Source organism: Chlorocebus sabaeus, chromosome 12 (genome assembly GCF_047675955.1).
Source record: "Chlorocebus sabaeus isolate Y175 chromosome 12, mChlSab1.0.hap1, whole genome shotgun sequence".
NCBI lineage: Eukaryota > Metazoa > Chordata > Mammalia > Primates > Cercopithecidae > Chlorocebus > Chlorocebus sabaeus.
In genome coordinates, this window is record NC_132915.1 from 75,807,959 (window position 1) to 75,880,047 (window position 72,089).

The following is a 72,089-nucleotide window of genomic DNA, read 5'->3' on the forward strand; positions in this document are numbered from 1 at the left end:
ATCTCAGTATTACTGATACCTTCAAAATGTCTGGCTAATTGTGATAGGAACTTAACACCTGTGTGGAAACAATGAACGAGTTCATTTTAGAACACATTTCCTTTGTAAATGTGTCTGTTTATGACAAACTTTCTTGAGCATTTTACCCTTTAAGATGTACCGACTGGAAGATGTGTACCTGTTCTAAAGACTGTGCCAGAGTGTGGGGGGCTTGTCTCGTTCATTTGAAAAGCTCACTTGAACTGCCTTCCTCTTTTCTTCTCTCTTTGGGCTTTGCAAGTTCAGCACACATAGGGGATGCCCATGTCACAGGTACCTTGCCAGCAGTAATGGCACATTGTCCCCAGCTGGGTGATAGGCCTTTAAATTTAGGTTCTGCCGGGCGCAGTGGCCTGTAATCCCAGCACTTTGGGAGGCTGAGACAGGTGGATCACAAGGTCAGGAGATCGAGACCATCCTGGCTAACATGGTGAAACCCCGCCTCTACTAACAGTGCAAAAAATTAGCCGGACGTGGTGGCGGACACCTGTAGTACCAGCAACTCGGGAGGCTGAGCCAGGAGGATGGCGTGAACCCGGGAGGTGGAGCTTGCAGTGAGCCGAAGTTGCGCCACTGCACTCCAGCCTGGACGAAAGAGCGAGACTCCGTCTCAAGAAAAATAAATAAATAAATAAATAAATTTAGGTTCTTTGGGTATGAGGGTCAGGTTGCCATGTCATACTCACCCACAGTGATAATTGAGAGAAAAACTAGCTTGCTTTTCTGTCACTATAGTTTTGTGTCAGGAAACAAAGTGTATGAAACTTGCAGACTCTGGAGACAGGCTGCCTAGTTTCAAATCCCAGCTCCAGCACCTACTTGCTGTGTAATCTTGGTTCAGCCAAGAAACTTCTCTGTTCCTCAGTGTTCTCTTCTGCAAAATGGGCATAATAATTATATCTGCATAATTAGTGTGTGTATCTCACCGGGACCTGTGCAAGCACATAGTCAACACTAAATAAATGTTATTATAACTAAACACATTTCTATTACTTATTTAAACAAATTTTGCTAGTGCCCATTAGTACTCAGGACTTTGTTCAGTGCTGGAGATACAGTAATGGCTGAGACACACTCCCTGCCCTCAAATTGCTTGCCATCTTTAGTGGGGAGAAAGATAGGAAAATGGGTAGTTATTGTACAGTGGATGAGTGCTGGGAGAATAGAAGTTGGGGATGTCTTGGAAGCACATGCAGTGGTTTCTAACATGGTTGGTGGAGCCAGGAAAGACTGGAGGAAATGATTCTAGATGAGTCCAGAAGACCAAACAGGAACCAAACATTAAAAGTGTTGTGGTATGGAGCAGGTCAAGGGCATTCCAGGCAAAGGACTACTCTGTACAAAGGCTATTTGGAGGCTAAAGGGAATATGTGGCCTTTGGGAGAGTACACGTGGTTCAATGTGGTTGGAATTTGGCTTTCTGTGGAGGATTTGGCCTGAGGTGGGGAGTCAGGGCCTGGAGGGGGTCCTACAGGTTAGTGTTTTCAAAAATTTAATGTGCTGGCAAACCATCTGGAAATTTTGGCAGAATGCAGATTCTGATTGAGTCAGTGGTAAGCTCTCAGATTTTGCATGTCTAACAAGCTTCTAAGGGCTGCTGCTGCTGAATCACTTTGAATAGCAAGGGAGTAAATATTATGAAGGACTTGATTGTATTCTGCAAAAAAACGAAGGGTTTGAGTTTCTCTACAGATGAATGCCTCCTCATCCACTAAGATAAAACTTACTGTAGTTTTTATGTCTCTATGTTAGATTGGCTTATTGGAATATTTCTTAGAAAATGTCGAGGAGACCTTCTGCATCGTAATCACTGGGGGATGCTGATTAAAACTGCAGTCTCTCCTTGTTTATGGCAGATGACAAGTGCTGACTGGTAAAGTTGAAGGGAATGCTGGAGATAGAACAGCAACGTTTTGCAACCATCATAGTAAAGACGGTTTAGGTCAGACATATCAATAGATGCTAAATCTAGGGGAATTTTGATTAAGATCAGGACACTTGCTTGATCTTATATTGTTACTACCTTTTAATAAATGGTATATTAGAAGCAAGGAAAAATATAGTTTCTATACAGTGGAGAGTGTGGACAATACCTTGACAGTGTTTTTTTATTTTGTTTTTTTTTTTGAGATGGAGTCTTGCTCTGTCGCCAGGCTGGAGTACAGTGGCGCTGTCTCAGCTCACTACAACCTGCCACCCGGGTTCAAGTGATTCTCCTGCCTCAGCCTCCTGAGTAGCTGGGACTACAGGCATGTGCCACCATGGCCAGCTAATTTTTTGTATTTTTAATAGAGATGGGGTTTCACCATGTTGGCCAGGATGGTCTCAATCTCTTGACCTCATGATCCACCCGCCTCGGCCTCCCAAAGTGCTGAGATTACAGGTGTGAGCCACTGTGCCTAGCTGATGGTGTTTATATTTAACATCATCAGTGAGGGGCTGACAGACCCTGCAGGCCTTAAGACGTGATACTTTGAGACGGACACACATCATATAGTATCACAGCTGGAAATGCATAATCTGGATCCACTCATGTAAAACATCAGTGTATAATAAAGAATTTGACCTTGTACTCTCAGCTTCTGGGAAGTAACCTGCGTTATATCTGTTGGAGTGTTTTTGTTCAGGATGGGGAGCTGGCCACGCCTGCAGTCTTAAGGTAGGGCTGACCATGCCAGAAAGACCAACCATGTGAATGTGGCAAGGGCTTTGGGTCACATGATATTGGTAGACCTAGAGACTGAGTTCAACCCTGGGGCAATTAAGCAATCAATCATGTCTATGTGATGGAGCTCCTAAGAAAACTCTGAGCACTGAGGCTTGAGTGAGCTTTTCTCACCAACACTTTTGTGTGTTGTCACACGCAAATTCCTGGAGGGTAATGCATGCTAACTCCATGGAGAGGAAAACAGAAACTTCACATTTTGAACCCTCCAAGAATTTGCTCTATGGCATCTCTTCCTTTGGCTTGTTTTAATCTGTGTTTTTCCCTGTAATATACTGTAACTATGGGTATAATAGCTTTAAGTGAGTTCTGTGAGTTCTTCTAGCAAATTATTGAAACTTCAAGGTATTTGGGGAGCTCCTTGAATTTGCGGTTGGTATCAGGAGGACAGACTTGGGGACTGTGGCCTCAAACTGTGTAGTTTTATTAGCTTGGCAATCAGAAAACTCCAAATGAGGAACTATTTTAAAAAGTGGATGTTATTCTTCAAAAACTATGAATGTTTGCCGGGCGCGGTGGCTCACACCTTGAATCCTAGTAATTTGGGAGGCCAAGGCGGGTGGATCATTTGAGGTCAGGAGTTCAAGACCAGCCTGGCCAACATGGTGAAACCCCATCCCTACTAAAAATACAAAAATTAGCCAGGCATGGTGGCACATGCCTGTAATCCCAGCTACTTGGGAGACTGAGGCAGAAGAACTTCTTGAACCTAGGAGTCAGAGGTTCCGGTGAGCTGACACTGCGCCACTGTACTCCATCCTGGGAGACACAGTGAAACTCCATTTCAAAACAAAAATAAAACAAAGCCAAAAAACCAAAAAAATGTGAATGTCATAAAAGATAAAGCAAGGCCAATGACCTGTTTCAGATTAAGGGAGACTGAAAAGACATGACAACTAAGTGCAACCCCCAAGCTTTCTGTACTGGAAGAAAAAATCAATACAGGATATAAAGTCTATCAATAAAATTGAAAAGTGAATGACAAATAATTTTATCTATGTTAAATTGACAAAAATCAGTAACTCTGGTTTGAAGACAGCGCGCCCATTCTTTTTAGCAACTACACACTGAAGTGCTTAGAGATAAAGAGCCATGATTTCTGAAATGGTTTAGAAAAATTATGTACAAAGAGCAAATGACATAGCAGGTGACACAAAATATTATCAGGATATGAATCTGGATAAAGTATAAATGGGCGTTCTTTGCGCTAGATTGCAGCTTTTCTAGGTTTGAAATTGTTTTCAAGTAAGAAGTTACATAAATTACAGGCACTGTACCTAGCACCCAGATCTTGGTTTCTAAAACTGTTCTCTAGTAAAAGAAATCAGCGCTCCTTGGAGAAAAGCATTCTAGGAGTGGAATAGAAAAAAATATAGAATGAGCATGAGACATCCTATAGTCCCTGAAAGTAAGAAAGTGCTCAAAACCAAACAAATGAAAAACTGAATTGATTAAGGGTATGTCAAAGGGAAACAGGAGCCAACCCCAATGGCCAACATTGGAACAATTTGTGCAACAAAGTAAAGTAGTATTGAATTTTAACCTGAAGTGTAGAATAAATAGCCAATAATCTATGCTGACATAAAAATGATTGAATAAATAAATAAATGAAGAGAAGACATAAATTTCCCATGTGGAAGAATTCTGAATAATGTATGTAGATTCTCTGACCTCAAGAAGGGGAAGGCATGTAACTTTCTACTCCATTCATGTGAGCTGTATGCAGTGACTTTCTTCCAAAGAGGACAGTATGGAACTAAATTTAAAAAAATGCCCTTCAGTGGAGAAAACTGACAAATACTACCTGAGTCAGGTGATCGACATCAATATCAACAGCGATAAGCCCTGTTGAGACTGTATACCCTTTGTATGATGTGATGAAAATGATACTTTACCTCTGTGGTTTTCCTGCCCAAACCCCATAACCACAGTGCAATCATGAGAAAACCATGAGATCAATTCCACTAGAGGGACATCCTATGAAATACTTGACTAACATACCTCAAAACTGTCAAGGTCACCAAAAACAAGGAGAATCTGAGGAACTGTCACAGCCAAGAGGAGCCTAAGGAGATATGACAATTACATGTAATGTGGTATCCTGAATGGGATCCTGGAATAGAAAAACATAAAAAATGTATCAATATTGGTTCATAAATTTTAACACATGTACCATTCTGATGTAAGATGTTAAGAATAGGGGAAACTGAGTGAGGACATATATTGAAACTCTCCAAATTATCATCTCAATTTTCCTGTAAATTTAAAACTGCCTAAAATGTCTATTTTTAAAAAAATGGAAGTCCTATATTAAGTCACTGTGCGTGGGGCCTGGGAAGAGGCATATTTATAGACTCAGGTAATTCGGATCAGTCAATGATTAAAAATCACTGATCTCACACTTAACGTTATTTGGTTGCTCTGTTTCTCCCCAGCCAGACATGACTTAGTCAAGTTCTCCTTGTCTTTGAGACCCTGGGCTAATTTGGAGCCTGGCCCAGGGAAGCGCTCCATGTACACAGACTGAATAATTAATATTAAAGACCAGTTCTGTATGTGTGACAGCTCAGGTGGTGAGTGACAGTTAAAGCAATATTTCCCTCGGTTCAATTTTAACTAATCCTCATGAGTGAGCACTTGCTATCCATCAGGAGTCAACAGATATTTACCGAGGGCAACCCACTGCAATTGTTAATGATTCATTGTTCTCATTGAGCAGTGTTAGAAAGGAAGGAGTTGCCACTACCTAACCTTGGGGACCTGTTCTCTGGGGGGACTGGGCAGGGAAACTGGGGAGGAAATGAGCCCTAGCTGTCTGCAGACATCAAGAGTGCATGCTAGGGGGGCTGCTTTCTGTGTCTCCAACTGAGCAGAGCTGGGAATGGAGCCAGGCTATTGCCAGAGCCACCTGCTTGCTCATTCACAAACACTTATGGGGCACTGGCTTCCTGCTGCCTGGCCTGGCTGAATGCTTGGGTCAGAGAAGCACTGCCATCCTGGGGAGCCCCTGCTGAATGCACGAGAAATGCCAGTATTGCCTCCTTGCTCTCCTGGCTTCCCCATGGTCTTGTCTTACTTTTGATCATCTTCTTCCTAGTTGGCTGCCCTTTCCTCGCATTGACCTTTGGCTCTAGCTACAGGTCCTTTTTTTTTTTTTTTTTTTTTTTTTTTAATGCTGGGCCAACATCTTTGTGATTGAAACTTTGCTAAAGATACTCTTTGGCTCTGCTCTGGGACCTCCATCATGTTCTGCCTGTGTAGGGACCAGTCCTGAAGAGTATGTAGACTATCAAGACAAATTTAAGAGCAGTGCTGGAAAAGAACTCCTAGAAGAGAAACAGGAATAGCAGCTTGCTCACTCTCTGCCAGGGTGCTTTGCTAGTATCACCCCAAGTACCCTTAAAAACAGCCCCATGAACAATTATAAGTATAGCAATTTTCCAGAAGAAGAATTGAGGCTCAGTAAGATTCAGTCCCCTGTATCTAGTGAGTAACAGAGATGGTCTTTGAATGCAAGCAGTCTCACATCATTGTATAAGCTAAGTGGGTTAACAGAGACTAAGTAATGGTGGCTTAAACAGGAGGTTTATTTCTTCATTTCATGAAAGTCCAAGCTAGGATGAAGTGATGGAGAGTTGGGTTGTTGTAACAGACACATCTGTAACCCACCTAAATCACTCCAACATTCACCATTTTGATGCACCCAGGCCTACTTCCACCTTCTAGCACCTATGCCTGCCTGAGGGCTCTCCCTGACACCAGAGCACTCTGCCTGGTGGTGCAGCAGGCTTATGGTGCCAGGGAATAAATGGCCCCTTCCTCTAATATCCCTCAATCCATTTCTGCAGGTGTTGGTGTATATATAAGTACCCCAGCTTCCCCTTACGCCCAGGGCAGGACAGCTTAGAGTCACATTCAAAACGCTCCTCCAGTTTGCCCATTTTGGTTGAGATCCAGCTGCCCATAGTGCTAGCTGGCTTGGTAATGTATCATTGATTTTCTTATCTTCTCTGTTTCATTTCCTCACTCCCCTCCTGCTGTTTCCTGGAATCACCTCTGAAATAAATGCATTGGAATCCTTATATCCAGAGAAGCCTAAACCAAACAAAAGTGTGATACTCCACAAACCCTCAGGGACCCATGCTCCTGAATGTTGTCATCATCATCCTGGGTCAAAGCTGGCTTATTATCAAGATGTGTATTTTCTCCCCTGAGAAAGAACAGAAAGTGGAAAGCAAGCTTCCTTTTAATGAAAAAAAAAAAAAAAAAAACCAAAAAACAAAAAACCAAAACAACAACAACAAAAAAACCAGAAATATCACACACGACTATCCCTGCATCCCATTGTGCCGTACCAAGTTACATGGTCATATCCAGCTGCAAGGGATCCCTTGTACTTAGCTAAAACTCAAGAATTTCATTACTGAAAGGAAGAAGTGAAGGATGGATTAGCATTAGCTGTAGCCGCCATACTAAAGTATCTTTTTAAGAAGTTGTGGGGGCAGGTTGGGTGAAATTGATGAGACTAGGGAGGTAGCCTGTGTTAGAATATAAAGGGGGCCTTTTGCAGATTAAGGGATTCTGGCTGTCATTGGGAGATAAGAAGGAGGGGTCATTGTAACTTTTTCATCAGGCATGCAACTTGATGGAATTAATTTATTTAAAGAGAACCCAATCCTCTATTGACAGTTAAGTGTTGGGCTGATGAGGTAAGACTAGAGATTGAGTTGGCAGGTGGCTGACCTTTGCAGGGATCTAGGCCTGACCTGGGCATTGGCAGTGGAGATGGAGATGAGGTGACTAATTCAAGACCTGTTTAATCAGTATTGAGATGAGAATTGAGGAGAGCATTAAGGATGATGCTTTAATTTCAAGCTGGACTTCTGGGATCTATACACTTAGAGGTTGAGACACTGTGGAACTCTTCTAGCTCTATATAGAGGCAGAATCTTTGTATGAGAGAAAGTAGTTTTTCTATGTCAGAATTTTTACTTGCTAACAGAGTGGCCTTAGTTAAGTCACTGCAAGCCACAGTTTCTCTGCTTGTAAAACAAACTCTTCTTATCTTTTGTGGGCATTGCTACAGTGAATAAATAGGGTAAGAACCTTTGAGGGTGAATTAAATGGAAAGTTTTATAACAGAGAAACTGAGGACAGATTTGGAAATTGAGAGGGTAGAAATCAAAACAGTGAGGACAGCACACAAGGACATTTTAGAGGGAGCTTTCAAAAAGACTTTTATTGTATTTAGTGTGTATTGGAAAAACTCAGACTTTGATATCTAGTGAGAGCTCCAGAGTTGTCTCCCTCACATTCTTAGCTGTGTGACCTCAGGCAAGTTACTCAACCTCTCTGAGCCAATGGCACCTCTTCAGGAAAGCAAATATAAGTACTTCCCCCTTATTGGGTTGTGATCATCATGTGAGAGTTGGCAAAGTGCCTGGCACAGAGCCTGGCTCACAATGGTGCTTAACACATGTGAGTTCTCCCTTCCCTTTGCCTTTAAGAGAAATCAAAAGATCCAGTTGACTGTGTTGGTTTAGTCAAGCAATGGTTAATTCAGAGAGGAAAACTAACCCATCTGATATTTGGAATTTGGTCAAGGCAACTTGGTTGTTTGACCCAGATCTTCTTTTTCTACCAGTTGTGTTGGCATGGTTTTGGCACAACCTTTGTGAGAGCTACTTGCTGGAACACTGAGAGAAGGTGGCTCTGTGGAAATACAAAGCAGAATGAATATAGTGATTTTAGAAATATAAGAGCAACATGAAATCCATTAAATCACATTTCCCCCCTCCCACTTCAGGGTAACGACTCCAGAATTGAGAGGAATGGCTCCAACAGAAGGAAAGGGAGCCATAGTTTGCGGTCCATATGCCCGCTTCATTTTGCAGTTACTCCTGGCTGCCCATCTGTTCGCGACTTCCTAGTCTAGCCATGGGGCTTATAAAACGGTGTCCACATACATGGATGCCTTCACTAAACAGATGCGAGAATGAGGAATGTCCACGTCTCACACCAAGCACATTCAGCATCCCTTTGTGCTTCTTTCTGCTCTGTTTGCTTTGCCTTTCAATTTCACTTAAATATATTTCCAAATTATTGTTGTATTTAGAACAAGATGGGAAAAGGAAGGGGTTCTAAAATCTGCGGAATTCCTATGCTGTGCTAGGTACTCACTGGGCGCTCTATGTCTGATATTAATATCTCATAAAATCATTGCCACAGGGTAGCCATGAGTTTCACCATTTTACTGATGAAGAATCTTAAGCTCAGAGAAATGAAGTCACTTGTTCAAATTAATACACTAGGAAATGGAGGCAATGGGATTGAACTCTAGTCTAATTGAAAGCATTTTACTCAGGGACTGATGATAAACAATGATTAGAATACCCTAGCATACACACACACTCACACATAAGCACGCGCGCACACACACACCTCAAGAAACCAACTGACCTTTTTCAGCCCTAACAGAGGACCGCTATTTTGAATTTGAACTGAAGTGAGTTCTTTGATGCTAAAGGATGAGCTCCCTCTAGTGGCAGTGTGTGGTTTGGCGCAACGTCTGTTGCCTGGGGACACAGGTAAATACAGAAAGACATTTTCTTTTATGCAGCACTATTTTGTCTAAAGATACATTATTGAGACTTTCTTAATACAATGCAAAAATGGAACCCAAATCTGGGTTTACCTCTAGATGGAGGAATTGCATTTTCACTGAGTTCTGTGATTTCCTAAGAGCTCTCTCATCTCTGTCTCAAGGTCTTCAGAGCATCCCTGAGAGACACTTATCCTTTCCTTATAGTTGGGAGAGCTAGGAATCAGAGAGGTTAGGTGTCTTTTCCAAGGTTGCACAGCTGGTCAGGAAAGGAGCCATTCTAATCGGGGGTATCTACTTTCAGACCTTGTGCTTTTTTTTTTTTTTTTAAATTATACTTTAAGTTCTAGGGTACATGTGCACAACGTGCAGGTTTGTTATATAGGTATACATGTGCCATTGGTTGGTTGGCACAGCCAGCCTACTGCTACCTTGGTGGTTTCACCTTTCACTTCATTCCCTAAAAATAGTAGCTTCTGTTGCGCCTATGCCACCTTCTCCATCTGGAGAATACAAACCACCTATATGTTGGTTTCCTGCACCCATCAACTCGTCATTTACATTAGGTATTTCTCCTAATGCTATCCTTCCCCCAGCCCCCCACTCTCTGACAGGCCCCGGTGTGTGATGTTCCCCACCCTGTGTCCAAGTGATCTCATTGTTCAACTCCCAACTATGAGTGACAACTTGCAGCGTTTGGTTTTCTGTCCTTGCGATAGTTTGCTGAGAATGATGGTTTCCGGCTTCATCCATGTCCCTGCAAAGGACGTGAACTCATCCTTTTTTATGGCTGCATAGTATTCCATGGTGTATATGTGCCACATTTTCTTAATCCAGTCTATCATTGATGGACATTTGGGTTGGTTCCAAGTCTTTGCTATTGTGAATAGTGCCGCAGTAAACATACGTGTGCGTGTGTCTTTATCATAGAATGACTTATAATTCTTTGGGTATATACCCAGTAATAGGATCACTAGGTCAAATGGTATTTCTAATTCTAGATCCTTGAGGAATCGCCACACTCAGACCTTGTGCTCTTTCATCATGGAATCTTTCTATTCCAGAACTGGATGTGCATCACAGAGGGTTATCCATCAGGTGAAGGACAGGGAATCAAGATGATGATGTGGAGATTAAATGAGACAGATTAAATTATGACACATAGTTATAATTTCCTGCCATTTATTCCTCTTTCCTCTGGTCCATCCTTTTACTGCCTCAGAAATATTAAAGTAAAAACCACAAATTCCATTAGATCCTTGCTTGAAAACCCCCGTGGTGCCCCATGACTCTCAGGATAAAATGGAAACTCTTAGGCTTCGCATACAAAATCTTTCATGATCCAAACCCTCCTTACCTCTCCAGGCTTATGCACCTTAACCTACTGCCACCTTGGGAGATTTCACCTTTCTCTTCTTTCCCTAAAAATAGCTGCTCCTGTCCTATCCCTTCTCCATCTGGAGCAATTTTACTAACCTTCTCTTTCCAGGTGAAACAGCATCTCTCTCTGAAGAGTTTTGAAACCCCACAGATCATGCTGTATTTCCTCTTTGGTAATTCTGACACTTGATGCTCACCCCACATGGTTCTTAGTTTATGAGCCGTGATTTCACTTTAAGCATTTCTCTCTCTCTCTCTCTTTTTCTTTCTCTTAACTAGTCTGGCCATTGGGCTAGTTGATCCTGGTTTAGTTCATCACTGGGTCTCCGATGCCTAACACAGTTCCTGGCACACAAGGAGTTCACTATATGTTTGCTGAATGGCTTCAGGAAAGCTACAGAGGAACACCTCTGGGCATTGTGGATAGATTGGAAGCCAACTTGATATGTTAAATGGGGTTTAGGGCTACTTGATTGTAATGCAAATACACTGTAAGCCTGTATTCAAACGCCAATGACCATGGTTTTAAAATAAATGTAAAAAATAGTATCTTAAGAAAAACATGGTTGAAATTAAGAGCCATTTGGTTAAAACCTTAGGGTTTTTCTTCTCTCAACTCGTCAAAGTCATTCTCCTTCCAGCTTTGTTCCATTGCTGGTGAGGAGCTGCGTTCCTTTGGAGGAGAAGAGGGGCTCTGATTTTTAGAATTTTCAGCTTTTCTGCTCTGGTTTCTCCCCTTCTTTGTGGTTTTATCTACCTTTGGTCTTTGATGATGGTGGCGTACAGATGGGGTTTTGGTGTGGATGTCCTTTCTGTTTGTTAGTTTTCCTTCTAACAGTCAGGACCCTCAGCTGCAGGTCTGTTGGAGTGTTTTCAGAAACTCCTGAGCATCAGAAGGGAAGGAAGTTTGTGGCTTCTTGAATGACTCAGGTCTTAGAAGGTCTGGGTTTTGCAGCACAAATATGGATTAGTTGACCACAGCAAGATGGGTGCTCGAGGAGAGAGCTCTCAATGGCCCTTCTCTATGGACTACCCTGGACCATGTCACTTGTCCCTCTAGGAATCCATGAAGAGCTGACCCAGCTGGTCCCTAGTTGAACTTTCTTGAGTTAAATTTTGAATTATCTTAATCATCATGTAGAAAATCTCCTGACTTGTGTCTTTGATTCCCTGAAACTCTTTTACAGCATCCCCGACCAATGAGCTTTTAGCACCTGCTCAAACATAATGGGCTCACTCCTCTGGAAATACCTCATCAGTTGTTATGGCAAAGACTTTCCTTAAATATTGATCTAAACTTGCCCTGTTTAACATCCCACCTACTGGTTAGGTGTGGGAGGCATAAAACCTTCTTTTTTTCCCTACTAAAAATATTTTCCTCATTGCCAACTTTTGAACCCCTTTTGCTCATAGACATAGCTAATAGCTTTCCCTGAGCAATATCTGAGCAGGCTTGGAGGTCTGACTGCCTGGTGGGCAGCACGCAGCTGTCATGGCAAGTGTGAAATGAGATATATCCAGCCACACACCAACATGAAAGCATCAGTAGCTTCCTCTGTTGAGAGATGGCCAAGGCTGGAAAAAGTATTTATTACAAATGATGATAACAGGAATTAAAAACCACCCATGCTCCCTCAATCATAAGAATCAATGATTTATTTTCTGTGTATTCTGCCAATTGTCCATCCATATGCAGAGCTCACATTTACAGTTACACTGATATGCTAGGTATTTCCTGTGTTTTTCTCTGCTGAAAGTATCCTCTGTTTCATGTCGTTGAAAAGCCACCTGTATTATTTTAATGGCTATAGAACAGTCATTTGAGTGGAGGCACCATAATTTGCTCCACCACTCCCTCACGTTGGAAAGGTAGGTGGTTTCCAGGTTTTTGGCTATTGTGGATATAGTATGACTGAGTGCTACCCCTTTCTGTTCCCAGCTTCCTGCCAGGGATCCTGGACTGGCCCTGAGTCTGTCGTGTCTGAGGATAATAGTCTACTGGGCTTTGATGTAATCCTATGGGTCTGAAGGAGTCTGGCTACCCTTGACCTGTGACTTACAGCGCTTTAGGAAGCCTTGGCTCCTCCATGGCCAGACAGTCCCCACCATGTGGCTTTACCTTATACCTGGGCTTTTTCTCTGGTTTCCAATTCCCTCTCTGGGGGCCCGGCACAGCCCCCTGTGGTCAGACCACATTCTTCTGTGGTGGATGCTATAGTGGCCACCCAGAACTCTCTTCATAATTGAAGGACATGGTTCCCCAGTTGCTGGTGGTGTTGCCTACAGGTAGCTCTATAGGGATTGCCTTTGTGGAAGACAGCCACCTCACCCAGGCCACGTGCCCTTTTCTGGGTCACCACCATGACTGATGGGAGGTTTTGGGACTAAACCTGGCTCTTGAACCTGGAACAACTCTGAATGGCCATAGTAGTTTCAGAGTCCACTGTAAGCTTGACTGAGACCTCCATCAAGGCTGCAGCCCAACTTCTCCTTCTGCCCAATCCTGCTTTCTTCCTTCCCCTCTCTTTGTAGGCATTGATCCAGAGAACACACTCGAGTGAACCTCCTGCACTCTAATCACCATCTCAGAGTGCTTCCTGGTGGGGGAAGTCCAACCTGTGACCCCTTCTTGGTCTCTGCTCCCTGGGCTCTACTCTCCCCTACAGCAGCTAGCTGTTGCCTAGGAGGCTCATACGTGAGGGATGCCCCTTCCCTGGGCCACTGCCTGGGAGGCTGATGCAAGTGGGATGTCCCCCTTTCCTGGGCCACCACTCATGCAGCACCCCTGAGCTGCAACATTGTACTCAGCTACAGTCAGAGCTTTACTGCCCCCTGGCTAAGTCAGTTTCCAACTCTTCCTCTGTGATTGTTTTCAAGTCTTCTCTTCCTTAAACCTCTACAATCAGAGTTACTGACTTTTGGTGACTAGGTAATGAGACTATCCAGAAGAGCATATTCCTTCCTCCTTCCCCACCTATCCCTTCCTCTCCTCCCCACTATCACTACTTAGTGGCCTTCCATTGTCCATCTCTGCTTAGACTGTGGCCATGTTTTGTTAACTGGCCTCCCTGTCTGTTCTTGTCTCTCTGCTGTCCTCCTCTGTGCTGCAGTCAAAGAAGCCATTCCAAGGCTCACATTTGCTCATGTCATTCCCTTGCTGATCACACTACAATGACTCCTTGTGATTTATAAGGCAAAGCCTAGACTCAGCAGAACACAAGCTTCCAGGAGTTTGCTCAGGCTGTTCCCACTGCCTGGAATGCTGTTTTCAACTTTCTTCGCCTCGTTAACTTGCTTCTTCTTCCAGATTCAGCTCAATTGTCAGCCTTTCTAGGAATCTTTTTTTCTAAACCTCCAAGGGAGGGCTAATGGCCCTGCCTTAGTTGGTCCCATGACCCCCCATGCTTACTACTTACCTTTAGTATGGTTGTGTTTTTTTTGCTTTTTTATGAGACAGAGTCTCACTCTGTCATCCAGGCTAGAATGTGATGATGGGTTCATAGCTCCTTGCAGCCTAGACCCCCCGGACTCAAGCCATCTTCCTACCTAAGCCTCCCAACTAGCTGGAACTACTACAGATGCATGCCACCATGCCCGGAAAATTTTTAATTTTTTTGCAGAGACAGGGTATCACTATGTTGCTCAGTCTGAGGTCTCAAATTCCTGGTTTCAAGTGATCTTCCCACCTTAGTCTCCTGAAGTGCTGGGATTATAGGCATAAGTCACCATGCCCAGCCTTACCTTTAATATTAAAACATGCCTTCACTTCTGTGTCTTTCTGTGGATAGTGAGTTTTTTGAAGACATTGAGCAAGTCTTATTCATACCTGCATTTCTAATACCTGATGTACCTGGCACTGAGTAGATGTCTCTACAGGACCCAGCCTGAGGCTCTTAATTTGTCTTGTTGCATTGGTTTGCAAAGCATTATGTCAATTTAAATTGTTATAAGCAATGTGCAAATGAACCAATTTCATGATAACCTCACCAAGATTGAGTATTGTTAGTCTAAATTTGATGGCTGTAAAATGCTCTACATTGTTTTGATTGCATTTTCATAGATATTGGGATGAAACATTTTCCCATGTGACTTGCTGACTAATTGCATCTCTTCTTGTATGGATTACATATTCCTGCCCTTACCTTTGTATTATAACCTACAGCCTCATGTCAGTTTCTTGACTTATAAATATCAGCACCGAAGTAGACTCCTTCAGAGTTGGCTTGAATATGGCTGTGTGATTTTGAAATAGTTACATCCCTCTGTGGGCTTCAGTTTCCTTTCTTTAAAATGATAGGTTACTTTACTTAGCTCCTGGCTGGAATCACTTGGTAGCTTTTGAAAAAACACAGACTCCTGGGCTTACCTCTACTGATTTGATCTCTCTGTGATTTTTCTAAGGCCCCTAGGTGACTCTGGTGTGGCCACTTCAGCCAGGTTCGTAGCCTGACTTTGGGAGTCAACGGGCCTCCCAGCTCTGTGGTCTGTGTAGTTCTGTGTGACCTGGGTATGTGGCAGCTACAGAAAAAGAAGAAAGGAGGAATCTGTGGCTGTGTTCTAAGACCCAAGGCCCCATGTGGAATGAAGAGCATTCTTATTCTGTGTGGCTCCAGAGGGAGACCAGCATGAAAAGGTGGCTTTTGGCTCTGCAAATTTGGAAACTCGCCAAAGACTCACATGACTCAACACAGAGGCAGGAAGCCTTGGGGGCTATGGGGAGAGTCTGTAGCGATGCACAGAAAGCACTTGGCCCTGGTGCTCCCGCAGAGCAAACCCTTTGTAAATGAATGCAGTGTTCACACACTCAAGCCTGGCAGATGGGTGTCTTAGCCTCGCTCTCTGCTAGCCATGTGACTTCAGGCAAGTCTTGGTTACTTCATCTGCAAAATGGGGATAATAGTAGTTCCTGTCTCACTGACTTATTTGTTCTTAATTACAGCTTCATTTACATATTTTAAATTTTATTTTATTTATTGTTTGAGACAGGGTCTCACTCTGTCGCCCAGGCTGGAATGCAGTGGTACAATCATGGCTCACTATAACCTTGAACTTCTGGCCTTCAGCGGTCCTCCACCCTCAGCCTTCCAAAGTGTTGGGATTACAGGCATGAGCCACCACATCTGGCCTTAACAGCTTTCCTGATATATAATTCACATACCATACAATTCACCCATTTAAAGTGTACAATTCAGTGGTTTTTAGTGTGTTCACAGAATTGTTCCACCACCATATCACAGACTTATTTTGAAGGTTAAAACGAGACCATGCAGGAGAAACATTTAGCACAGTGTCAGAGGCATAGTGTGATTAATGAATGCCAGATATTATTGTCCTTGATAGATTCCTTATCTTTGGTGAGGTTTGAGAGTTTTTGGAGTGACAACTCCATAGGGCTATTGCAGGGGAGACTTGGATATCAGGAGAGAGGAAAAGGGTCCAACTGAGCGAGCTCCCAGGTCTCTTCTACCTTGTGGAGCAGCACATCTACAACAATAATTATTAATGTACACATGTGTGCAAATCATGTAAAATTCCTTAATCCTCACATTAGCTCTGGGAGCTTAGTTTTTATCCTCATTTATCCCCATTCCTCAAAGGTGAAAACTGAGGCTTACAGAGGCTGTGGCTTTTCCAAGATCAAAATTCCATGATTTCTTTATATAGTACAGATAAATAAATCTATTTGCCACCTACTTTTGCTTGGTTCTGGACATCATTTAAGTTGCAAGTTTTCAGAAAGGATAAGACCCAAGTGGAAAAAATCCAAGAATTACAGAAATTGACTTTATGTTTATCTAATGAATGGTAGCCAGCAGTTCCTCTCTTTCTGCACTTTATCCTTTCTTACTTCTCCTTTGATTTTCTCTTGTATGCTACAGGTCAAGGAGACATAGCAGACAAGGACAACAGGCAAGAGGGGGCTGTTTAATGAGGGTATGATGGGTCTGGAAAAGTCAGGAGGCAGCATTCCAAACCCACTGTGTGCTTGGACCCTACAGTGTGCATTTGGTTTAAAATCCCAGGGCAAAATTGTATGGTATGTGAATTATATCTTGAGGGAGTCCCTGCCCACCCAGTTTTCCCCAAGTGGGTTCGAGTCAGTCCCAGCCCATCCTGGGCTATTTTCCTTTTCCAACTGAATGTACTGATGCCACTCTACAGGTGCCCCTTTGTTCCTGTCCCATCCCCATTCCCATGGAGACTGGGAGGGGGCATACACTACAGGTACCTTTCTTCTTCCCAGGGAAGGAGACTCGGTTTCATTGGCCTCCTTGTTAAAGAAGGAAAGACAGATGCAGCCCTGGCTGCTTGGAACTTCTACTGTGACCTGAGATGTGCCCCTGCCTCATGCCTCCCCGTGTATTAGGATGCTCTCTTTAGACAGTTTTTACTATTCCTGAGTCTCAACAAAACTCGATGAGTCCTAGCCCATATAATTGGTCTGTCTCTGTTCCCTCTTCTAACTTCCTGTTCCGGTGGTGCCTTGTTTGTGAGGCTAGCTTCCTGTGCCCCAGCTCCAGTCCCTTTGGTCAGACCCCCAAATGCTAACTGTGACCCCTCTCCTGGCTGAGCACTGTCTATTTTTGTTTATGATTAAATCCCCAGGATCTAGCTTTATGCCTGGCACACAGTAGGAGCTAAATATTTATAGAACAAATAAATTATAAGCATTCAAGGGAAATGAGTATTGCAGGAATGGGTGGCAATCAGTTATTTGTTTTCAAGTCAGGATGATTTTAAAAGTTTTTATTGTTTATTTTTACCCAAAGCTAACCTGCTAAAGAAACATATGACTGATTTTCTTAGATTTTAAAAGGTGCCAGAGGACTTAATTTGACATACTGAAACTCTTCAAATTTCTGAACGTTACCCCGGATGCTCTTGCTATATCATCCCACATCCTGTTCGAATTTCTGCTGTTTAGATTTGATGTGTCTTCCCATCCCACGTGGGGATAAACGGCTTTTTAACAATTCTGTAATAAAATGACTTCAGCCATCTCTGCTATTTAAAACCTGTATCTATCCAGATATTTATTTATAAGCACATCCCCTTATATGGTTTGAAGGGATTCAGATACTCTTTGGAGGTGTTTCAAATCTAAGACTTCACTTTTCAAAAATCAAATTTTGTGGTTGTTTCTCTATGGGGAGACCAACCACTTTAGTAATAAAATAAAGGGGAATAACAATGGCCAGGCATACATGGAATGTGAGCCCTGCTTGATAAGGTGCCAGGGGGTGTGGAAGTGTTCCTTCAGGTTTCCCTTGCTGCTGCTTGTTCTTGGCCCATCAGGTGGAAAACCCCAGAGGCCCCATTCCAGAAAATTGGCTCATTCTCCAGAGCACCTTCACTTGCCACAGTGGAGCTGCATCTGTTTGCTCTGGATTTTAACACATTCATTGCCTGACCTCTGTTACAGATTGAACTGTGTTTCCTCCACCACCAAATTCACATGTTGAAGCCCAGCCTCCCAAGGTGACTATATTTAAAGATAGGGCTTTTGTGGAGGTAAAGTTAAATGAGGTCACAAGATTGGGGCTCTAACACAGTAGGACTGTTGTCCTTATAAAAAGGACACATCAGCGCACTCTCTCCACACACGAAGAGAGGAAAGGCCACGCCAGGACACAGAAAAAGGACAGCTGTCCTTCTCTTTACCAGGAAGACAGACTTTGCTGGACAGTGAATTTGCCGGTACCTTGATCATGAACTTCTAGCCTCCAGGACATGAGAAAATCAGTGGCTGCTGTACAAGGCAGGCTGGTGTTCTATTATGGTAGCCCAAGTACACTAACATAGGCTCCAAATGGGTTTTCTTTTTCTATTCCTTTTTCTCCCCAGGGACAGTATATTCGTTTCTTAGGGCTGCCATAAGAAATTACTATACACTTGGTGGCTGAAAACAGCAGATGTTTATTCTTTCAGAGTTCCAGAGGCTAGAAGTCCAAAATCAAGATGTCAAAAGGGTCACACTCCATCCAAAGCCTCTGGCAAGAACACCTCCTTGCCTCTTCCCACTTCTGGTGGCTCCAGGTATTCCTTGCCTTGTGACAGCACCACTTCGAGTTGTGCCTCTGTCATCACGTGGCCTTCTCCTCTCTCTGTGTCTTTTTCTGTCACTTACAAGAACACTTCTCATTGGATTTAGGGCTCACCCAGATAATCTAGATGAGTTCATATCAAGATCTTTAGTTACATCTGCAAAGATCCTTTTTCCAAATAAGGTCATATTTACCCACTAAGGAGCTTAGGATGTGGATGTGTGTTTTAGGGTCATACCAATCAACCCACTAGATAGGCTATTTTATGTAACACAAGTGATGACCAACATATGTACATTGTTTGATAATTGTGCCCTTTCCTCAAGCATGAATTCATATGATCTAGACAAATGCTGGGAGTGATAGCTCTTATTATCTCCATTCTACAGAGGAGGAAAGGGAGTTAAGTGACATGGTCAAGTCCACACAGTGAACAAATTATGTGGCTACATTTTAAGCCAAGGTTTCCCACCTCCAAATTACATGTTCTTCTTACTCTGCTGTAGGGGCTCTCAATGTACATTGATGAAATGAAAATGATGGTGTTAAGAAGAGTAGCTATGAGCCTATATTAAATGCTTACTCTGGGCCTGGCCCTGTGCCAAGAGTTATCTCTGTACTATTTCACTTAATCCTCACCTCAACTCTAAAAGGTAGATGCTATTATAATATCCATTTTATATGTAAAGAAACTGAGGCACAGAGAGTTGAAGTTAGTTGTCTAAGGTCCCCAGATGACAAATAGCAGAGGAAGGATTTGAACACACATCTTTTGTGATCCAAAGCACAAAGTCTTAATCCACATTAGCTGCTTCCTTGAAAGAATAATGTAGTACCTTGACATTTGCAAGTGCCTGTGGAATTAAAATCCAAATAGCATACACATTAATGGTCCAGGCTTTGGAATCAAGACTGCCTTTTGAGTCCAGAGAGGACACACAACAGAAAGCGCGTGGATTCTGGAGCCAGCCTGGGTCTAGGTTTGAATACTTGTTCTACTAATTCCTTTCTATGTGACACTGAGCAAGGCTATTTTCTTCAGTTAACCAGGAGTGATAATCCTAGTACCTACTTCATAGGGTGGTTCTGTGGATTTAATGAGTTTACGTCAGTATTTGCAAAGCTTTTAGAACAATGTCTGGCACATGGTAATGGCTATATAAGTGTGCAATTTAAAAAATAAACACAAAAATGTTCTTAGATTCTCAAGATAGGAGTCAGACATACCTTAGGTAACTTGTGTGAACATTAAATGCAAACGCCCCCAACATAATGCCTGATTCGATGTTGTAGACAATAAACAGCTCTGGTAATTATTGTATATGGGGAGTCAAAGGGTACCTTGATCTCCTTCCCAGCCCTTCTTTGGAAAGAACATTACAGCTCCAGACTCCAGGAGTGGAGGCCCTCAACTTCACACCCCACTTGGCACAGACAGGCAGCATTGTCTTGGGTGATTTTAAAGGAAACAATTTTGCCTTTCTTTAAATCCAGAGTTGCCAATTTTGCATCTATCAATGTTCTTGTACAGGAGTGTAGTTTACTGGCATGAAACAACTATCTTCACACTTAAAAACAGGGGTGAGTGGTTGGTAGCTACAATCGTACCCCAGTCTTCCTGGAGTATTAGCCTAGAAGCCTCATGACTGACGATTAAGAGTTTCTGGTAGTATAGGGAAGCAAAAGTGACATTTAGTGGCAGCAGTCTAGGCTTCCTGGGGAAGGGTCTTCAGAGAAAAGTTACTTTTCAAAGACTGCATCATGTCACGAAGAAAGAAAAGTGGATGTTAGGCTGGGATGAGTGAGTGGATCTTCTATTCCACCTTTCTCTACTTTGTTTTTCCTCTTTTACTTTCCCATATCTTAACCTGGATCATCAACCAGCTGCTAGCAGGTCTTAGGCAGATTATATGAAATGATACCACCTAAAATTTGTATAGGTCTACAATTTATAGACCCTTTCAGCTTACCTACTTTCATTTAATTCTCATAATGACTCAACATGATTCCTATTTTACAGATGAGAAAAATTGAGGACCAGAGAATTTAAGTCCCAGCACATATAGCTAGGTAGCTGGAGAATCAGGATCACAGCTCAGATTTCTTAAATCCAGTTTTTGTATAGTACCTTGGCAGTGCTGGAAGGAGACAAAACCAGAGAGATATAACCTTCCCTCTTTTCTTTGGAAACTGTTCCTTCTCTTCCTGTCAAGTCTTCCATGCTGCAGCCACAGAAGACCTGAAGGAGTATGGCACCTGAGCTAGCTCTCTTCAACCAGATTTTCTCTAAATCCCTCCCCACAAATGCTAAGCAAGTGTTGCCCAAAGGCTTCTGCAGAGGACACTGTGTCTGAGATGATTCCCTGGGGTGAGTTTGTACTTTATGCATCCCTGGAATCCTAGATCTGGAATGGAGCCCCCCACCTCACCTCCAGAGGAGTAAAGCTATGCCCTGTTATCTTTCAGCTGTGCACCGACCGCTCTCCCACCAAAAGGCTCTGAGCTTTGCGAGGGCAAGACTGGGCACTGGTGAGGTACTTAGTGGATGGATGTTTCCCAAAGTTGACTTATATTGTGGATTATTTCCAGTTCTGACCTGTTTACTTTTCTGGATTGAAGGAGTAGAGCTGCCTTCAAGGGGATGCAATCTGTGTCATTGCATGGGGCTCTGCCCTTAGAAAGTCCCTAAGCATGGCTTCATGCTCTGTTGTCACTTTGACAACAGAGAAATTCTTAAAAATCTTTGAATAAGGGGCCTTGCAAATCATGTAGTTGTCCCTGGGAAGGAGGCTTGTCTATCTTCAGGTCTTCCAACCAAAAGCCCCATGAGCTCCAAAGGTCTGACTTATCCTTTGGGTGGTGTACATTTAAACAGATGTATAGAAGTTAGCAGTTTTTATTTGGTCAATTTTTTCTTTATCATTTATGTCCCTGGTCCTATGATTAGGAAGTTTTCTTCTACCTCTCCAAGATGGTATATATCTGCCTGTTTTTTTCTTTTTTAAATATTTTATTTTAAGTTCTGGGATCCACATGCAGGATGTGCAGGTTTGTTACATATGTAAATATGTGCCATGGTGGTTTGCTGCACCTATCAACCCGTCACCTAGGTATTAAGCCCATCATCCATTAACTATTTATTCTGATGCTGTCCCCCACCACCCCTGTGCCCTCCCAACAGGCCCAAGTGTGTGTTGTTCCCCTCCCTGTGTCCATGTGTTCTCATTGTTCAGCTCCCACTTATAAGTGAGAACATGCCATGTTTGGTTTTCTGTTCCTGTGTTAGTTTGCTGAGGATGATGGCTTCCAGCTTCAAACATGTCCCTGCAAAGGATGTGATTTTGGGCTGGGTACAGTGTTTCACTCCTGTAATCCCAGCACTTTCGGAGGCTGAGACGGGTAGATTGCCTGAGGTCAGGAGTTTGAGATAAGTCTGGCCAACATGGTGAAATCCCATCTCTACTAAAAATACAAAAAAATTAGCCAGGCATGGTGGCTTGCGCCTATAATCCCAGGTACTTGGGAGGCTGAGGCAGGGGAATTGCTTGCACCAGGGAGGTGGAGGTTGCAGTGAGCTGAGATGGCACCACTGCACTCCAGCCTGGGCGACAGAGTGAGACTACTCTGTCTCAAAAAAAAAAAAAAAAAAGATTTTTTCCTTTTTATGGATGCATAGTATTCCATGGTGTATATGTACCACATTTTCCTTATTCAGTCTATCACTGATGGGCATTTCAGTTCATTACATATCTTTGCTATTGTGAATAGTGCTGCAGTTAACATACATGTGCATGTATCTTTATAATAGAATGATTTATATTCCTTTGGGTATATACCCAGTAATGGGATTGCTGGGTCAAATGGTATTTCTGGTTCTAGGTATTTGAGGAGTTGCCACAGTGTCTTCCACAATGGTTGAACTAGTTTACATTCTTACCAACAGGGTAAAAGTGTTCCTATTTCTCCACAGCCCCAGCAGCATCTGTTGTTCCTTGACTTTTTAATAATTGCCATTCTGACTGGTGTGAGATGGTATCTCACTGTGGTTTTGATTTACATTTCTCTGATGATCAGTGATGTTGAGCATTTTTTCATATGTTTGTTGGCCACATAAACATCTTCTTTTGAGAAATGTCTGTTCATGTCCTTTGCCCACATTTTGATGGGTTGTTTGTTTTTATTCCTGTAAATTTGTTTAAGTTTCTTGTACATTATGAATATTAGACCTTTGTCAGATAGATTGCAAAAATTATCTCCCATTCTATAGGTTGTCTGTTCACTCTGATGATAGTTTCTTTTACTGTGCATAAGCTCTTTAATTAGATCCCATTTGTCAATTTTTGCTTTTGTTGCAATTGCTTTTGATGTTTTTGTCAAGAAATCTTTGCCCGTGCCTATGTCCTAAATGGTATTGCCTAGATTTTCTTCTAGGATTTTTATAGTTTTGAGTTTTACATTTAAGTCATTAATACATCTTGAGCTAATTTTTGTATAAGGCGTAAAGGTGTAAGGAAGGGGTCCAGTTTCAATTTTTCTGGATATGGCCATTCAGTTCTTTCAGCATCATTTATTAAATGGGGAATCCCTTCCCTATTGCTTGTTTTTGTCAAATTTGCTGAAGATCAGATGGTTGTAGATGTGCAGTCTTATTTCTGAGAACTCTATTCTGTTTCATTGGTCTATGTGTCTATTTTTGTACCAGTACCATGCTGTTTTGGTTACTGTAGCCTTGTAGTATAGTTTGATGTCAGGTAGCATGATGCCTCCAGCTTTTTTCTTTTTGCTTAGAATTGTCTTAGCTATATGGGCTCTTTTTTTGGTTCCATATGAATTTTAAAGTAGTTTTTTCCCGAATTCTGTGAAGAATGTCAACGGCAGTTTAATGGGAATAGCATTGAATCTATAAATTACTTTGGGTTGTATGGTCATTTTCAAGTTATTGATTCTTCCTATTCATGAGCATGAAATGTTTTTCCAATTGTGTTCTCTCTGATTTCCTTGAACAGTGGTTTCAAGACACAATAAAAAGTGATAAAGAGGATATCACTGCTGACCTCACAGAAACACATACAATCATCAGAGAATACTATAAATACCTATATGCAAATAAACTAGAACATCCAAAAGAAATGGATAAATTCCTGGACATATACCCCCATAAGACTGAACCTTGTTGTGAAGTGAAGAAGTCCTTCACTTCCCTTGTTAGCTGTGTTCCTGAGTATTTTATTCCCCTTGTAGCAATTGTGAATGAGAGTTCATTCATGATTTGGCTGTCTGCTTGTGTATTGTTGGTGTATAGGTTGGTGTATTGTTGGTGATTTTCACACATTGATTTTGTTTCCTGAGACTTTGCTGAAGTTGCTTATCGGCTCAAGAAGCTTTTGGGCTGAGACAATGGGGTTTTCTAGATATAAGATCATGTCTTCTGTAAACAGACAGTTTGACTTCCTCTCTTCCTATTTGAATACCTTTTATTTCTTTTTCTTGCCTGAGATGCCCTGGCCAGAACTTCTAATACTATGTTGAATAGGAGTAGTGAGAGAGGGCATCCTTATCTTGTGCCAGTTTTCGAGGGGAATGCTTCTAGCTTTTGCCCATTCAGTATGATGTTGGCTGTGGGTCTGTCATAAATGGCTATTACTTTGAGGTATGTTTCATCAATACCTAGTTTATTGAGAGTTTTTAACATGAAGTGATGTTGAATTTTATCAAAGGCCTTTTCTGCCTTTCTTGAGAGAATTATGTGGGTTCTGTCTTTAGTTCTGTTTATGTGATGGATTACATTTGTGGATTTGTGTATGTTGAACCAGCCTTGCATCCTGGGGATGAAGTTGACTTGATTGTGGTGGATAAGCTTTTTGATGTGCTGCTGGATTTGGTTTGCCAGTATTTTATTGAGGATTTTTGTATCAATGTTCATCAAGAATATTGGCATGAAGTTTCCTTTCTTTGTTGTATCTTTGCCAGGTTTTGGTATCAGGATTATGCTGGCCTCATAAAATGAGTTAGTGAGGAGTCCCTTCTTTTCAATTGTTTGGAACAGTTTCAGAAGAAATGGCACTAGCTCCCCTTTGTACCTCTGGTAGAATTCAGTTTTAAATCTGTCTGGTCCTGGGCTTTTTTTGGTTGGTAGGCTATAAATTACTGCCTCAAATCAGAGCTTGTTACTGGTCTATTCAGGGATTCAACTTCTTCTTGGTTCAGTCTTGGGGGGCATATGTCCAGGAATTTATCCATTTCTTCTAGATTTTCTAGTTTATTTGCATATAGGTATTTATAGTATTCTCTGATGATTGTATGTGTTTCTGTGAGGTCAGTGGTGATATCCCCTTTATCACTTTTTATTGCGTCTTTTTGATTCTTCTCTCTTTTATTAGTCTAACTAGTGGTCTTCTTCTCTCTTTTATTAGTCTAACCAATGGTCTATTTTATTAATTTTTTCAAAAATCCAGCTCCTGGATTCACTGAATTGTTTTGAAGATTTTCTGTATGTGTGTGTGTGTGTGTGTGTGTGTGTGTGTGCATGTGTGCGTGTGTGTGTGTATCTCCTTCAGTTCTGCTCTGATCTTGGTTATTTCTTGCCTTCTGCTGGCTTTGGGGTTTGTTTGTTTGCTCTTGGTTCTCTGTTTCTTTTAGTTGTGATGTTAGGGTGCTGATATGAGTTATTTCTAGCTTTCTCATATGGACATTTAGTGCTATAAATTTCTCTCTTAACATTGCTTTAGCTGCATCCCAGCGATTCTAGTACATTGTCTTTGTTCTCATTGGTTTCAAGGAGCTTTTTGATTTCTGCCTCAATTTCATTATTTACCCAGGAGTCCAGGAGCAGACTGTTCAATTTCCATGTAGTTGTGCAGTTTTGAGTGAGTTTCTTAATCTTGATTTCTAATTAAATTACACTGTGGTCTGAGAGACTGTTACGATTTCAGTTGTTTTGTGTTTGCTGAGGAGTGTTTTACTTTGAATTATGTGATCGATTTTACACTAAGTGTCATGTAGAGCTGAGAAGAATGTATATTGTGTTGTTTTTTGTGGGGAGAGTTCTGTGGATATCTATCAGGTCTGCTTGATCCAGAGCTGAGTTCAAGTCCTGAATATCTTTGTTAATTTTCTGTGTCAATGATCTGTCTAATATTGACAGTGGGGTGTTGAAGTCTCTCACTATTATTGTGTGAGGGTCTAAGTTACTTTGTAGGACTCAGATAACTTGTTTTGTGAATCTGGGTGCTCCTGTATTGGGTGCATATACATTTAGGATTGTTAGCTCTTCTTGTTGAATTGAGCTCTTTACCAATATGTAATACCCTTTGTCTTTCTAGATCTTTGTTAGTTTTAAAGTCTATTTAAGCCAAAACTAAGGATTGCAACTTCTGCTTTTTTCTGCTTTCCATTTGCTTGGTAAATTTTCCTCCATCCCTTTATTTTGAGCCTATGTGTATCTTTGCACGTGAAGTAGGTCTCTTAAATACTGCACACCAGTGGGTCTTGGCTCTTTGTCCAGCTTGCCGTTCTGCATCTTTTAATTGGGGCATTTAGTCCATTTACATTTAAGATTATTATTGTTATGTGTGAATTTGATCTTGTCATCATAATGCCAGCTGGTTATTTTTCAGACTTGTTGATGTAGTTGCTTCATGGTGTCATTGGTCTTTGTACTTCAGTGTGTTTTTGTAATGGCTGGTAATGGTTTTATTTCTCCTTTGCTTATGAACCTTAGTTTGGCCAGATTCAAAATTCTAGGCTGGAAATTCTTTTCTTTAAGAATGTCGAATGTTAGCCCCCAATCTCTTCTGGCTCGTAGAGTTTCTGCTAAGAGGCCTGCTGTTAGTCTGACGGGTTTCCCTTTGTAGGTGACCTGGCTTTTCTCTCTGACTGCCCTTAACATTTTTTCCTTCATTTCAACCTTGGAGAATCTGATGATTTTGTATCTTGGGGTTCATGTTCTCATGGAGTATCTTACTGGGGTTCCCTGGATTTCCTGAATTTGAATGTTGGCCTGTCTTGCTAAGTTGGGGAAGTTCTCCTGGATATCCTGAAGTATGTTTTCCAACTTGGTTCCATTTTCCCCGTCTCTTTCAGGTACCCTAGTCAGTCATAGGTTTGGTCTTTTTACATAATCCCATAGTTCTTGGGTTTTTTTTTTCATTCCTTTTTATTCTTTTTTCTCTATTTTTATCTACTTGTCTTATTTCAGCAAGATAGTCTTCAAGCTGTGAAATTCTTTCCTCCATTTGGTCTGTTCAGCTATTGATACTTGTGGTTGCATTGTGAAGTTCTCATGTTGTGTTTTTCAGCTCCATCAGGTCATTTATATTCTTCTCTAAACTGGTTATTCTGGTTAACAGCTCCTGTACTGTTTTATGATGGTTCTTAGCTTCTTTGCATTGGGTTAGAACATGCTCCTTTAGCTCATTACTACCCACCTTCTGAAGCATACTTCTGTCAGTTCATTCATCTCAGCCTCAGCCCAGTTCTGTGCAGTTGCTGGAGAGGTGTCGTCATCATTTGGAAGGGAAGAAGCACTCTGACTTCTGAGTTTTCAGAATTTTTTTGTTGATTCTTTCTTATCCTCATGAGTTTATCTACCTTTGATCTTTGAGTCTGCTGACCTTTGGATGGGGTTTTTGTGGAGACTTTTTTGTTAATATTGTTGTTGTTGCTCTCCATTTGTTTTTCTTTTAACAGTAAGGTCTCTCTTCCATAGAGCTGCTGTGGTTTGCTGGGGGTCCACTCCAGACCTTATTTACTTGAGTCCCTCCTGTCCCTTGAGGTATCATCAGTGGAGGCTGCAGGACAGCAAAGATGGCTGGGAGCTCTGTCCCAGAGGGCACTGACCCGATGTCAGTAGGAATGCTCCTGTATAAGCTATCTGGTGACCTCTGTTGTGGGGTCTCACTCAGTCAGGAGGCACAGGATCAGGGACTTGCATAATGAAGCACTCTGGTTGCCCCTTGGTGGAGGTGGTGTGCTGCACTGGGGGGAATCCCACTTGTCCAGACTGCCCGATTCCTCAGAGCCAGCAGGGGGAAAGACTAAGTCTGCTGATCCATGGAGACTGCAGCCTCTCCTCCCTCCGGGGGCTCCATTCCGGGGAGATCAGAGTTCTGTCCATAAACCCCTGGCCGGAGTTGCTGAAATTCCCACAGGGAGGCCTCACCTGGTGAGGAGGAATGGGTTCGGGTCTGGTCTAAAGAGGCAGTCTGGCTACAATCTGCCACAGCCGCTGTGCTGCACTGTGGGGAATTCCTCCTGGGTCCAAACTACCCAGTTTCCTTGGCACCAGCAGGGAAAAATGGCAGACTGGAGCTGCAGTGATGGCTGCCACTCCTCTCCTAGGGAGCTGTCATCTTAGACAGTAAGCAGCCACAGTGATGGTGGCTGCCCCTCCCCCTGGGAACTCTTAGTCTTAGGCAGTCTCGGGCAGTCTCCAGTCAGGTGGCCACAGAGAATCTGCATATGAGGAGTAAGTGGTACCAATGAGCCTAGATAGGTAAGTGAGGATGTGCAAAGCAAAGATTAGGATTTTAATCTTGGTCCTTAGAACAAGAAGTCATTGATGCCATTAAAGGACTCTTAGTTTCATGTTGTTAAAACCAGTCTGTTCGAATTATGAAGAGCAGATTGGATGGGACAAGGAGTGCATCCAGGTAGGAGGCTGTGCCAGTGCCCAGGCAAGAGCTAGTGGAGGTTCAGACTTGGTGGTGCACCAGTGGAAAAATCTGAGGGTTATTAAGAAAGAAAACAATGAGACTTGGTGATAGATGTTATGGGGGGTTATGAAGACTAATAATACTCCTTACCTTTTAGGGAAGTAAGGATGGAGTGAGAAAACCCAAGAACAATGCCTGCACAGAGTAGGCACTCAATAAATATTAGTTTCCTTCCTCATCCTTGAACCTGGGTTTCTGAGGCTCTATCAGCCCTTGAACACTGTCTTGGAGATGTCAACCTACAGCTTCAGCTTCCCAGAGGGTTTAAGGGAATCACCTCCCATCTTTCTAGATTCCATACTTTTGCTGCTATTGCCTACCTTGTGGCATTTAGTGGGCAGCCATTCCTTATATAGAAATTACTGTCAACCAAGGTCCTCAGGTCTGTGTCTTCATGCTGCCAAAGCCCACCTCTGCCACCATGCACTTTTCCAAACCATAGGCCACAGATGAGGAGAAACTGTGCAGATAGGTTAGTCCTCTGCTTAGGTGGAGCTGAGACCCCATGAGGGGGTCCTCTTGGTAGCTGAGTCACGGACTGAGCAATACCTGTCTCCTCAGAAGAGGAAGGTAGGGGGCAGAGGCCATGTGGCTTCTGTCTTTCCCTAGGTGATATATGGGAGGAAGGGATCTGTAAAGAGATCATATGGGAGAAGGTCTCAGCCAGGGGTCAGGCACACATATATATGCAATTGCATGCATGTACCTGTGTACCCAGGGCTGTCTGCAAGTGCATGCTTATGAGTGCACATGTAATGGTGTTATGTCCATGTGCTTGCACACTTGGGCTCAGGTCTGTATGTGCGTGTATGTGAATGCATTTTTCCGTATGTGGAAAGTGGGTATGTGTGCATGCGTGCACATCATGTATCTATGTGCTCTGTGTGTGTCCCTTTAGAAGCCTTGGGCCTAAGCAGCCCCACCCCCAGAGTCACACATGCCGCTGACTGCCAGCAGGTGGCCCCTGAGGACCGTGTGCTGGGCTCTGGGGAAGGGGTCAGTGTGTTCCTGCCTCCCTCTCCTTCCTGAGAATCCCTGTGGTTAGTAAGTCCAGCGCCTTCTCCACTGCTCTAGCCTCTTGGGACTTTACCCCTAAGGCTCTGTTTACCTGAGATTCCACCCTCTTGCCATATAGAGGAGAGGCAAAGCCAGTAGCCAGGGGGCAATCCTGGGCCTAAGGAAGGTAATTCTGACCTGCCTAAGGTCCTGAAAGTGTCAGGGCTTACATTTACATAAGGCTGCTGAACACCTGTGGTGTTCCTGGCTCTGTGCAAGGCTCTTGCGGAGAGATGGTGGCCCAGACCAAGGCAAGCAGCAGGCACATAGGCAAGCCCTATTCCTGCACTGAGGCTGGGGAGGAGTGTGGTCTGAGGATGAGGACTGTTCCATCTGGGCCACAGAAAGGGCAGAAGACAGTGCCCAGGGATACTTTCTCACCCCTGCTTGAAGTGGCACTGAGGCCAAGCAAGAGAGACAGATGGCATTTCCCTTTCTTGGAAGGGGGGCAATGCTATCATCCATATCTCATAAAGACAGCAACCAAGTATACAAAGACAGGCAATCTTTATTAATTGTGACTGTGTGACCTCAGGATAGTCAGAAAGGCTTGAAAAGAAAACCAAGGACTCAGTCGGATTTGACCACGTGCCCCTGAGAGCCACCAGAATGCCAGAGAGCTCCCTTAGTCCACTCTGCCTGTTTTAGTCCCCATGAGTGGCTGTGAGCAGACAGGCCCCTGGACGGCTTGTCTCTGGATCTTTGGTGCCTCGCATAGGGCTGGACACTTGTTGGTGACTCCATGGTTCAGAGCCTTGAAGGGGTGGTGGGCAGTGCCTGGGGCATCTTGGAGGTGGGGAGCCTAAGTAAGGGCAGTCGAGGTGGTAGAGGGCAACTGGAAAGAGATGATGGTACTTGAAACTGAGTTTGGACCAGAGCTGCTCTGGTTAGGTTGGAGGAAGTCTGAGAGAGGTGAGGCTCCAGAGAAGGGGTCCAGATTAAACCCTTGTAGAGCTGGGAAAGACCTGAGCCATCAGGCAATCCTGTGGTTTTTACACTGCTTCCTGCAGGGCACTAGAGGACCCCCGATGTGCCCCAGAGCAGGCAGTGGTGGTGTGAAGGAAGTGGAGAGAGGCATTAGGTGAGACTCTAGACTCCTGCCTCAATTCAACTGAAGCCACTCAGCTTTTTATCTTGAGGACAAATTGGAGTTTATTTTAAATCAAAAGCCTATTTACTGAGTGCCTACTATTTGCAATCCATGGTTCTAGATTCTAGTAGTAGTTGAGGAACATGGCATATAAGGTCCCTGCTTTCTTGGTAATTTTACTCTAGTAGGGGAGACAAGTAAACAAACAAATATACATTAATTTTGGGTGGTAAGTGGTGGGAACTCAATGAAATAGGGTATGCAACAAAGTTAGGTGTGGGGAGGAAGACATGGAGCTCCTTTAGACTGGGAGGTTAAGGATGGGCTCTCTGAGGTCATAGTTGAGCTGAGGCCTGAATGATGAGAGTGGGAAGAGCATTCAGAATAAGTCTTTGAATGAAGAAAAAGCTCTGTGGGAAAATTTGAAAATCATCTAGTTACTCTTCTTTTATATATATTCATTTATTTGAATTTCAAAAGTAATATGTATTTGTTGTAAAAAATTTTCAAACTTTATTATTGTGTTTAAGGTAAAATGTAGAAGCAGCTCCTATCTCCATGTCCCTTCCCTCTACCTCCGTTTCCGCTTCCTGGAGAAAATCCCTTTATAGGATAGGTAGGTAACCTCCCAGATTTCTCTCCATGCATTTGCAAATCCACATATATATGTTTTATTTTAAAATTTGTATTTATTAAGAGATGAGTCTTACTGTGTCACCCAGCCTGGAGTGTAGTGTTGCAATCATAGCTCACGGCAGCCTTGAATTTCTGGCTTCACGCAATCCTTCTGCCTCAGTCTCCCAAGTAGCTGGGACTACAGGTGTGAGCCACCATGCCCACCTAATCCAATCTGTATGTTAATTACCAATTTTATTTTCAACTGATTGTCTCCTAAAACATTCAAGCTTAACTAGTCCAGAATGGTGCTCTGGATTCTCTTTACTAAACCACTTTCTTCTCTAGGCTTTCTCATCTTAGTCACGGCACCACCATCTAACATAGGTTCAGTACTAAGGCTTGGAGACATTCTTAAATCGTTATTTGCCATCTGACCACATGTCCAATCCCTTAGCACATACTGTAGGCTCTACCTCCAAAATCTGCCCAGTATCTGGACACTGCTTACACTCTCCACTGTGTCCAGCCTGATCTAAGCCATCAGCATACCTTGCCAGGACCTCCTGATTGCACTTCATCCTCCCATTGTTATCTTCTACAATCATTCTCCACCTAGCAGCTGGAATGATCTTTTAAATATCATGAATGCAGTCATGTCCCTCTTGCTTAATACCCCAGTGTCCTCCCATCACCCTTGGAATAAAACCCGATCCCTTCACATACATCCTAAATGATTGGGTCATTGTCTTCCTCTCCAAACTCATCTTGTTCCTTTCTTCTCGTATTCATTATCCTCATCTACATTGGACTTTATTTCCTTTTCTCCTTCCTATTGTATCTGGAGGCCTTGAATTTGCTGGGCTGATTCTTTCTGTTTTCTTTATATTTTTATTAATTTTTTATTTTTAAATTTTATTTCAATAGTTTTGGGGAAGAGGTGGTTTTTGGTTACATGAATAAGTTCTTGGGCCGAGCGTGTTGGCTTATGCCTATAATCCCAGCACTTTGGGAGGCCGAGGCGGGCGGATCAGCTGAGGTCGGGAGTGTAGGAACAGCCTGACTAACATGGATAAACACCATCTCTACTAAAAATACAAAATTAGCTGGGCCTGGTGGCACATGCCTGTAATTCCAGCTACTCGAGAGGCTGAGGCAGGAGAATTACTTGAACCTGGGAGCTGGAGGTTGTGGTGAGCCAAGATTGTGCCATTGCACTCCAGCCTGAGCAACAAGAGCAAAATTGCATCTCAAAAAAAAAAAAATAGCTCTTTAGTGGTGATTTCTGAGATTTTGGGGCACCTATCACCTGAGCAGTGTACACTGTACCCAATGTGTAGTCTTTTATCCCTCATTCCCCTCTTACCCTTCCCCCAGAGTCCCCAAAGTCCATTCTGACCTTAGCTCAATATCACCCTCCAGGGAGGCCTCCCCTCATGGCTCCATGTAAAATCATCTCCCTTTCACCCTCCACTCTCTCCTCCCCCCTCTCCTCCCCCAGCCACCTTCTTCTATTTTCTGTTTATTATTTCCTTTATAATATTTATATTATCAGAACTGAACTCGTTTGTTTCTTTTTTTCTTGTCTGTCTCTTCCAACTGCTTGGAACACAGGCTCCATGGGGTAGAAAGCTTGACTTTTATCCTTGTTTGCAGACCTAGTGATGGATAAACAAAACTGTTTCCAGATTGTTGCTAATGAACAAGGCTCTAGTGAACATTATTGTACATATATCTTTGGGTAATCTTTGATAGATATTGTCAAATTACTGACCAAATTATGATATTAACTTGTACTCCCATCGACTTTGATCAATGGCTTTCTCCATATCTTTGTCAACACTGGATCATAGAAGTCTTTTCTCTCTTTTTGGCCTGTTATGAGCAAAAATCAAGTATGTTACTTTGTTTTAATTTGTATTTCCCTGATTATGTGAAGTTGAATATTTTTTCGTATGCTTTTTGGTCATTTATGCTCTTCATTTCGATGACAAACATGTTGCTAGCCCCGCTCTCAAACATGGTTCTATTTGTAAGAAATGATAGACAACTGGTAGATGATAACAGTGTCTGCCACATGTCATGTGGTTATATATTTTTTTCTGGCTGTTTATCTCTAATTGATTGGTAAGAACTCTTTATGTTTTCTGGAGTTAACTTTGCTGTATATGTCACAAATATTCTCTGTTTTTCCTTTGTCTTTCAATATTGCTTAATATATTAACATATTTTTTAAAACATGGAGATGGATTCTTAACTTTTCCATTTCTGTTATTATAAAAATAGCATTTGCACCTGTAAAATGTTTCAAAATCTATAAAAAGGTATTCAATGAAAAGTGATTCTCTCTCCCATGACACTAAGGTAAACTTGTTGTATTGGGCCATTCTTCCATTGCTAGAGAGAAATACCCGAGACTGGGTAATTTAAAAAGTAAAGAGATTTAATTGGTTCACAGTTCTGCAGACTTTACAGCAAGCATGGTACTGGCATCTGCTTGGCTTCTGGGGAGACCTCAGGAAGCTTATAATCATGGCAGAAGGCAAAGGGAGAGCAGGCACATCACATGGCCAGAGCAGAAGCCACTGAGAAAGTGGAGGAAGGGTGCTGCACACTTTTAAATGATCATATCTTATGTGAACTCAGAGTGAGAGCTCACTTGTCACCAAGGGGAAGGCCCAAGTCATTCATGAGGGATACACCCCTATGATCCAGACATCTCCTGCCAGGCCCCACCTCCAATACTAATTCAACATGAGATTTGGTGGGGACTTACATTCAAACTACATCACTTGTGTATCCTTTCAAAATGTTTTCATATGTTTACATGGACATTCATTCATCTTTCATTTATCATTCATTTCTCCAGCAAATATTTACAAGTCATTTATACTTTTAATAGATACTTACTGGCTGTCTACTATGTTCCTGGCATTGTACTAGGTATATAAAAAAAGATGATATATATATATGTGTGTGCGTGTGTGTGTGTGTGTGTGTGTGTATACTCTTCCTTTGGTTTTTTGGGGGAAGATGTGCTGTCTTAATTCTTTTTTTTACATTTGAGATGCTTCTATACCAGCATAAACATCTACCTCATTGTTTTTAATGTTTGATTATTCTATTTTAGGTATATACCAGAATATATTTAATCTGGTCCTTGTTGATGGACATTTACGTTGTTTCCTGTGTTTGCAATTACAAACAATGTTGTAGTGAATATCCCTGTAGCTATATCTCTGCAGCCATGTACAAATATATCTGTAGCACAGACTCCTAAAATGGAATTGCATTTTAAGTTTGATAGACATTGCCAAATTGTCCTCCAAAGCTGTGTTCCAATTCACACTCCCGTCAAATGTGTGAGAGCGCCCATTTCTCTGCTTTATTTGCAGCCCTGGATATTATCAGTCTTAATTTTTTGCAAGCATAATGGGCAAAGAATGACATTTCGTTGTTTTATTTTGCATTTACCTCATTAGGAGTGAAGCCGAGAATCTTTTCATATGTTTATTGGTCATTTGTATTTCTTGTGTGCTGTCTACACTCTTTCTCTATGTTTTTATATTGAGTGGCCTTTAAAAAAATTAAGTTGAACTGTAAATTCCATATAGTATGGATACTCAAGCTTTGTCTGTTATGTGTTGCAAATAATTATTGCCAAGCTGCCCTTAGTCTTTTAGTATTGTTTGTGGTAGAACCTCACTTTTTTGATGGAGAACACAGTGTGGTCCTGTGCAGACCACATTTCTCTAATGTCTTCCTGCAGATGTCTGAACCTATGTTTGGGGTAGTTTTTTCTTTTCATCCGAAATTCTTAAGTAACTACAGTAGAATCCTGATGTAAAGGCAAGGAAGAATCTTTCACTGACTTTGTGGTTGTCATTTTCCTTGTGTTTACAGGGGACTTCCTTATTTTTGTCATTTTCATTGTGTCGATAGGGTACTTCACCATTTATTTGAACATTTTCCTACAAATGAAAGCTTTTTGTTTTTCTGTCTGTTTAAAATGTTAGGACTGCATGTCTTTTTTCTAACTTAAAAGGTTGCATTACATATAACACTGGATGGCCCCTCATCCTTGGTTTAGATCATCATTTTAACTACTACTCCAGGGAGTTCTAGTGATTCAGTGGAAATGACTCAGGGGCCATCAGTGGGTGTGGACTAAAGAGGATGGGTAGAGGTTCCCACCCTTCTTCCATTTGAAGAACTGCAATTAGGCTTCTGTATTATTCCTTCTGGAGAAAGCAAGGGTTTTTGTCTTAGCAATCTTGGACTGGAGTGAGGTCTTTATTTTCTAAAACTGTGAAGCTCTGGGGACTTCAAAGAATGTACTCCTTTTATACTATAATCTCTCTCTCCCCTCCTAATATGAGACCTGTCTTCAAGCTTCATTCATTCCAACTTCATTTGGACATAACAGTGCTCAATTCGTTCTAGATATTTTCTCTCCATTAAACAAAGCCATACTAGCTGAATGCTCATAGGTATTCATAGAGCAGATTTTGGTTAATAGACCATCATGAAATCATTCTTTTTTTGGTGAAAGTACTAAGTAGTAAGATTTATCAGTCTCTTATTTTTAGAGCAACAGTAACTCACGTCTGCTCAAATATGTGAATGTTCCTGTTTCAACCAAGAAGTTCATCTGGGGCAAAGGTACAGCAAGAAAGGAAGCCAGTGGAGGGTCATTTCTGAACATAATCACCAATAATTCCCTATAGCAGTTGTGGTGCTTTTGACTGCAGTACTGGGAACTCCAAACATGAAGATAATAACGATTTTTTTTTTTTTTTTAAACAAGAAGCCCACAGTGCTGTTTAATTCAACAGCTCAACGAAGACCAAGGTTTTTTGTATCTTGCACAATATGGTGGCTGTGGTTTGGGGGCATGTGCACATGCAACATTGTATGGTGTTTTCACTGCTGGTGAACTCTCCACCAAATATCTTTCCAAGAGTGAAGAACCTCCTGTCCCCAACCCAGAAATTGATTTCCTCATGTCTCATTTGTTGGAACTGCAACATCTTCACTCCTAAACTGATCACTCCCAAATAAGTGAGATTAGTTCAATCAATTTACTCTTTGTTCAAGATTTTACACTGAGCTGGGGAGAGGGTCATCTTTCCTTGAGTGTTGGTTACCTGGTCATAATCAGAGAAGGTATTGTTAGGGGGAAAGCATAGGCAATCAAGAGAGTTGCTAGGATACTGCTGTTATTTTAATTAATTTTATGTTTTCTAAAACATTAATACAATTATTGTTGAAGCAACCTGATTTAGTCTTTGGAAATTTTATGGTTCACTTCAAATGATTGTAAATAAGAAAGAGAGGGTGCATGTCCATATATTAAATCTTGTTCCACTTCTGGAAGGAGCACTGAATAGGGAGGGGAATAGAACTTTGTTGCTGTGAACACAATTACTGAATAGTTGGTGTTAAGAAAAAAAAAATCAGAGACTTATTAGAGGCAGAACTAGATGTACAGTTCCTTTATAATCTCCTCACTCTTCTCTGAATATTTAATACACACTATCTAATTTTAGAATTTCATCTGTTGGAATTTGCATTCATCTAGTTTGGCAACAATGGATGGCAACCATCTACTAACGAGTTTTAATAAATTAATTAGTTGTTATGATTTTGTTTTAGATTGGTTGAAAGGAGTTTGGACATAACAGTGCTCAACTGGTTCTAGATATTTTCTCTCCATTAAACAAAGCCATATATATATATATATTATTATTATTATTTTTTCAGATGGCAATTTGCAGGTTCCACATGTTGTCTAAAGAAAACAATGGTGGAGAGCAATTTGGATTGTGCTAGTGGGGTATTACATACCTTCATGAAAGTTGACTCTGTGGTAGGTGAAGGTTGCATGGTACAGATTTCCATGGACAGAGATAAAATTGTGTGTTCTGACTAAAGCCACTGCTGGGCTCTGAAGACACTGGAAATCTAGTTAAGTTACATGCAGTGCATACTGTTCAGAGCATGGCAAGAGTAACAAGAAGACTATGCACTGGGTAAGGATGCACATGGTGCCCAGGGAACAGTACCAGCTCCAGAAGACATGAATTATATGATAGGTGGCTCCAAGCTATTTGAGCTAAAATTGACCCTCCAGGGTCTGGAACTGAGTTCAAATTTCCTCATGCTGTTATGCCGTGGAATGCAGAAAGGGGAAATGCAGAGAAGGCTCACCTCTTACTAAGCTTTTATATGCTTGCAAACAGCAGAACTTATTCTCCAAAGTAATTTTTCTTCATGCATCCAGACATTTGAACAGTGCAGCCCAGAGTCAAGCCTTGAGCTTCTATAGCAAGTCATCTTGAAATTAAATGCCATTCTCAGCCTTGGCAAATATGTTTTTCCACTGCCTTGGCGCTCCAGAGACCTGGTGCTCCTGACCTACTGAGGGTTGGAGCTAAAGAGACATACTGATGATGGTGGTCTCAGGATGGGGATGAGTGGCAACCAAAGGATGATTGTGTGTGTGTGTGTGTGTGTGTGTGTGTGTGTGTGTCGTGGTGGGGAGTGTGTGTGTGTGTGTGAGTGAGAGAGAGAGAGAGAGAGAGAGAGACTGAGAGAGAATGTACCTGTTTCTAAGAGAAGCCCTGGTAACAGGTTTCTGGGTAAATGAAAGTTGTATCGTCTTCCATCAGAGATGACTTGAAAATAAAGTGCTTTAATGCTAATACTGCAGATGTCTGCAGGAAACTCAGCACCACACTGAACACTGTAGTTAGATAGCTGTGCAAAAAAGTGCATGAAGGAAAGGGCTAATGTGCAATACTTCTATTTAAGATAGAAGGAGGAAATAGAAATTGTGATAGCATGCTATTTCAAGTAATAATAGAAAGTACTTGATGTTTACATGGTGAATGGATCAATACTAATTGTGTAGTCAGCGCACATACAGTAGTTTGGATTATACAAGTGATAGATGCACTCAGTATAGCTGAAATTTCCACCCTGCAACATTTATTTCTTGCTGTGTGTTAGATGGAATTTTCCACCCAACTATCTGGAAAGATTTGCATAAGAATGGTGATAGAGCAGTATTCTTTAATGATGTGCTTTTCTTTGTTAAACTTCAAAAATGTCTATGGTGCATGATGAGGTTTGGGTGAATTGCCAAGCTAATGCTTTTATATTTTCTTTAAAGAGCTTATCTTCACTGTGTTGTGGGAGTTACTTTATATTGTGGTTATAAAGGCAGTGGCAGTAAAGTCGAATTTGTAGCAACCCCCAATAAATGCCTCCTCCTCCTCAAGAGCTTGGTCCTGTTAAGAAGGGAGTCTGGGAAGGCACTTGGCTGCTACTGGTTCAACTGCAAGGAGTCCGTTGAACTCATTTTATGTTCTGTACCTGATTCTGCTCACCAAGAAGTGAGGAGGCCATTCTGCAGTTCAAACAATGACCTCTTGTTAGCCTAAATCAGCACCATTCCTGTCAAACAGGCTTGAGATCAGCCCAAAGTCTGGTGCTTTCTTGAGGTTGAGTTGAATTATTCAGATGAGAGTCTGGGAGCAAATGCTGTTTGGAAAGTGACCTTTTTGTCCTCCCCATAAGAACCTAATGTTTACAATGTGAAGAGGAAAAGGGACTGGAATCTTGGGAATTCCAGGAATGCAGTCACCAAGCAAAAGAAGACTCACTCTCCAGATTTTGCTCCTCGGCAAGGATTTGCAAGTACAAAAGTGGAAAAATAAAACCCCAAAGCTGGAGCCCAGAAGGGTAGTCCAATAGAGGACTTCACATTAACCACAGTTTCAATGAAACAAAGAATTTTGAAACCCAAGTGTGGAAGGAAGCTTAGAGGTCACTTAATCTGACCCTTTGCCTAATGCATGAATCTTTCTCCAAACACAGCTTTGCAGCTCATTGATCATAAATTATTGCATGAATACAGCAAAGGACAAAGAACTCACTTTCTCCCAACAGCAAGAATAACAGATGACATTATATGGAGGACTTACTATGCACCAGGCATAGTGGCAAACCCTTGAGATTCATTATCCTATTTAATGTGCACAACAGCCGTATGAGGTAGGTAGTTATTGTCATTCCCATTTTACAGATGGAAAAATGGAAGCTTTCTATGTTGCAGGAAAAGGATTTAAGCCCACGAAGCTCCAGTCTTACGTCCTTAACCCCTAGACTCCTCTGCCCAGCCTGTTCCAACATTGGTAGTACTGATCATTACTCTTCTGTCCTTTGGGGACACTTGGAACACACCTTGTTCCTTTTTTTACATGATAGCTCTTCAGACATTTGAGGCAGCTTTCTTATTCCTCTTCTGGTTTCTCAGTTCTTTTTCTTTCTTTTTAATTCCAAGCAAAACTTTCTCCTTTGGCTCAGTTTGATGAGTTCCTCTAGAAACATATCTGTTTACCAATGCTCTTCTCAAAACATTTCATTTATTTATTGAACATTTTACAGAAACCTCATACTTTTTGCTTTCTTTTATTAGGAGACAGTGGGCTTTGTTGGTGACATCTAACCATTAAGGCATCTATTTTGGGTGCCCAGGGAGCCTTTCCAAAGCACATGATGAACTTTTTCCACAACCCTTTATAGGGAGAAGGCATTAATAAAATCCAAAGCATTAAAATAAGCCAGGATTGAGCTTCTATGTCATCGCTGGTAGAAAAGGCAACGTCAGAATAAAGAATAGGAAGCTTTCTTACAAAGCTTTAGTGGTGGTCCTTCAGGGTCCTATGGGAGAACTGCTCTTGGTTGCAAAGACAGATCTAATTCAGCCTCTGACCTGGATTCTCTGAAGCTTACTGGCAGGTCACCAAGCCCCTCTGCGTTCGCTTCCCGGCTTGTGAAAGGTGATCATGTTGTTGACACTCTGGTGTTATATTTCTCGTGGAGTGAGTTCTGACTCAGAATCAGGCAACCTGGGGCTTGTTGCACACCCTTGGGCGAATCACTATTCCTTTCTGGGCTTTAGTGTCCTCAGCTGTAAAGTGGAGATCAGTAAGTCTTTATAACCAGGTGTGGAAAAAGTTAAATGGAGTTATGTTTGTGATAGCACCAAGCTTCGTAAAAGGTAGCTGAATTGGTGTATAATAAACCTTGTGTAGGTCTTGCAGGGTTTAAGACTACGGCTCATGTAAAATTGCAGTTCATCATAGTAGTGAGGACTAAACTGACCTTTTTCTTCTCTTGCCCAAATTCTTATTGAAGGGGCCTGGGGAGTCACACCCTACAAACCATAAAGTCTCATCAGAAGGGTTTTATTTACCCCTACATAAGGTGGATTACTTTCCAGTCTGACTCTGGCATAACATTACATGATAGATAAAGAAGGAAATAAGAATATTTTAACCCCAAATATGTTTTCTTTGCCCTATCTTGAAATACTCCTGCAGAGCTGACTCTTCTGGGGAAAATACAATCTGAAGAGAATCCCCTTCCTTTTCTTTCCTTTTTCCTAATCCAGGAGAGAATCAACTTTGAGAAGAAACATTTTCAATCTGTTCTCTCGAAGCCTGCTACCTGGAGACTTCCTCTGCTTAATGGGAACTACTGGTCTCCACAAACCCTTCTTTTAATTCAGACATCGCTTTCTATTGATTCTGAGTTGGTAGATAATAATTTAAGTATTTCAGCCAATTGCTAATCAGAAAATCTTTGAATCTGCCTGTGACTTGGAAGCCCTCACTTCCAGCTGTCCTGCCTTTCCAGACCGAAGCAATGAACATCTTACATTTATTGACTGATGTCTTATGTCTCCCTAAGATTTATAAATCTAAGCCATATCTTGACTACCTTGGGCACATGTTCTCAGGATGTCCTGGGGCTGTGTCATGGACTGTGGTCACTTATATTTGACTCAGGATAAATCCCTTCAAAATATTTTACAGAGTTTGACTCTTTTTATTGATAGTAGAAACAGCTAGCTTTAAATGAGCATTTCCTACATGCTAGCTTCAGAGTTATATTATCTTGTTCATTTTTTATATGAGTTTCATATGAGTGAGATGTTTACTTTCACAACCCAATGAGGAAACTAAGGTACAGAAAAGGTAAGTATCTTGCTCAAGGTCCTGGGATTAGTAAGTGGTGGAGCTGAGGTTTGAACTCAGGCTGTCAGGTACTGCCTCCATGCTGCTGATAAATGTATTCTTTAAATGAGTATTATTTTGCTCTGAAGAATCTGAGTACTGATGAGCTTGTGCTAGAGACATGCTGCTTCCTTCCCAGTCCCTGGAGAATAATGCCGGTTAGGAGTTACATGCATAGTATCTCCCCAGCCGTGAGGAGGGTCTTTCTGATGGTCAAGCTCGATCATTGCAGGCCCATGGAGACCCCTATTGTGGTGCAGCTCTGCATAAATCAAGATCAGCACAAGTGAGACTTCCATTGAACTAACAAAAGAAATTGATGACAGAGAATTACATTGAAAGGATTGTAAGTAAAAGACACAGACTTGCTAAAGCAAAGCTATTTTGAGTTAAAAAATGTTCATCACTAGTAAGAAATTGAAAAAAATAATTTTTTAAGGAGGCATTTATATGAGTCACAATTTTCTTTAATCCCTGTGATTTTCTCCAAATACGCATCACTAATGAAATAGTTTTGTTTCCTTACCTACCCATCTTTTTCTATTCTGATTTCAGTGCAAAGTTAGAATAGGGAAAGGAAGTGATGGTCCTTTATTGGTTTAAAAATACTTAAGTGTTTTTATGCTGTGGGAAACTTGAATTTTCATTTAAATGCAGTGGAAAGAACACTGGGTTGTGTTAGAGATTTGGCTTCCAGTCCTGGTTCTGTGTGATGTGACCTTTAGGGAACCACATTCCTTCTCTGGGTCTTCTATTCCTCATCTGTTGGGGTTGGTGAAGGTGATTTTTAAAGTTGTCTAAGTCTGAATGCCACTTGTCAAAGTGGGTCAAGGCAAGGCAAGGCGAGTCAGTTTAGTCAATCAACACCATTGGAGTTCCCATTAAGCATCAGACCTTGTGCTGGGTGTGGGGGTACAAACAGTGAAAACAAAGACATGGAACTTCAGGCCAGTGTAGTTGTAAATGGGATTAGATCCTACCACTGTGTGGGATTATATCCCACCACTGCCTCTCGCTAGCTAGGGAATCACAGTTCCGTTGTTTTCCTTTTGTGTTCCATTTTCCTCATGAGATTGTTGTGCTAATAAGTGAATACATGTCAAGAGATTTCCTTGGTGCCTGACACTTAGTAAACATTTAAATAATGTTGGCTTTTATTAGAATTATTATTGGAGGAGGGAGGCAGCTGCTAATCAAATAATCACGTATAAGCATAACAAAATCAATTTCCTAAATGTTCTAAGAGCATATATCTATCTGAAGGATTTCCTTAGCCTGGGAAGTAGTGATTGAGGTTAAGCTCTGAAGGATAAATTCATTAGTTGAAGGGAGAGTGGAATAGAGTCCTAGGCAGGTGGAACAACATAGCAAAATACCTATAGGGGGCAGAAGCACAGACTTCTGGGAACTTAAAATAGGCCAGAACAAAGAAGAACAAGGAGAAACATGGCAAGAAAGGCATTTAGAAAGGAGAACAGGGACCATTTGAGCCTAAGATGTTAGAAAACTATTTTTCATTTGCTTACTGGAGGTCAGGGTTCCAGTTGCAGCCATGTCTCTGATACCCTGAAGTGCTGTTTGACAGGGGTTTGGCTTCCTTTAGGGTAGAATCTAGGAGGAACCAGCTTCTGAGGGACAGTGCATGTGATGAATGATGGTTCGGAAGGGTTGTTATCACCTGGACCATCATGTACTTAGGTCATGCTTCAGGGACCAACCCAAACTGTGGTCTCATCATTTCAATGCCCTCTTCAACATCCTATGACTGGTCAGATCTGGATAGAGTTGAAAGGCCAAACTGAATTTTTCCCTGTCTATAGGGAGACAAGTCTTAATGGGTCTTCAGCTATTGGGATCACATTCATTATTTAAGAATCTGAAGAAACCTGTGGATTATCTATCTAGAGAGATGCATCTACATGCTCGAACCCAAATTTGAGTGCATTTTTAGGTTGGGTTTGTAGGTCCCCATGAAACTCATTCATGGTCCCAGGTTATGTATCCTTTCATTGTGTCTTAGTGCATTTAGTGTTGCTATAAAGAAATATCTGAGACTGAGTAGTTTATAAAGGAAAGAGGTTTATTTGGCTCATGGTTCTGCAGGCTGTTCAAGAAGTGTCATGCTGACATCTGCTCAGCTCCTGCTGAGGGCTTTTGTGTTGTGTTGAAAGGGGAGAAGGCATCTGCACAGGGGGATCAAACCCAAGGGGCGTCCTGGTTTTATAACAGCCCACTCTCTCATGGGAACTAATTCATTCCCCTAAGAGCCAATCCAGTCTCACCAGAGCAAGAACTCACTGCCCTGAGAACAGCACCAAGCCATTTATGAGGGATCCACTCCCTAGACCCAAATATTTCCCATGAGGCCCCGCCTCCCAACACTGCCATTTTGGGATCAAATTTTAAAATGAAGTTTGTTGGGGACAAACAAGCCATATGCAAACCACAGCATATTGCAAGGCAATGTCCGGCATTGAAGGCTATGAATCCTCTTTCTCTGTCTCCCTGCTCTCTGGTCTGTCCCGTCCTTTCCTTTTCTACTGTTGTTGCCTTGATTTTGGACCCTCATCCTATCCCCCTCAGCTATTTTAATTTCCTCTGGATTTGTGTCTCTGCATTTAGTTTCTCCCCCTCCAAATTCATTCTCTAGATAATCTATAGAAGGAAATTATATTGAAATGGTGTATGTGAGATGAAATGTTTATAAATACAATTATAAACATTTATTTTTAGGCTAGAGCAATAAGGTTTATTATAGATACTTTGGAAGATACATGTAAGTTTAAAAAAATTCATAGTCTCAGCACCCAGAAACAACCAATGATAAATTTTTCTTTCAGTGGTTTTCTATGGAAAATTTCTTTTTAGTCATTGTGATCAAGCTATATGCCTGTGTAGTTTTACATTGAAATGTTTTACTTGACATTTATTTTTTCGTTAACTCAAATGCACGTATTTAAAAAATTTTTTTATTATGGAAAGGTTTTTTTTTTTTTTTTGACAGAGTTTTGCTCTTGTTGCCCAGGCTGGAGTGCAATGGCACGATCTTGGCTCACTGCAACCTCTGCCTCCTGGGTTCAAGTGATTCTTCTGCCTCAGCCTCCTGAGCTGGGATTACAGGTGCCCACCACCAAGCCCAGCTAATTGTTTGTATTTTCAGTAGAGACAGGGTTTTACTCTGTTGGCCAGGCTGCTCGAACTCCTGACCTCAGGTGATCCACCCACCTCGGCCTCCCAAAGTGCAGGGATTACAGGTGTGAGCCACCACACCCAGCCTATGGAAAGTTTTAAACATAAACAAAAACAAAGACATTATTATAATGATCCCCTCCCCCACATACCCAACATTTACCTTCAGAAATTATCAAACTTTTATCAGTGAGCTTTTGAAGTGTAACAAGTGGCCTCAAAATTTAGTGGCTTAAAATAACAACTATGGATTTAGTTCATAATTCTCTGGAGCAGCAATTTGGGCTGGGCTCAGCTGTGTGGTTCTTTTGTTAGTCTTGGTTGACCTCACTCATGCATCCATGTACATCTCTGTTTTGCTGCCACTTAGCTAGATGACTGTCCTTCTGGGATTGCTGGCTGATGTCAGGGGTGACAGGAAGAGCTAAGTCCTCATATCTCTCACCATCCATAGGCTATCTTTGGACGTCTTCATGCTGTAATGGAAAGATTCCAAGTATAGTGAGAGGGCAAGTATCAATGCACAAATACTTTTCAAGTCTTTGCTTGCATCTCATTTACTAATATTTTATTGACCAAAGCAAGTCACAGGGTCAATCTACCCTCAAATAATTGAGAAATAGATTCCACTTCTTAAAGGATGTCACACGTCAATTGCAAGGGCATGGGTGTAGGGTGGAAAAAAATTTGTGGCCATTCTTAAACTCTTCTACAAAAGTATTACTAATCTTAACATTAGTAGGTCATCATTTTTGATGTTATTGGTAACTTTTCATAAATATAATTTAGATGGCTAAGTAATATGTTACCTAGTGGATGTACTGAAGGTTGCATGACCATTCCCTTATTGTCAGGTAGTGAGAAAATTGCCATTTTTTCCTGCCATTATGAGCAATGCTACAGTGGATGCTTTGTCACAAAGCTTTTTCTGGTTTTAGGATTATTTCCTTAAAGTAGTCACAAAAGTGATATTACTGTGTTAAAGATTTTTAGAGCTCTTAGTACACTTCACCAAATCGCTTTCCAAAAGGATTGTATCAATTTACCCTCCCACCAGTACCCCACAGGGATCCTTCTACAATGCAAATCTGATTGTCTCATGCCTGGTTTAAAAACTGGGCTCTATTGCCTTCACAATAAAGACTAAACTATGTAAGACAAAACTATATCTACTGCATGATTTTTGAATAGCTAAAAGACTATTTTAGCTTGATAAGACCCTATATTCAAGGGTTATAGAAGCTAGTAGGAGACAAGACTGGGTAGGTTCAGAATGCAGTTTTCATATTTTCCTGATGGAAACCTGAATTTCCGTCATTTTCGTGTTTTTTTCAATTAACATGTTGTTACATGTTTTCAATATGTAAGTATATTATGGAACAGAAAACTGAGGGTCAGAGAGTTCAGTGCTTAAAGTGGAAACTTATAGCTTTCTATCTGTGGTATCATCTAACTATTTTGCATCATATAATCTTTGAAGAGGAATTCACATATATAAGCTTAAGTACATATTTAACCAATATAAATACATTATAACATACATTTGTTTTGCTGGTTAGAATTCTCTAGCTCTTAAAAATTAAAGACTAAAATTTAGAGTGAGACAGATCTGGATTTGAATTCAGGTTCTGTCATTTACTAGAATGTGAGCAAGACTTAACATCTCTAAGGCTCAATTTTGTTATCTGTAAAATGTGGATAATAATACCTAGGTCTTAGGGGTTTGGTGATGATTCAACCTATATTTCAGATGTCTAGCAGAACCATTTAACAGTTCTTCTTCTTATTTGAGATGAATATGTAAATAGAAGGGAAAAAAATAAATGTAACCAAAATTAGGAGGCTTTACTAATTTAAGACTGTAAATAAAACTGTGTGAATTTTTAAAGTTACCATGGTTTGGGACCTACTTCAGTCCACTAGTTGGAGTTCTTACCTTTTCTGAAGTTTGCCTGTTCTCAATATTTGTGCTAACCCCCAGGGTGATGAATCGTTGGTCCTCCTTGATGCTCACTTATCCCCTGCCTGAAAAGCAGAGCAGAGACCAAAATGACTACCTTGAGGTGAAGTTCCTCAACCAAGGATTTCCTGGCAGTTCTGGCTATTCTGGATGCCTCCAGCACCCCATGGCCAGGGAGGAAGGCAGCTATTGATAAGAGCAGGACTTATGCTTTATTATTTCTCTAGAGGGGTATGTGATGAAGCTTTCTCTGGGCCCCAAGGATCTCAGGACTTGCCTGTTATACCATTGCAGATAACATATCTATACATTTACTCAGGACCACCTGGTTTTCTGCTGCTTTCCTTTCTTAGGGATGTTCTAGAATGGCATCATTCAATAGAAATATAGTGTGAATCACATACATAGCTTTGAATTTTCCAGTAGATACCCTAAAAAAAGTATATATACACATAGATGAAATTAATTTCCATGATGTGTTATTTAGCCCAATATACCTAAAATATTATTTCAACATGAAATCTATTTACAATTACTAATGAAATGATTGACATGCTTTTGTTTAGAGTTTTTTAAATCTGGTGTATATTTTAACTCTGCAACACATTTGAAGTTGGACTAGCCACCTTTTAAGTATTGAGTAGCACATGTGGCTAGTGGCTACTATATAAGACAGCACAGTTCTAGAGGAAAACTACCTGGCCTGCAAGTGATACAATGCTCCAGGAGTATAGGTCTTGTAACTATTTTTCCTGAAAACCTACTTCTGCCTCCAGCTAGGCTGGGTCTGTAAGGATCTTGGTTTATTACATACTGGGTCTAGAATTTGTCCCATTAACCTATTATTTACTGTGTTTAGTTTACCAATCAAGACAATATGTCCCATTCAGTGAATTCCCTTTCAGTGGTCTCTTGTGTCTCTCTTCCTATTTTGATTGTTTCTACCCTGATATATTAGAGAAACAATTTTTTAATCTTTGAACATAAACATATAGAGGACAAGAGAGTCAGAGTCTTAATTAACTTCATTTCTCCTACAAGGCTCCTTTGCTCCTATGTGAATTTGTGGATACAAAGTGATATGTGGGAATCTGTAACCCAAATGCTGTACAAGGATATGATGGGGAATGGATGATTCTTAGCAATAGCCAGCAGTGTCTGAGCCTTAGGCAATGGCCTAGCTAAAATGTTCTGATACGTAAGTAATAATGATGTGCTCAAGGAGGTGTGATGTTAGATGGAGTATAAAGGAATGATATGGAGGCACAGAGAGCAAAAAGTTCCATATTGGCAGAGATCTCCTAGAGGAAGCATGCACTGGGAAGAATTCTCAATAGTGTCAATAGGGTTCATCTAGGTCCTACCGAAAACAAGAGCTTCACATGCCTTATTTCTTGCTGTAGGAATTGTTATCCTTTTTTCAAAGATGAAATAGTGAAACTCAGAGACGTTAGATAACTTAGCCAAGGCCAAAAAAAGAAAGGGACCAGGTTTGGGGGTGGGGGGTAATCCAAAGACCCTTTTCATTGATTTATTGCTGCCTTTGACTATTAGGCGGTTAAGGATTGACTCAAGGGATCACTTGGAGTGTACCTGATGAGACTTCATTAGAGAGCAAGAAGTGTTTGCAGCAAACATTTATAATTTCCTACAAAGGATATACTATAGTGTATCATTGTTCTAGCTGCTATTGCAATGAAACAAATTACTTCAAAACACCATAAAACAAACCCTTATTATGCTCGTGACTCCATGGGTTAGGAATTCAGACAGGGCAGAGTGACGTTAGCTTATCTCTGTTCTATGTCATGTGAGGCCTCAATTGGGAGGCTCAAAGGCTGAGGGCTGGAATGATTTGAAGACTCATTCACTCAGGTATCTGGTGGTTGAGGTTGGCTGTTCTCCATGTAACTTCCCTGTGTCATCTCTCCAGGAAGAAAGCTTTGGCTTTCTCACAGTGTGGTGGCTGGATTCTAAAGGCTAGAATCAGATAAGAGTCACATTGCTTACCATTGCCTTGCCCCAGAAGTCATGTACCATGTACTCATATGTTACATTCAGCAAGGTGGTCACAAAGCCCTGTCTAATGTCAGCGGGAGGTGAGATAGACTTTGCCTCTTGATAGGAAGTAGCGAGATTCCAGAAGGGCATGTGGGATCAGAAATATTGCTGGTCCCAATGTGAGGAAAACACAATCTGCCACAGTTATTATCAGTGTTGTTGACCAATTGCTGGATAAGGAAGGAAAGATAGATCGGTAACTGGGAAGAAAATGGTTTATTGGAATGCCAGGCTTTTTTAGCAAATGTCAAAATAGTGAAAAGGAATTAATTAGGAAAATGATGGAAAGGCAAATTAGTTCAAATGCAAATGGGGTGGCTTCCTCCTGCTGAAGACCCCTTCAAGAAAGCTATGATGTCACTCTTGACTCTGTCCCTTGGCCTTATGCTCTTCCTTGCAGCGTCCACTGGCCAGGACTCTGTGTCCTATGTAACCTTTGATAGCTCAGTCCCAGGTAGAGCTATGACAGCTTGCCTTGGGCCTACCCTCCTTTCTTCATGGCTTAACCTCAAGCCCTCTTTCACTAGAGATTTGGAATTTCATTAAATCAGGGCTTGAACTGAGAAATAACGACTGTCTTTATATGCACTGGCTCTTTACTGGCAAGCTATTATGTTAGAGAAAAGATAAGGTTCTATAACACTGCAGGAATAAAGCCCAGAAAATTATGCGAAAAGCTCCACCATCCAGGATAAATGTTATAGGAGGCATTAACCTTCCATAAAAATCCCTTTGCTAGGCAAGAATTTAAATGACAGTCACTGTGAGAGGAGATATTTAGCCTTAGAAACGTATTATACTGCCACCTCCTCTTAAAATAGCAAGTCCTTTGGTTATCAGTAGTTGAATATTGTTCATCTTTTTCAAAGGCATGCTCAGAAATATAGCAAATGTGTATATGTAGTTTTGTGGGTGTACCCCATATACCACTTTATAGTTCCAAGAAATTGTATGTACAATCTCTACTTCTATTTGGGAAAATTGAATAAGAAACTAATATCCAAGCTAAGCTGAATCAAACTCCTATTACAGGCTCCAAATTACTTGCCTTGAGGAAAAAAAAAATTTCTCCCTAAGGCATAAAGCATGATTCTACAATGAGAATGTTAGGTCAGAAATTACAGAGATTATATAAAGTTGGATCTTCCAGTGAACAAACCGACAAACCAAAGATTTTATAGAGAATTTTAAACACATTTTCCATATACATGTTTATATATGTTTGGTGAAAATCTCAGGTGATCTTCTAATAATGATTATTCTGCTTTAAATCTTCATTCTCTGTGTCCCAACATTGGAGGCATTTGTAACAGAGTGAGAAACCAGACTCTTCCCTATTATCTTAGAGTCTCACTGAAGCTCTAGAGCTGCTTGCTGTAATTCCAGAGTTTGGCATGAAAAAGATGCTGAATTTCTTAATGGGTTGAGTGGGTACAAGTTGTTAATGTTTACCCTTTTGAGATCTACTATTCTTCCTAAGTGGTTGCTCCCCAGGAATTCACAAATGAGACATTATTTTTCTTTTTGTTGAGAGAACACCTTTGAAAATATTGTTTGAGGACCCAGAACTGAAACTTATAATGGATGGCTGACAGCTCCACAATTGCCTTTTAGTTCTTTTAACCATGTTGGCATATTCATGAGTTGATAACTTTAAGAGTTTTAAGACTTTCTCCAGACTAAATCACAATAAAATGAACTGAGATTAACTTTGAGAGCTGGAAACAGCTACAAAAAGTGAAAATAGACTTAGAGATCTATTAGGGAAAAGTCTATATGGTTTTTCCTAATAATAAAATAATGATGCACTCTACTAGTTTGTATTAGAAAATACTTATTTAGAATATTGGAAAGCTTTATGCTTTAAAGTGGACTAAGTAAAAAAAAAAAAATCTTCAGCACATCATATGTAATCCCAAATGAGACTTGTTATTTTAGGAAGAGTGAAATTATTTATCAAGGGCCACTCTGTGCCGGGCACTATTTCGTTAAATCCATTTGATCACTGGACAATGTAGGTGTTATTATCCCACTTTAACAACTAAGAAAACCAGGACATAAAGAGATCTACCAACTTGCCTAGACTTCACTTTACCTGGAGGAAACCAGAGTTTGCCACCTATCACCCCAGAATCATTTTTAGATCTTTAGAATTTCTCTAAATTTCAACATGGCCAGCCCGTAAGTGACAAACCAGGGTAAAATAACAGATTCTTCCTTTCAGTTAACCCTAATCCATTGACAAATTCTCTCAGTTCTGTTCCTACATTGATCACAAATCCACGTATTTCCTTCTGTCATCACTGGCATCATCACTGGAGTCCAAGGAAGCATGATCTCTCTCTAGCCTGACCCCTGCCATGGTTCTGACGTATGCTCTCTGCTTCCTTGCTTGCTCACCTCTCATTATCATCACAGAGTAGCCAGAATGATCTTACAAGAAATGAGGGAAAAATGCATCTCTCTCCTGCTTGGAACTCTCCTGACTTTCTGTTGTACCTAGAACAAAATAATGAATGTCTCACCTTGGCCCACAAGGCCTTGCAGGATCTGCCCCGGCCCTCCTGTCTCTTCGCACCTCTGACAGTCTCTGCTTTGCTCCCAAGCTCCTCTCCTTACTGACATCTGACTATTTCTAGAGAAGAGCAGACTCTTTCCTGCTTCTTGCTTTTTTCTCCCTAACCTTAGTATTTCTTCTCCTGGCTCCTTAGATGGCTGGATCTTGCCCCTATGGTCTCAGTTTGAAGGCCAGTTCCTCTGCAAGGCCTTCCTGGACCATCTTATTTAAAGCAACCTTCTCCACTGTGTTGTTTGTTATCACAACACCTTGTTCGCTTCCTTTGTGGCACTGGTGACAAACTGATTTTTTGGTGTATTTGCTTACTTGAGGGTGTTATCCCTTCTTGCCTCTTACCCTGCTCTGACTAAACAACATGAGGGCAGGAAATCTGTCAATCCATGCCTCAGTGTCAGACACATGGAGGGGATTCAATAATGATATGATCAATCAATTAGTCCATACTTGGGTGGTCTTTCTGCTCTTAAAGGCCCTCACCATCCCAAGTCATAAAGTCTATTCAATGATCATTTACTTTTTTAGTGTCACATTGGCAAAAATATTGGAGATGACTTTAAGTCCTCTTGTCTCCTCTCCCATTTCCACCATTAATTTGCTTTGTAACATGGAGCAAGTCATTATTCTTCTCTGGTCTTCATATTTCTCCTCTGGTCTTCATGGTTCTCTTCTGCTAAATGAGGGGCGGAACACAGAGATTCTCTAAATTCCTTCCCAGCCCTGATTTCTGATTTTTCCCAATTTCCCTACCACTGTCTTCCCAGAGAAACCTCAATTGAAGTAGCTTGGTTTTAACTAAGTCCTTACATTGAAATACAGTCTACAATTTATTCAGGTGGGTCTCAGTGTTTCTTTTCTGTTTGGAGACTTTTGGTTGATGTTAAAGGAATGTGCTAGGTGCTGATGTCTGTCTGGGTGCTGACCCTCTTACAGTGCTGCCCAGGGAGGCAGATGGGTTTATTGCTGGCAGCCACCTGTAATGGTGCGGAGAAACCCATTTGCCTCTTGCAACCCTCAGCCCGGTCGAAGAAGCACTGAGGAGACACCAGTACTTAATACATAGCGTCCTCAGCTTCTAATTCTCATCATCCCAGGAGGGGATCCTGGTCTGAAAAAGGTGACTAGAGGCAGAGAATCCTGGTCTGAAAAAGGTGACTAGAGGCAGAGAAGACAAGTTCCTGAGTATGGGCTGGATCAGGACTTTGTGGCAGGGCCCAGTCAGCCACCTGTAGGAATCTACTTTCTTCTGCAAGGATTGTCTGGGGATGGAGGAGGAGAGAAAGGTGGGTGTTCTTTGCTGTGCTAGATGATGTATGTGCACTGCATCACTGAACACTGTGAGGAAGTTAGAATTTTCATGCTATCCCCATTTTCCAGATGAGGAAGTTGAGGTGTATAGAGAGGTTAAGTAACTTGCTTGAGGTCCTAGCGTTAGGAAGTGGTAAGGTTCTGGAGTGTTCCTACTGCAATCCCTACCTCTTTCTTGTCTCATTGGTCAGTTTCTGGTATCACAGGGCATTCTGAACCCTTCAGAAGGAGCCATTCTCAGGAAACTGTTTGATAAGCCAGTGTGGTGGTTGGAGTGTGCTGGGATGATATTTGGCAGACAAATTCCCAAATTCACAACAACTGAGCTTTGCAACTTAATTTTTTTTTAAATAAAATTAGGCAAATTGCATCAAATGTCAAGATAGAGACAAAGAAATGAGTCGGAGAAGAATCCTTTGCTTAATAGGAAAAAAAACCAACCACCCAATGATGTTCGAGTAAACTTTAAAAACAGAAAAATATTTTATTTATATCTCTGTTGACATCATGGCTTTTGGATGTTTTAAGAAAGCTAAAATTTCCTCAAGCCAGCAAATCAATCTTCCAGAATGTAGCTGAGAGCCAGAGGGAGGAGATATTCAACCATGTTTTGGAGTGCCAACATTGGGCCAAGCCCTGCTGGTCACTGGAGATAAAAAGGTGAAAACGACACAGCCCTTGCTCTTGCAGAGTCAGCCTGAGGGTGGAGGTCGGAGGTCGACAAGTAAGTGGACAATTTAATATGCTGTGGTTCAGGCTATGACAGGACTGAGGACAGGAGCCTGTGGGAATAGGGGAGAGAAGGTTCTGCAGAGGAGATGAATTTTGAGATGGGGCTAGAGGATAAGTCAGCAACAAAGCGGGAGAGTGGACGGACTACGACAGGCAAAGCTATGGAACCACTGGACTGCAGAGTGTCTGGGGAAGTAGGAAAAGAGGCTGGAGAGATGGATTATAACCTGCTTATAAAGTGCTTTGAATTTCAGACTGTGGAACAGACTAGAGGGAGGTTGTTCTAACAGTCCAGGTGAGACTGAAACAGTCTTGAACTTGGCCAGTGGCAGTGTAGGAAAGAAGAGAATAGGACAGTTCCCAATTGCATAACGAATTCTACCTGTAGAACTCTTATATTAAGATGGTAGAATGGCACAAAGTAGACACTCACTGTTTGAATAAAAGCCAGGTATTACAGATAGATTGCATTACACATATGATTAGATATTTACATAGAGATACACACTCACATTCACCAGCTATATAATTTTCATGATAAATAAATATACCTGGGAATTTTGAGTTAAAATATTTATTTTCATAACAGAAAGTGAATGCAAATTATGGTGATTTTGAGGCATCTAATGCTTTGTACATTAAGATGACAAATTGTTCTTTCCAAATAATTCATATTTAGTAACAAAGTTTTCTGCTTGATTGCCTATTATTTTATTGTACTATTACAGATATTGTATTTGATCTTAGAGTGGAATTTGCTGTTCCATGTCATTAAATAAATTTTCAGGAATATATTTTATTTCATTCCTCAGAGAATTGAAGGAGTTCAGAAGCTTTGAAGCATGTGCCTGTCTTCCAGAGTGTTAGAAAAACACAAAACACCTTGTTGCAATTCCCTTTTTTTCTTTTTTTCTTTTTTTAAAAAAAGATGACATTGAAGATGGGATATGCTCATGGTGTGATGATAGGGGTGGGCTGAACTTGAACAGCTTATGACTACTTGTCCTTCAGGGCTAGAGAGAGTCCATGGCTGCCTGCCCTCCCAGTGTAAATTAGATTCTCTTCCCTGCCTGTCCCCCAGTCTATCTCCTGGCACCCTGTTTTCATACTTCACAGTGTTTATCACAGTGGTGAATTATATATTTGTGGTAGATTAAATATGGCTGCAAATTCTCATTCCATCAGGAAGAAGTGGAGTCTGTGTACTCTCCTTTGAGTCTGGGAAGGCTTCTATGGCTGCTAGACGAATAGAACATGGAAGACATTATTATGTGGGAGTATCCAGGCTGAGATGTTAATAAACTGGAAGCTTCTGCTTCCTATCTCTTGGAAGACTTCCTGGAATCTGGAGCTCCTAAGCAAGAAGTCTGATTACCCTGACACTGCTCCACTGAAGAGTTCCTGTATAGGCTTTCTGGTCAACTGTCCTAGCTGAGCCCTGTTTTCTAGCCATCCCTGCTGAGGCATATGATGTGCTGGTGATCTGCTTTAGACCCTTGAGACTACAACATATCTGCTAGTTAAATACTGACCTTCATCCACATCACATGGAACAGAACTGTCTAGCTAAACTCTGCCTGAATTCCTCACCCTCAAAATTGTGAGATGTAATAAAATGGTGGATGCCTTAAGCCATTACATTTTTGAGTAGTTTGTTATGTGGCAACAGACAACTGGAACAACATTCGTGTTTATTTACTTATTACTATCTGTTTTGTCCTTTAGACTGTAAGCACCATGAGGACAACAGGGGCCATGCCTGTTGTGTTCACCATTGTGTATTCACTTAGCCCACTCTTGGCACACAGTAAGAATTTAATAACTATTTATTTAAAGAATGAATGGAAGTTCTATGACAGAAATTGGACAGAGTAGTTAGCCTAAAACCTAGGTATGGATCCTCTACTCAGAGACTCCTTGGGGGTGGTCTTTATTCTGATATTAAAACTCTTTTGCTTTGTTTGCATGGGATGCATTCTGAAGCTAAGGGTGCTATTAGTTTCGATTGAGGGATATATTCTTTCTTCTAGCATACAGGACATGCCCAATTTTTTTTTGGGAGCCAATGGCAGAAGTGTGAGCATTATTTGATTGTGGAATTAATTAAGAAGCAGTATCTATCTATCTATCTATCTATCTATCTATCTATCTATCTATCTTCATCCATCTAATCATCTCTATATCTTTCCATGTATCTGTCATCTATCTATCCATCTATCTGTCTACCAATCATAGTTTTGGTTCTGAGGCTCTGATGCAGCACTTGAAAAATAGTTCTTGGGTTTATTGGCATTTGATACCTCACTGTGTACAGAGAAACGAGCATGTTTACAGTGGAAAGAATGGCTTCCTTGCCTGACTGTCTCTGATAGCCAAGCTTCTGCTTTCTCAGTGTCCACAAATTGTAACCATTAGTAAGGCATTCATTAAAAAGTGGAATGCTGGCACGGAGTGCTTTATCTTTTCACTACACAATTCTATATCTGTGCCAGCAAATCTAATTATTATTATTTTGTTTGGTTACAATTTCACCTTCCACACCACAGCATATGGTAAACATTTGATGACTCTTGAAGCATCTTTATTAACTTCTCCAATAATCTTTTTCATCCCCTAAATGATAGGTCTTTTGGAAAAGGCCAAGCAGATGTGACTGCTGAGGTGGCTTGACAATATCCTTCTGGATGGTTTTAATAATAGTATTTTGTTTTCTTAAGAAGAGCACTTTGTAGTGAATTTTAAAAAAATGCTGCCATGACTTCTTTGGCCGGCTCTGTTTTAAATGGGCTGTCCTGTGTGTGTGCACATCATTAATACACCCCCTTGGCTGGGAGGTGGGTGTGTATTAAGACAATTGGATGATGGACTGGATACTTACTTTCTCACAATTGAGCATTTTATATTAGGTAGATCAGAATCCTGAAAGCCCTCTTGTTTCATTATTACATATATTTTTCCTTGTGGGGATTTAAAAGAATTTGATGGTATAGTCAGAGATAATGCAAAAAGCAGTGTCTGGTAATAATTTATTAATGTGATTAGTTCTATGGAAGACTCAGGGAACAATTACTTTTAGGGGGTCCATTGGGTATAGGTGTGTAAGTGGATTGAAAAAGGGGTGCTCATGTTGTCAGTGATTTTGGTAAAAGCTATGTTGTACCAAGGGAGTCTTCACATTTCATTCATGATTGAAAGTAATCAAGGAAAGCTGGTGTTTCAGTCAGGATTCATTTGGTTATAAATGATAACAAAACAAGTCAGATTATCTTTAAAAAAGATAACATTTATTGACACATGTAATTGAAAATACTAGTTCTTCAGGCATAGTTGAATCCAGGTGCTCAAATCACATTACCATGTTGGAGTCATTCTAAGGAGTGCTTTTTCTAAATTGTAGTAAAGAAGGCCTCTAGCAACTCAAGGCTTTTGTAGCCCTTACAACTTAACATTTTAGAGAACCCAGAATAGATTCTTTTCTAAAAGCTTCAGCAAAAATCCTGGAGATTATTCTCATTGGCCTTATTTAGGTCATTTAATTATCCCCAAACCAATAACTGTGGCCAGAAGGAGGATGTGTTCTAATTATCCAGGTCTGGGCTATATTCTTACCCCTGGAACTGAGAAGTAAGGTCAACTCCAAGTGTTGATTAAAAATGGTAGCAGAGTGTTTCTTTCAGGAGAGCTTCAAGACCTATTTCATTACGATTGCTTGTTAGTCTTCTGGGATCCTAAGAGCAAAGAGTGGGATGCTTCCTGAATAGAGTTTCAGGTGGGAAATTTGAATCTAGACCCATTTTGCGATTTTCACTAAATGATCATGGGTGGGTACTTTCTCTCATAGGGTCTCAGATTCCTCATTTGTAAAGTGAAGAGCTTGGATGAGGTGATTCTGATAATCCTATCTGGCTCAAAGCTTCTACAATTTTCTTTACCCTTGCTAGAAGGATTATTGTAAACATCCAGGGGGAAAAAGTATGTAATGTGTTCCAAACTGGAGGGATTTCTGATTCTGATATTGATGGTGATGATGATGACAGCAGTCCTGCACTCTATTAGAAACAGCCCCCGGTCCTCATTGCTCTCAGAGACACTGCTTCAGAGCTCTTCCTCTCACTTTCCCCAAACCTCATCAGCAATGCTGGCAAGAGACGTTCTGGTTGCTGTAAGGTCACTGGGATAAATGGGAAGGTTGGCCGATTGCCTGAAAATGAGTTTGGCTTAAAAGTTTCTTGCCCAAGAAATGGAAAGAAAAAACCTGCTGGGATAGCCAAGGGGAAAGAGAAGAGTGAGTGACCTCTTTATAAAGAACTGCAGCCCTGGAAATCTGACTAATAGTTGGAGAGGGTATGTGATGATAACTCACAGCGGCCACTTGGATTTAATTATAGCAACATTTGCAGACAATAAGTGGGTCTTGAGTGAAGCCTGCCTGATGATATGGCAGTGACAAAAGCTAATCTGGATTTCTAGCCAAAAGGATGAATGAAAAATGACTTGGGAATATTTCCTGTAGAATTTTTTTTTTTTTTTTTTGTTATCACCATGGCCAAATATTTATTAGGGTTCTTGGGATGAAGATGATACTGTTCTCAATTGTAGAAAGAGAAGTGGACTTGGAATTAGAAAACCTGGGTTAACTTCTGGAGATTTTACTTCTTTGCTGGACCTCATTTTCATTATTTTCAAAATGGAAGCTTTGTTCTTTGCAGTCTTGAAAATTAGTAATTTTGAGACTACAGTTTCGACTAAGGTACATTCTATTTTTTAAAACATTCTCTGGTTTTTAAACTTCTCTTGCTTACACGTAATAAAAGAAGATAAGAGTCTTGACTTTTAGTTACTCCTAATAAAAAGGACTCATAGAGGATGTAGTAGAAAAATTAAAATTCTTAATAATAAGCTGTCAATAGGATCCTAGGAGAAAAATCATGATCTGAACAGCAAAGTCAAACATTTTTCCAACTTGCTTTCTTTTTATTGAGTATTTATATGTCAGCACTGTGTTTGGTACTTTATGTACAGATCAATACTGTGGGGTAGGTTTTACTAAACCTGTTTCAAAGGTGAGGATACTGAAGTTCAGATAGGCTGAATAATTTGCTAAAAAATTCTAGTGTTTAGAATGAACATTAATAAATCTCTAATCTCAACATTGACTTTCAAGGCTGCAAAAAACAAAGCTCTTCATTTTGCAAATGATGGAAATGAGGCTAAGTGAATAAAGAGGAACTCTGGAAGTGAACCCAGGTTTTCTAACTCCAAGTCCAGTAAGCAAACTTATAAGGGATGGAGTGGGAATTCAGGTCAGTCTGAATCCAAGAGTTGTTCTCCTAGCACTATGCTATGCTTTGGCTCTGTTTCTTTCTCCTTACCTCCTCTCTAGGTCTCATTAAATGCAGGCAGCTTGGGAGTTTCTGGTCTTAGAAACCATCCTCTAGAAGTAGGTTTCTGCCTGGTATCTGGGATGTTTGAAATCCAAGCTTTGAGAATAGTGAAGGCAAGTCTCTTCTGCAGTTACACAGAGTGTGGAAGTGTCTGGGGAATGGGACCCTAGAGGACGTGGAGTATTGTGGTTAGTAGCTTACAGTCAGCTAGCGCTGCAAGAATGTTGGTTGGTGAGGATGTTTGCTCCTTTTCTCTTTCAAGTAAACTCCATTTTCTTATGTGTAATGGAGTTGTGCCTTCCAAGAGGATGGTCTTAAAGAGATTCTGATTATATCTCATATCTATGTACTATTCATGACTGTTAAATGATTATTTCCTTTGGCTGAATCATGCCTTGGGAATGAGCTCAACCACTGTATCAGTGAACTTTTTCTGGTTACAAACCTTTCCAAATGTAATGGCTTAAACAATAAACATATATTTAGATTATGATTCTATAGATCAGCAGCTCAGGCTGGACTCGGGAAATTCTTCTGGTCTTGGATTGCCTCAGTCTTGCATCTACTACCAGTCACCTGGGTGGCTTTCTTTTGGGGACTAGTGGGCCATTGGCTGGAGAGATGGGGGAAACCAGGCCCTATGTCTTTCATCGTCAAGCAGGATAACCTGGGCTTGTTTACCTGATGTTTGGACAGGATTTCAAGAGAGAGAGGAGAACTGTACAAGTTCTCTTGGCTCTCAAAACTGTCTTAACATTACTTTTACTGTATTCTGTTTGCTGAAACAACTCACAAAACCCACCATGATTAAACAAGTTGGGAAATAACTTTCATCTTTTGATGGGAGGAGCTGCAAAGATACAGTACAAAGTATGAATTCATACAAAGAAGCACTCTGTTGTGTCAATTTTTGTGAACAGTCTACCATAGCCATTCCTGTTGATGTTGAGCTGATGAATGACCATATAGATGTCATAGTTGCTATAGAATAATAGCACCCTGCAATAGAAAATAGGGCATTGTCTTCAATGAATAGATGGAGCTTTCATTGCAGATTTTTGTCCTTTCTCATTTCAGAAGGGATTTGGGGTGGCTTGCAGAGATACATGTAGCAGGACGAGGTCAAAGAGAACATAGAAGGCTTAGGAGCCAGGAGCGTAGTTAGTATGAGAATACACAATTTCTTGTGTAGTTGCTAGAGGTGGGCTACACATTTGCATCTGGGTTCCTCATAGCCAAAGTACAGAGGAGAACATGATCAGTTGTGTGAACCATGGTATCCATAATAGAGAAGGAGTCTAGCATCTCAGTTCAGTGTTGGGTGTGACAGGTCAGAGGTGGTATGAGTGTAGCTTAGGGAGGGAGCTTTTCCTTGAGCCTCATGGGAAAACTTATGGTGTAAAATGGACTAAGCAAAATTTGAAAAGAGGCTGAGTCAGGGTACTCCAAGTCAATATGTATATATTGAGTATATTTGATAATAACTAAAACTCACAGTCACATTTTACAGGTTATAGGTGTTTTACAAGTTCAAAAGTTCTTGTGCATCATCATCTTTTTTTTTTTTTTTTGAGATGGAGTCGCCCAGGCTGGAGTGCAGTGGCGCCATCTCGGCTGACTGCAAGCTCCGCCTCCCAGGTTCACGCCATTCTCCTGCCTCAGCCTCCCGAGTAGCTGGGACTACAGGCGCCCGCCATCACACCTGGCTAATTTTTTGTATTTTTAGTAGAGATGGGGTTTTACGGTGTTAGCCAAGATGGCCTCGATCTCCTGACCTTGTGATCTGCCCTCCTCGGCCTCCCAAAGTGCTGGGATTACAGGTGTGAGCCACCGTGCCCGGCCTTATCTTTTTATTGCTACTAACTAAGTTCAAGATAAGTAGGGAAGATATTATAATATAACCCTTATTTAACAGATAAGGAACCTCAGAGAGGCCAAGTGACTTGCTCAAGGTCATATGGTATAATAATACATGTTGTCTAACTTCTGTGACACTGGGTTGTGTCAGAAATATTGGATGAGATGCTTTGGAAGATACAGAGGAGTGGCATGGTCTCAAACTATGAAATATCCAGGGGGGAAAATATTTAATAATAGTAATAATAACAATAAAGGTGGTTTTTTCTTGCCCTCTTTTTAAATATGTATTATTTCTCTTAATTTTTGCACAGCCTCTTTGAGTTATTATCTCCATTTTACAGATGCTAACCAGAGGCTCAAAGAGTATAAAAACTTGACTATCTTCACCAAGATGGTCATGGCAATGTTGGTTTGTAAGTCCAGGTCTCTCTTATGTCAAATAATGGAGACTTCCCTCTAATGGATGCTGGCTGAGACACAGGTACACTTGATATTAGCAGGGGACACTATAAGATAGTGTATAACAATATGCAAATAGAGTCTTAGGAAATCAGAAGAAGCTGAGGCCAGGACAAATGATCTTCGCAGGGGAGAATTCATGAAGGAACACAGAATTTGCCAAAACTCAAAGGATTGACAATGATGCCCATGGGAACAGAAGACCAAAGAGTAGGCCAGGCAGGGGAATGGCACCAGGATAGTGGGTGATGTTCGTTCAGAGTAACCATGAATGAGCAATGACTTTTTAAAATTTATTCAACTTATTGAATGAAGACTTATTGAGTACCAATGGTGGAAACAAAGATGAATTAGATTTGACCTGGTCCTCAAAAAACTCGAGACAAACATCAAAAACCATAAGGAAGGTGGTGGGAACTGAGGCAAAGGAAGTACTGGTTAGCCAAATAGTGATAGAATTGTCAGGATGAGGATCTTGAGCTTGATTTTATTGAGATAAGGAAGAAAGAAAACACACAAACAAAAACAAAAAGAATGAAAGAGAAAAAATCTATATGTAAATATAAGGATTCTGTAAGTCAGATGACAAGTGTAAGGAGAAAACAGTCTTAACGTCAACTATTGAACAGTCAGAATTCAATTATTGAATAGACTGAAAACAGTCTTAACATCAACTCTGCTAGCTGAGTGTCTCGAAGAGGGTACAGGTCCAGATACGTGGGCTAAACTGTGGCAGAGAGTTCGAGCATCTTGAATGCAGGAGATGGCTGCAGATTACCTTGGCACCATCATGAGCCTTGGCGTGAAAAACAGTAGTTAGAGCTAAAATATGTATTTATGTGACTTTCTTTAAAAAAAAAAGTCACATTGTTTTCTCTGATAGATGTAATACATGTGAATTGTAAAAAAATTTTTTAATATAGAATAGAGCAAAGGTAAAAATCATTCATAACTACACCATCCAGAGAGGAACATTGTGAACCTTTTAAAGAGCTCCCTCTAGACATTTTTCCTAGTCATGTGTCTTACATAGCTGTATTCATCTATTTCCTCTTATGTGTGGATTTGAGAGTGGTAGCTCAATCCTTGCTCTTATCTCCGAAAACTTTTTTAGGAGTCTTAGAAATAGAATCACTTGCTTTCATTAAGGATAGTCTTATTACTAAAATTATTTCTAGGAAAGGTTTAGCAATTTTTACTCTCACCATATATGAGAATACTCATCTTAATGCACTGATGCCAGTCTTGAGTTGTATCATTAAAAATAAATCTGTTCCAAACCCCATAAGCCCAGTATGATCATGCATCAGGCACATCCAACAGGGAGACATTCTACAAAATACCTGATTAGTGCTCCTCAAAACTGTCAAAGTCATCAACAACAAGGAAAACCTGAAAAACTGTCACTGCCAAGAGGAGCCTAAGGAGATATGATAACTACATGCAATGTGGTCTCCTGGATAGGATCTGGGAACAGAAATGTTAGGTCAAATCAAGGAAATCTGAATATGGAGTTAATAAATAATAATGTATCAATATTGATTAATAATTTGTCTCAAATTTATCATACTAATGGAAGATGCTAATAATAGGGGAAACTGGGTGTGGGATGTATCTTCACAATTTTTCTATAAATTTAAAGGTGTTCTAAGTTTACTAAAAAATAAAGCATGCACACAAGCAAAAGTGTAACATGAAGTCACTGATGTGAACAGGTAACTATGAATGCACTTCTGAAATTTGCTAATATTACTAGTCTATACCTAACATAATGAGTCATTTGTGATCTCTAAGGTTTTCTTGAAATAACCAGAGATCACACATGAAATTGCAGAAGATAATCATATATAATACATATTGGGTTGAAAGTTTGGTGCTTAAGAACATAGAGACAGGAATCAGAATGCCTCAGTTTAAACCCTGGTGCTTTTATTTACCAGCTCTATGATCTTGAATTAGTTATCTCATTAATCTGTACCTTGGTTTTTGAGTCTGTAAAATAATGATAAAATCCTTCAGTGGGTTGCTCTGAGGATGAAATATGTTGATATTTGTACAACAATGCGAGGCTGTGAGTGTTATAAAAATGTTTAATAGTGAGAAAAAATAAATCTGTTAATTTACTTATTGAGCACCCTGTGTACCAGGCATTATGTTAAGTGTTAAGGACAATTGTGAAAAAGAGAGACAATGCTCCTACCCTCAAGGAGTTTACTGTTTAATTGGCAGAGACAGACAATAAACAAGTAATTGTAGATTGCAATAGTGCTAGGAAAGAAACAACAAGCCAAAGTTACGGTAAAAAAGATGCTTTAGAGGGTCGGGCACAGTGACTCATGCCTGTAATCCCAGCACTTTGGGAGGCTGAGGTGGGGGGGATCACAAGGTCAGGAATTCGAGACCAGTCTGGCCAACATAGTGAAATCCCGTCTCTATTAAAAATACAAAAAATATTAGCCGGATGTAGTAGTGTGTGCCTGTAATCCCAGCCACTCGGGAGGCTGAGGAAGGCGAATTGTGTGAACCCGAGAGGCAGAGGTTGCAGTGAGCTGAGATCATGCCACTGCACTCCAGTCTGGTGACAGAACGAGACTCCGTCTCAAAAAAAATAAAGAAAAATAAAATAAGAAAAGATTGTTTATTTATATTTCTTTGACTCCTTGTGATAATGAATATGTATTAATATATTTTTTAATGACTTAGTTTTCTTCTTTTGTCAATTGTGTGTGCCTTTTGTCTGTGTTTCTGTTGTGTGATTGTTTTTTACACTGATTTGTAAGGGCTGTTATTTATTTATTAGTGGTGCTAATCTTTTCCCTAGTTTTCTATTTGTTTTCTATTTTTTTGAGACAGGGTCTCACTCTATTGCCCAAGTTAGTGTGCAGTAGAATGATCATGGCTCACTGCAGCCTCCACCTCACCTCACCAGTAGAGATAGTTTTATTACACCATGTTGCCCAGGCTGGTCTCAAATTCCTGGGCTCAACTGATCCACCCACCTCAGCCTCCCAAAGTGCTGGAAATATAGGTGAGAGCCACTGTGCCTGGTCTATTTTTGTTTTAAAAATATATACATGCGAGATTTTAATTTTCATGAGGGCCACTTTATCCCACTTTTCTTTGAGACTTCCTCCATTACTTTTACAAGAAAAGCGTAACATTTTTCTTCAATCCCCAAACATGTTTTCTAATACATTTTTCTTTCAAATATTTCCTGAGTTCATTTTTTACATTTACCTCTTTTATTCATCTGACTTTTATTTCTGGGTAAGTGTGATGTAAAGATTCAGACTGCAATTTTTTTCTAAATCTGGTCAATTTCTTGAATAATCCTTTTTCCTTCTATTTACTTGTGATGTTATCATTTCCTACATTCTTTTACATACTAGAGGTTTATTTCTGTAATTTCTATCATATTTCTCTGGTTTTAAAAACATTACTGTTTTGATTACTGTAGCTCTATGGAATATTTTATTATTGATATGGCAGGTGCTACCTCCTCACCTTTTCTCCTCCAAAATGTTCAGTTATTACTACCAACTTTTTCTTTCAGATAAACTCCTGAGTTACTTTGACAAACTTCAATAAAAGTCCAACTAAGTGATTGGAATTTTATTAATGTCTTATACTATATTGAATAGAGTTTTTATGTTTCCAACATTACAATTAATGTTCCACTGAGGAACATATTACATTTGTTAATTTGTAAGATTTTCTTTCTTATTTCTATATAAAATCTTCCCCAAATAAATTATTAAATATTTAACTCTATTTTCACTTATTTGAATTGAAATGTAATTAATATTCAATGCTTACGTGAATTTCAACCTAGTATATCTACTCACTTTTATTTATTAGTATGTCTATTCTGTGGTTTCAATCATTATACTTGTATAGTACATCTTGATATCTGGTGGTGCAAGTTACCTTTTATTATATTTGCTTTTTTTCACTTAAAAATTAATACATAATAGTTGCACATATGTAATATCGCTATTTGTTTTCAAAATAGAGATATTCCATTCGTCTTTTTCTTTTTTTCTTCTGCTATGAGATTTGCTTTGCTGTTCTTCATTTCTAACTTCTTTTGCTAATGATTAGTTGTTTTATTTTCAGTCTGTCTTGATATACTTTTTAAGGCTATGAATTTGGCTCCAATTATAAATTTGGCTGCACTGCATAAATTTTGTAATGTAATATGTCCACTATTTCTATTTTCTAATTACACTATAATTTGGAATTCCCATTAATGATTATTTACAACATAATTTTTAAGATTTCAAAGCAGTTGTTTTTCTTTATTTGCATAAACATTCTTTTAATTTTAAATTTCATTATGCTGTAGTCAAAAAATGTGACTTGTATAATTGACAATTTGGGGGATGCATATGGTTTTTCATGATTAAACTTTGTTCCCAACATAAAAAATATGATAAATGTTTGAGATGATGGATGTGCTAATTACCCTGATCTGATCACTATACGTTGTGTGTATCAAAACATCACTATGTACCTCATATATACAATTATGATGTATCAATTATAAAAACTTCCAAGGCTGGGCACGGTAGCTTAGGCCTGTAATCCCAACACGTTGGGAGACTGAGGTGGGCGGATCACTTGAGGTCAGGAGCCTGGCCAATATGGTGAAACCCTGTCTCTACTAAATATACAAAAATTAGCCATGCGTGAAGGCAAACACCTGTAGTTCCCGCTACTCAGGAAGCTGAGGCACAAGAATAGCTTGAATCTGCGAGGCAGAGGCTGCAGTGAGCCGTGATAGTGCCATGGTATTCCAGCCTGGGTGACAGAGCGAGACTCTGTTTCAAAAAGAAAAAAAGAAAAAATAAAACTTTCAAGAAAATTTATACATCTAGAAAAAATTAAATAGCACAAATGAGTTTGTCTGAAAAGCAAAAGTCAATCTGTCAACCTTTTCTTATTCTTACTCTCTCTCTTGTCTTTGTGTTTTTACTTTCTTTGGGGATTGTTTCCACACCTCCTTATAATGTGTTTATGCTGCCATTACTTGATTTATCAATTGTAGGTAATATTGATTGACTCTGCACTATGGACAGTGAGAACTGACATCCTTACACTATTTATTTTCCCTTTCCCAATTTCTAATAGTTAAATGAATCTTTTCAGTTCTTTTATTAATTACTGTACAATTTTACAACATTAAATATCTTTCTCATGTATAAGTTTTGTTTTTAGATATGTTGATATTATTCACCACTTATATAATCACGATAGTTCTACCTTCAATATGTATTGTGATCATTATCAGTATAAATTGGCATTTTCTCTTATATTGCATTTTCTGCCTTAAATTCTCATTTTTTGATATTAATAGTCATCTCTGCTCTTTTGTTTTTCTTTTTTTTGACCAACTTTTTTGTTAATCTCTCCAAAACATTCTTGCTGAGAATATGAATTTTATCTCTTACCTAGTGTTAAGAAGATTCTCAACACTAGGTAAAATTCTAAACTAGGTATATTCTAAATTAGGTATATAGGAAGTCTAAATTAGGTATATTTTGATGATGACATCTCTGTCATTTATTTATTTATTTTTTAAACTTTGTTTTGAATTCCAGTTGTTTGCTCTATGGACATTGATTTCTTTGTTTTTGGTAATCCTGCTTTTATTTGTATTACTCTACAAATCAACGTAACAATTTTAATTTTTCCTACATATAATAATGAAGTGAACATGTTGTTACTACTCTTACCTTTTCCCCAACCCGCTTCCAGACTCTAATAAACACCGTCTATCGACACAGAGCTATTATTAAATTATCTTTTTTACTTTTGTATTCATTTTCTTTCAAGATAATATTCTATTTTCTAGTCACATTTGTAATACTTGGTTATCCTGAATTCTGTGTTTACTGATTTAATATAATACTCAGGTTTTTAATATTTAATACTCAATATTTAATATCTAATATTCAGTTTTTTAATACTATGGAAGTCTCATTCTTTTTTTTTTTTTTTAAATTTATTTATTATTATTAAACTTCAAGTTGTAGGGTACATGTGCACAACGTGCAGGTTTGCTACATATGTATACTTGTGCCATGTTGGTGTGCTGCACCCATCAACTCGTCATTTACATCAGGTATAACTCCCAATGCAATCCCTCCCCCCTCCCCCCTCCCCATGATAGGCCCCGGTGTGTGATGTTCCCCTTCCCGAGTCCAAGTGATCTCATTGTTCAGTTCCCGCCTATGAGTGAGAACATGCGGTGTTTGGTTTTCTGTTCTTGTGATAGTTTGCTGAGAATGATGGTTTCCAGCTGCATCCATGTCCCTACAAAGGACACAAACTCATCCTTTTTTATGGCTGCATAGTATTCCATGGTGTATATGTGCCACATTTTCTTAATCCAATCTGTCACTGATGGACATTTGGGTTGATTCCAAGTCTTTGCTATTGTGAATAGTGCTGCAATAAACATACGTGTGCATGTGTCTTTATAGCAGCATAATTTATAATCCTTTGGGTATATACCCAGTAATGGGATGGCTGGGTCATATGGTACATCTAGTTCTAGATCCTTGAGGAATCGCCATACTGTTTTCCATAATGGTTGAACTAGTTTACAATCCCACCAACAGTGTAAAAGTGTTCCTATTTCTCCACATTCTCTCCAGCACCTGTTGTTTCCTGACTTTTGAATGATCGCCATTCTAACTGGTGTGAGATGGTATCTCATTGTGGTTTTGATTTGCATTTCTCTGATGGCCAGTGATGATGAGCATTTTTTCATGTGTCTGTTGGCTGTATGAATGTCTTCTTTTGAGAAATGTCTGTTCATATCCTTTGCCCACTTTTTGATGGGGTTGTTTGTTTTTTTCTTGTAAATTTGTTTGAGTTCTTTGTAGGTTCTGGATATTAGCCCTTTGTCAGATGAGTAGATTGCAAAAATTTTCTCCCATTCTGTAGGTTGCCTGTTCACTCTGATGGTAGTTTCTTTTGCTGTGCAGAAGCTCTTTAGTTTAATGAGATCCCATTTGTCAATTTTGGCTTTTGCTGCCATTGCTTTTGGTGTTTTAGACATGAAGTCTTTGCCCATGCCTATGTCCTGAATGGTACTACCTAGGTTTTCCTCTAGGATTTTTATGGTATTAGGTCTAACATTTAAGTCTCTAATCCATCTTGAATTAATTTTCGTATAAGGAGTAAGGAAAGGATCCAGTTTCAGCTTTCTACTTATGGCTAGCCAATTTTCCCAGCACCATTTATTAAATAGGGAATCCTTTCCCCATTTCTTGTTTCTCTCAGGTTTGTCAAAGATCAGATGGCTGTAGATGTGTGGTATTATTTCTGAGGACTCTGTTCTGTTCCATTGGTCTATATCTCTGTTTTGGTACCAGTACCATGCTGTTTTGGTTACTGTAGCCTTGTAGTATAGTTTGAAGTCAGGTAGCGTGATGCCTCCAGCTTTGTTCTTTTGACTTAGGATTGTCTTGGAGATGCGGGCTCTTTTTTGGTTCCATATGAACTTTAAAGCAGTTTTTTCCAATTCTGTGAAGAAGCTCATTGGTAGCTTGATGGGGATGGCATTGAATCTATAAATTACCTTGGGCAGTATGGCCATTTTCACGATATTGATTCTTCCTATCCATGAGCATGGTATGTTCTTCCATTTGTTTGTGTCCTCTTTTATTTCACTGAGCAGTGGTTTGTAGTTCTCCTTGAAGAGGTCCTTTACATCCCTTGTAAGTTGGATTCCTAGGTATTTTATTCTCTTTGAAGCAATTGTGAATGGAAGTTCATTCCTGATTTGGCTCTCTGTTTGACTGTCACTGGTGTATAAGAATGCTTGTGATTTTTGCACATTAATTTTGTATCCTGAGACTTTGCTGAAGTTGCTGATCAGCTTAAGGAGATTTTGGGCTGAGACAATGGGGTTTTCTAAATATACAATCATGTCGTCTGCAAACAGGGACAATTTGACTTCTTCTTTTCCTAACTGAATCCCCTTGATTTCTTTCTCTTGCCTGATTGCCCTAGCCAGAACTTCTGACACTATGTTGAATAGGAGTGGTGAGAGAGGGCATCCCTGTCTTGTGCCAGTTTTCAAAGGGAATTTTTCCAGTTTTTGACCATTCAGTATGATATTGGCTGTGGGTTTGTCATAAATAGCTCTTATGATTTTGAGGTACGTTCCATCAATATCGAATTTATTGAGCGTTTTTAGCATGAAGGGCCGTTGAATTTTGTCAAAAGCCTTTTCTGCATCTATTGAGATAATGATGTGGTTCTTGTCTTTGGTTCTGTTTATATGCTGGATTATGTTTATTGATTTGCGAATGTTGAACCAGCCTTGCATCCCAGGGATGAAGCCCACTTGATCATGGTGGATAAGCTTTTTGATGTGCTGCTGAATCCGGTTTGCCAGTATTTTATTGAGGATTTTTGCATCGATGTTCATCAGGGATATTGGTCTAAAATTCTCTTTTTTTGTTGTGTCTCTGCCAGGCTTTGGTATCAGGATGATGTTGGCCTCATAAAATGAGTTAGGGAGGATTCCCTCTTTTTCTATTGATTGGAATAGTTTCAGAAGGAATGGTACCAGCTCCTCCTTGTACCTCTGGTAGAATTCAGCTGTGAATCCATCTGGTCCTGGACTTTTTTTGGTTGGTAGGCTATTAATTATTGCCTCAATTTCAGAGCCTGCTATTGGTCTATTCAGGGATTCAACTTCTTCCTGGTTTAGTCTTGGAAGAGTGTAAGTGTCCAGGAAATTATCCATTTCTTCTAGATTTTCCAGTTTATTTGCGTAGAGGTGTTTATAGTATTCTCTGATGGTAGTTTGTATTTCTGTGGGTTCGGTGGTGATATCCCCTTTATCATTTTTAATTGCGTCGATTTGATTCTTCTCTCTTTTCTTCTTTATTAGTCTTGCTAGTGGTCTGTCAATTTTGTTGATCTTTTCAAAAAACCAACTCCTGGATTCATTGATTTTTTGGAGGGTTTTTTGTGTCTCTATCTCCTTCAGTTCTGCTCTGATCTTAGTTATTTCTTGCCTTCTGCTAGCTTTCGAATGTGTTTGCTCTTGCTTCTCTAGTTCTTTTAATTGCGATGTTAGAGTGTCAATTTTAGATCTTTCCTGCTTTCTCTTGTAGGCATTTAGTGCTATAAATTTCCCTCTACACACTGCTTTAAATGTGTCCCAGAGATTCTGGTATGTTGTATCTTTGTTCTCATTGGTTTCAAAGAACATCTTTATTTCTGCCTTCATTTCGTTATGTACCCAGTAGTCATTCAGGAGCAGGTTGTTCAGTTTCCATGTAGTTGAGCGGTTTTGATTGAGTTTCTTAGTCCTGAGTTCTAGTTTGATTGCACTGTGGTCTGAGAGACAGTTTGTTATAATTTCTGTTCTTGTACATTTGCTGAGGAGTGCTTTACTTCCAATTACGTGGTCAATTTTGGAGTAAGTACGATGTGGTGCTGAGAAGAATGTATATTCTGTTGATTTGGGGTGGAGAGTTCTATAGATGTCTATTAGGTCTGCTTGCTGCAGAGATGAGTTCAATTCCTGGATATCCTTGTTAACTTTCTGTCTCATTGATCTGTCTAATGTTGACAGTGGAGTGTTGAAGTCTCCCATTATTATTGTATGGGAGTCTAAGTCTCTTTGTAAGTCTCTAAGGACTTGCTTTATGAATCTGGGTGCTCCTGTATTGGGTGCATATATATTTAGGATAGTTAGCTCTTCCTGTTGAATTGATCCCTTTACCATTATGTAATGGCCTTCTTTGTCTCTTTTGATCTTTGATGGTTTAAAGTCTGTTTTATCAGAGACTAGTATTGCAACCCCCGCTTTTTTGTGTTCTCCATTTGCTTGGTAAATCTTCCTCCATCCCTTTATTTTGAGCCTATGTATGTCTCTGCGTGTGAGATGGGTCTCCTGAATACAGCAGACTGATGGGTCTTGACTCTTTATCCAGTTTGCCAGTCTGTGTCTTTTAATTGGAGCATTTAGTCCATTTACATTTAAGGTTAAGATTGTTATGTGTGAACTTGATCCTGCCATTATGATATTAACTGGTTATTTTGCTCGTTAGTTGATGCAGTTTCTTCCTAGCCTTGATGGTCTTTACATTTTGGCATGTTTTTTCAATGGCTGGTACCGGTTGTTCCTTTCCATGTTTAGTGCTTCCTTCAGGGTCTCTTGTAAGGCAGGCCTAGTGGTGACAAAATCTCTAAGCATTTGCTTATCTGTAAAGGATTTTATTTCTCCTTCACTTATGAAACTTAGTTTGGCTGGATATAAAATTCTGGGTTTAAAATTCTTTTCTTTAAGAATGTTGAATATTGGCCCCCACTCTCTTCTGGCTTGAAGAGTTTCTGCCGAGAGATCTGCTGTTAGTCTGATGGGCTTCCCTTTGTGGGTAACCCGACCTTTCTCTCTGGCTGCCCTTAAGATTTTTTCCTTCATTTCAACTTTGGTGAATCTGGCAATTATGTGTCTTGGAGTTGCTCTTCTCGAGGAGTATCTTTGTGGCGTTCTCTGTATTTCCTGGATTTGAATGTTGGCCTGCCCTACTAGGTTGGGGAAGTTCTCCTGGATGATATCCTGAAGAGTGTTTTCCAACTTGGTTCCATTTTCCCCCTCACTTTCAGGCACCCCAATCAGACGTAGATTTGGTCTTTTTACATAATCCCATACTTCTTGCAGGCTTTGTTCATTTCTTTTTCTTCTTTTTTCTTTTGGTTTCTCTTCTCGCTTCATTTCATTCATTTGATCCTCCATCGCTGACATTCTTTCTTCCAGTTGATCGAGTCGGTTACTGAAGCTTGTGCATTTGTCACGTATTTCTCGTGCCATGGTTTTCGTCTCTTTCATTTCGTTTGTGAGCTTCTCTGCATTAATTACTCTAGCCATCAATTCTTCCACTTTTTTTCAAGATTTTTAGTTTCTTTGCGCTGGGTACATAATTCCTCCTTTAGCTCTGAGAAATTTGATGGACTGAAGCCTTCTTCTCTCATCTCGTCAAAGTCATTCTCCGTCCAGCTTTGATCCATTGCTGGCGATGAGCTGCGCTCCTTTGCGGGGGGAGATGCGCTCTTATTTTTTGAATTTCCAGCTTTTCTGCCCTGCTTTTTCCCCATCTTTGTGGTTTTATCTGCCTCTGGTCTTTGATGATGGTGATGTACTGATGGGGTTTTGGTGTAGGTGTCCTTCCTGTTTGATAGC